The 72,089-nt window shown below is 37.7% G+C and overlaps 2 protein-coding genes and 1 long non-coding RNA gene across 4 annotated transcripts in view; all 3 read right to left on the reverse strand.

Annotated features, from left to right (window-relative positions):
• LOC130014311 (uncharacterized) overlaps positions 1 to 542 on the reverse strand; it is a 2,116-nt gene extending 1,574 nt beyond the window's left edge. Inside the window, exon 1 of the long non-coding RNA XR_008789265.1 lies at positions 420 to 542. This is a non-coding gene — a long non-coding RNA (uncharacterized LOC130014311). The remainder of the gene's footprint in view (positions 1 to 419) is intronic.
• Positions 543 to 4,474: 3,932 nt separating this feature from the next.
• On the reverse strand, positions 4,475 to 7,686 carry LOC126831580 (tripartite motif-containing protein 55-like). Its single transcript, XM_050562156.2, has one exon. The coding sequence runs from the start codon at positions 7,415 to 7,417 to the stop codon at positions 6,182 to 6,184; it is 1,236 nt and encodes a 411-aa protein (XP_050418113.1). The 5' UTR covers positions 7,418 to 7,686; the 3' UTR covers positions 4,475 to 6,181.
• Positions 7,687 to 9,045: 1,359 nt separating this feature from the next.
• Positions 9,046 to 32,794, reverse strand: LOC126831584 (ubiquitin-like modifier-activating enzyme 5). 2 transcript variants are annotated; one of them, XM_056103430.1, is made up of 12 exons: positions 32,471 to 32,794; positions 32,149 to 32,194; positions 30,468 to 30,557; positions 28,863 to 28,972; positions 23,702 to 23,788; positions 22,501 to 22,585; positions 21,137 to 21,241; positions 18,933 to 19,060; positions 13,208 to 13,343; positions 11,889 to 11,967; positions 10,983 to 11,095; positions 9,046 to 10,795 (listed from the first exon to the last, which is right to left on the reverse strand). In XM_056103430.1, the coding sequence occupies exons 1-12, from the start codon at positions 32,608 to 32,610 to the stop codon at positions 10,721 to 10,723; spliced, it is 1,194 nt and encodes a 397-aa protein (XP_055959405.1). In that variant the 5' UTR covers positions 32,611 to 32,794; the 3' UTR covers positions 9,046 to 10,720. The 2 variants fall into 2 exon arrangements, with proteins under 2 accessions (XP_055959405.1, XP_055959406.1); XM_056103431.1 differs by lacking the exons at positions 30,468 to 30,557; positions 32,149 to 32,194; positions 32,471 to 32,794 and adding an exon at positions 30,227 to 30,294.
• Positions 32,795 to 72,089: the final 39,295 nt, after the last annotated feature.

Genomic DNA, 72,089 nt, shown 5'->3' on the forward strand with positions numbered 1-72,089 from the left:
TACAGACAAACAAAAACAGTAAAGTTTACCATTTAGACAAGGGACAGCATAGGTCGATGGAACCGCTTCGTCATATCGATTTTAATACTCAAGAAAACCGACCTATTGTTGTATTGATATTCCTTTTAGAGATCCAACTTTTATAGTATTACAGTTTACAAGTGAGTTCTGTATCACACGCACTAAAGGACTGACATTGTTATTACAGATCCAACTTTTATAATATTATAAAATATGTCTAAAACCTGCACAGCGTGAGACACCCAGACCACACCATGTCTAAAACCTGCAAAACTTGAGACACCCAGACCACGCCATGTCTAAAACATGCATCGCGTGAGACACCCAGACTACGCCATGTCTAATACTTGCAAAGCTTGAGACACCATGCCATTAAAGGTATAAAGAACTGTGTTTACCTGAAACGCTTGTTGTTGTTTTATACAGTAATTATCATCACATTGTGGATTAGGTCGTAATTTCATAGTTGGAAAATAATCTTGTAATGCATTATAACCTAAATAATAAGTCACATCTCCAAAACTTAATAAATACCTGAAATATATATATAAAAAACCTGTTAAACATCTGGAATATAAAAACAAATTTTGATCAACATTTGGAATATATGAAAATAATGACAAACGCAAAGCGTGGAATACGCTCACGCAGCAGGTTTTCTTAACTGCAGCTTATCTGAAAGGAAAATTTTGAAGTTGAGAAAATATGATTAGGATCTAGGGTTCATCCTGTTGTGACCGCATTGCTTCCAGCCAAATTTAAATTAAAAAATGTTTAAATAAAAACCTGTAGTCTGTATCACGTTCACTTCGTATTCGGCAAAGTGGCGATAACTCTGGAACGGAAGACTCAGGTCTCCTGCTGATGAATATCGATAAGGAGCGATTGCTTCAATGCTTCAAGCCTTATATCAAAAAGATCCATCAAAAACTAAAATGTGTTCACAAGGTTTTCCGGAAAAGGGGTATAACTCTGGAACGGAAATTCAATGAACGCTGAATATCGATACGGTTCATCCTCAAACCAAATTTTACAAAAATCTGTTAACAACTACAGCCTCTGTCTTGTTTACAAGACAGTGCCTTAAAACTAGATCCTCTATCGGATTCACAATGTTTTCGGGATACTGTAGATAACTCTGAAATGAAAAGTTGCAGAATGACTGAGTTGATCCTCTAATGACCCCAATTCTTCCCACCAAATATGGCTTAAGGGTTTTGGCAAAGCTGTGAACGGAACGTTGTGGAAAGATGAAAATCGATAGTGTTCATTAACTCACGACCCCAATGCTTACAGCCAAATTTGAAACTATTTTATCAAAAAATATAGCCTTTATCGCGTTCACAAGGTTTTCAGCAAAGGGAGGGGGGGCATACCTCCGGAACTGAAGTAATAGAACGCTGAAATTTGATAGTGTTTCGTCCTCTCATGAACACAATGCTTCACACCAAATATGAAAAGAATCTGAGAAATCTGTAGTCTATATCAGGGGCATAACTCTGAAACGGAAAGTCATATAACACTGAAAATCGACAGGGTTCATTGGCTCATGGCCTCTATGTTTCCCAAATATGAAAACAATCTGTTAGAAACCACAGACTCTATCATTTTCACAGGGTTTTCAACAAAAAAAAGGGGGACATAACCAAAATGATTCACATATAATTTCGAAATGAAATAAAGTCACTATCGCGTTCACAAGTCTAAAAGGGGGTTGGGATGGCCTAGTGGTCTAGAGTGTCACGCTTCGACCTCTAGTTGGCCGGTCACCTCTGGCTTGCGGCTGTGGTTTCGATCCCAGGTGTGAGCGTATGTGGCTTGGAGATAGGGGCGCCTTCTCAACCTCGTGGGTTTACTCCGGGTACTCCGGTTTCCTCCCACAGCGTGCGCTAAGATCATTAAAATGAACTTGTCTGCGATATCACCTTCGGTGGAAGCGGACGTTAAACGCTAAGAACAACAACACAAGTCTAAACCCTGCAGCTTTTCTGCAAAGTGGGGAAAGGGGGGTATATCTCATGACTTGCCTAGGTGATTGGTGGCCATTTGAATGGTCTGGTGCGGGTTCGATCCATGTATTGCGTGTTCCAAGCTAAGTGGAAACTTATATGACTGCAAACTTATATGACTCAGTCATAATTTATACTGTTCAAATTTAATGAAAATAAAAAATAAAGGAGTAAAATATCAAAGATGGGCTTTTCATCATTGATAGTCATGTGTACATGCAGCATTTTCCCAAGAGTGATTTTAGCTATTTTCCTAAATAATTCGGTTTTCAAAGCTAATTTTACAAGAACCGAAAAAAATATGGCTTTTAATAATGTTTATTCAAACAATACCCATTGATACATTTTACATGTGATAAGTAACAACGTCTAATATAGTGTAAAATTTCTACACTACATCGATAAAAGTTGGTGACAAACTGACTGGCACCACCTTTGGGTACTTTGATTTTTCGTCGACAAATAGGACAGTTGAAAAACTTTTTTAAATGAGCTTTAGCTTTGATGTAGTCATCTATACATTCTTCGCAGAAAGTGTGGTGACATGGTAGTAATTTAGGTTTAGTGAAATCATCTATACAAATAGAACATGTATATTTAGATGCCATCTTCTGCGACAATTCCTAGGTGTTTTTCTATTGGTATGTAAGAATAACGTCCATACATTCATCACAGATCAAGCGACACCATGTATTGGGCTAGAGAAAAGCCTAGTTATTTTATGTTCCTATGGCAATTCAGATTAAAGTTTATAAATTCATAACAGATCAATTAATATACGCCCAACTCCGGCTAGCGATGAAATGCGTTTGCCACTAAACTGAATGATATGATTCATGTAATCTAATAAAAAGAAACCTTTAGCCAGTGAAATCATTCGATGGACTTGAGACTGATACAGACTGTTATATTCAGGTCAACCTCCCTCATTTCAACAAACATATTATGTGATATATTTGATGCTAATAGTAAGTACAGGAGGACCCACATATATATACATGTGATATAGCCTATAGGGATTTTTAAGGGCGGGTATATGGAAGTAAGTATGTGTGTTAAAGACCCAGTTATTGTGATACATATTAAAAGAAGAGTCTATACTTCTATACTATAGACGTAAGTATGATACCTTGATATGTGTAAAAGGATTAGTCACTATGGTATGTATGATATAGTCTAAGGGGAATTTGAAATATACTCTTTAAAAAAAAGTAGGACATATTGAAATGCAAATACCTATGCAGGTTGTGATATGATAAATAGTCATGGACACTTGACATGCTTTGAGAGTATGTTCACAGATGAAGAACTTATCGCCCCAACAGAACCACTGAGCTGCACATGCGACACGCAATAGCGCCATACACGTGGGATGGGTTCATTGTCAAATTTGACACTTCGAGGAAGGGTTGATGAAAACTGTCGCGTGCTGGTTTATCCTTTCCATGTTTGCTTTCCTATTGGTTCTTGCATAAGATTTACTGTTTAGCGTATCTTTGCTTTAGTGTGTTACGTGTTCGTCGACGTCAACCGACAACACTGCAAGAATTGACCGTGGCACTGAAAGAGGAGTCCGTAAGATTGTCCCAAATCGTGATTGGACGGTGAATAAGGATCATGCCATTACGAATTGCTGAATGTCTGAGGATTGGTGGAGCAATTACTCATTATTAAGACAAAAATCAAAAACGTCCATTTTCACTTTTGACGGTGTATCTATTTGCAAGTGAAATGGGGCCGTCAGATAAGCCGCCCATATGATCAGATTATGTTCATGTTGGCAATTGGCCTGTTATCAACATACACTGGTTACCTCTAATAACAACTGCAGTGCATTTCCACAGTTTTGTATTGTTTCTGAATATCCCCTACTTTTTTTGGAAGAGTATATATTAAAGGGAGAGTCTATGAGAGTAAGTATATTTGTTAAAGGGACGGTTACTGTGAAATATATGATATAGGGACAATCAGTATAAATCCTAAATTTCAGGCCGTACTTGTTTTTGCAGCATTGTATTTAACACACAGGTCCTGTACGTATCCCCAATAGATATGAACATATCTTTTAAACAATTATCCTGTAGATAGAAACGCATCAAGGGATCTTCGTCTTCAGTGTAAGAAAAACGCTGTTTCCATTCGAATTGTTCTAATACACGTTCCGTTACATTTTCGAATGGTGTTGGGGTTTTGAGAGACCACATGGCATTATTCTCAATTTAAAGATACCCTATTGAGTAGCAGATGTTGTCTCCACTTTGTCTTGTTTAGACATTGCTATTTGCTAATTGATAGTCATGTGTACATGCAACATTTTCCCAAGAGTGATTTTAGCTATTTTCCTAAATAATTCGGTTTTCAAAGCTAATTTTACAAGAACCGAAAAAAATATGGCTTTTAATAATGTTTATTCAAACAATATCCATTGATACATTTTACATGTGATAAGTAACAACGTCTAATATAGTGTAAAATTTCTACACTACATCGAAATATTGATTTATTTTTTGCACAAGTATCAATTTTTGGCACTTCATACACAGTTAACGATATTTGTTCTGAAAAATTTGATAGTAAATTCTTAATCTATATATCATGCTCTTACAAACCCCACAGAATATATACTGGCTAGCAGGAATAAAATCAGTTCACAAAAATCGAATCATATAACAGTAGTTTCAAGACTTGTGAAAGGGTACCCTGATTCAAATGGTCATATCTCAGTCAATATTAATGCTAAAGTCATATAACTTTGAAGTTTTACATAAATTTGAATGTATATTTTTTGTCATAATTTTATGAGGAGGTCACTTTACAACTATCTGATAATTTTGGCCACTTGACATGGAATGACCCTATTGGCAAAAAAGAAAGCTCATCTGGTTCCCCCTAGTCTGTGGTGCAGGACCAAGGTCCGGCAAAAAATATTGTACTGGGTAGGTCTTATTATACAGGGTAGGTTTTATTATACAGGGTGTAGGTTTTATTAAAAGGGTGCAGGTCTTATTATACATATACAGGGTGTAGGTCTAATGTGACAAAGTATTCTAGAACTTTCATCAAATTGAACGATCATTTAGATGCTTAGAACTTTATGACCTCAGCTGGTTTTTGATCATATATGATATTGACTTTTCAACTCTGTATAAACTTCTGTTAAGGCACGAACTGGCTATGATCTAATTAAAGTAGCTAAGTCTCTAACTCAATATCATCCAAAGTCTTACACGTTGAAAACACGAATTATTTGTCAAATCAAATCAATATTGATGTTGTTATCTTACTGGGAGAAGGTAATTACTGGTATCCAATATTAAAGACAAAATAAACATTTTACCATTGGTACACGAATCGTGTACCATAGTTCGCTTCATCGTCATTTATAACAATTGGCCAGAAAGATCGAGGCTAGACATATTCCACAACTCTTGTCATACGGCGAAGCCATAACTTATCTGGAGATCATGCGCAATAGACTGGAATAACCAGACGCTAGAAATTTCTATTCGGTTGAGACTCATGCCGTATTCCACTCGACCTAACTGATTTGAAATTAGAGTCAAAATGGAAACAATTGAATGTAAATCAGTTTATATACCATCAGATTACATTATTACATGCGTGTCGACCCATTTGGGTCAATTTCTAGGTCCCAAATATTAGCGATCTATTCTCTGGTGCTATATAATCAGGAGTTTGCTGACAGTTCAGCCGCTACCTTGGCAGAGGGGCGGAATGGTGATTTAATATTGTTATATGTGTTCCTGTTGTAGTCTAGTTCCTGATGTAGTTTAGTTCATGTTGTAATTATGTAGCTGTTTTATATACCAGATGTAAATAAACTCTATATGTACAAAACTGATCTCTGTTATCACTTAACACTAAGATAGTGCTACACTTATTGTACAGCGCGGGCCTTATTGTACAGGGTATAGGTATTATTGTACAGCGTATAGTGTTTCTCATCAAACAGTATTTACCAATACATATAACAAGCACTGTTTTTAATCACACAGTATTTACAACACATATATAAGACATAGCTAAGGATTCTAATCAAACAGTATCGTTCTATATCAGTTATATTTACAGTAACCTGTACATTTGTACATGTCTTGCTGGCATCAATAAAACCCTTTATAACATCCTGTTTATGACCCCTGTCGTGTTATATCAGTTATATTTACAGTAGCCTCTACAGTAAATGTTTTGTTGCCATCAATAAAACCATACGTTATATCTTGTAGTTTATCCCAGTCGAAAGATACACCAGTGTCCATATAATAACCAGGTGTAAATGTACGTGTATCGTGTCCAACTAGTGATTTACTCTCATCATTTATATTTAACAGTTTCAGTGTATAACTAGCTGTAACAGCTTTAATAGTGTTATCTTCTACTTTATTCAATACCAGGTTAACAAATAATATTGGTGTAAGACGTATAACACTTACACACCATGATAATCCTTGTATTATTACAACATCACTATGGTACACCTGGTTCAAACTAAAACTACTGGTAAATTTTGTTGGTGTTTGTACTTGTACTTCACCCAGTAGTTGTTTTAAACAGTCTACATCAACCTCCGCCATAGAATAACATGGATGTGTGACTACAGGTTTATGTAAATTTGTTGATATGTTGTAATCTGTTTTGGTTTGGATTTCTGTTAATCCATGTTTATCTACAGTTGTAATTATAGATTTATGTTGTAATATACGATCAGCATATTTACACCATTCTTTCATTTTAGATGTCATCTTGTCAACATTTTGTACTAGTTTGGTTAGTTTACTGTTTTCATCTTCACCAATTTTATTGATGTCATTTTTAATTGTCCCTCCAATCTTCCTGGCTTTTTCACAAATATTGTCTATTTGTTTCTGAACTTGATCACAAGCTGTCTTACATGAGTTGTTCGTGTCAGCTATTTTGGTCTTCAGAAAGTCAGAATGTTCTTGTAACTGTTTTATCTTCTTTTCTGATTCAGTTTTCAGTTTCATGACAATTTCTCTCAATTCTTGGTCTACTTCATCTAAATCTGCCAATGTGTGGCCTGTATGATCCACCATAACACAAACAGAACAACATGGTTTATGACAATCTCGACAATAAACTTCTATTTCTTTCTTCTTGTGTTTTATACAATACTGTTTATCATCATCGTCGTCTTCTAGATAAAAGTTGGTGACAAACTGACTGGCACCGCCTGATGGTACTGCTGTTTCTTGTCTGCAGATAGGACATTTAAACTTGTTCAAGCGAGCGTGAGCCTTGATGTAGTCATCTATACATTGTTGGCAGAAAGTGTGGTGACAACATGGCAGTAGCTTGGGTTTGGTAAAGTTATTTAAACAAATTGAACAGGTAAATTTAGATTCCATCTTGTGAGACAACCCTATATAGTTTTATTCCTTCGGTAAATTAAAATAACAACCATAAATTCAACACAGATCAAGCGACACCATGCGTTGGTCAAGAGAAAATCCTAGTTATTTTGTATTTCTTTAGTATATAAGAATAACTCCATAAATTCATCACATATTAATTAATATACACCCAACTCATGTTATCTAATCTAATACACCCAACCTTTAGCCAGTGAAATCATTCGATGGACTTGAGACTGACATAGTTATATTCGGGTCAACCCCGCTCATATCAACAAACATCTTATGTGATATATTTGATGCTAATAGTAAGTACATGTACAGGAAGACCGCACTAAAAACAAAACCTACACGACCAGCCCACAGACAGAGCAATCAATATACAATAACTGTTATATCAAATCAAGTAAATGTATCAGGGGTGATATATCGTGAATTTGAAGGATTGTCTATGGAAAAAGTGTGATATTGCTGATAGATTTCATGCTAATAGTAAGTAAACAAAAACAAACCCCACACGAAAGACTCACAAACACTACACAGGTAGAGCAATCAATATACAACACATGTTATATCAAATCAAGTAAACGTATCTTCTAATGTGATATATGATGAAGGTGATGTAATTATATTAAAAGGAAGTGTGATATTTCTGATATATATTAATGGGGGGGTGTATGGACGTAAGTATGATGTATATGATATGTGTTTGGGTATTATATAGTCTACAGGTAATTTGACGTATGTATGATATATCTTTGTTAAAGGGCCTGTAACTCTGGTATATATGATATAGTCTACAGGTAATTTGTATGGACGTAAGTATGATATATGATATATATATATATATCATACTTACGTCCATACATATATATATATATATATATATATATACGATATAGCCTAAAGGGGATTTGATATACATTAAAGGGAGGGTCTATGGAAGTAAGCATATGGGTTAAGGGTCAGTCACTGTGAAATATATGATATAGGGACACCACCCTGTAAAATCCTGGTGATGGGGATAGAAAAGATTGACATCCTACATTTCAGACCTTACCTGTTTTGGCAGCATCATATTTAGCACTCTGGTCCGTTACTTATTCCTAATAAAAATAACGTCTATTTTCAACAATTCTCATGTGGAGAGAAACGCATAAAAGGTGTCTTCATCGCCAATGTAAGAAAAGCTCTGTTTCCATTCTAAAGGTTCTATTGTAAGCTCCATTACATTTTCGAACGTTCAGGAGGTTTTGCAAGACCAAATGGCATGACGTTAAAATGATAGATACTATATTGAGTAACAGATGTAGTCTCGACTTTGTCTTGTTTCGACAATGCTATTTGATCTACGCAAAATTTAATATCCATCTTTTAGTCAAACCAAACAGATACCGACAGAATTTGCCCCTAATTCCCTGTGCGCTTGATCCAAATCAACTTTCTGGGTATTTATTGTAAACAATCAGAACAGTTTTATACACAATGGGTTTACCGTCTGGATTAACGAAAACGGACAGCGGGGCTACGGTCTACTCGTAGATCAGATTCATGTGTCAAGGGTTCTTGTACGCCAACGTATACACGGCATGTCCGACCTTTTATAAAGACGAGAGTAGAAATTTAATTTTTGACTGATCAACAGTAGATTTATTATATATACACATATAAAGCTGATAGATCCTATATATAAAGTAAATATACAAATATTTACATCTTGAAACTCGTTTGATTCTCAATTCCATCATCCAATACAATTACCTGTTATATCGCCCACAGTCAGGCTTTCAAATTTTATATATTGTTTGGGTTGCTTTAATCTGATTCGGAAAACAGCTTTTATTATTTTTAAGAAAATATCACATTGTCACCAATCAGATGTGTCAACAATATTCCTTCTATAGATTCAACTTTCAAAAATGACAATCAACGGCTGTAATATGATTTCATGGGTTTTTTGTAGATATTTGATAACCTTATGTTTCTGTCCTTAGATTACAATCAACGGCTATAATATGATTTCAGTTTTTTTTTGTATCTGTCCTTACAACAGCAGTTCATCGACATGGTATTAACATTAATTATTTCAGCTGATTCACTCAACAATATTATAAATATGAACATCTTACAGCATACACATAAATATATATATAAATATTTTAAATGAAGAAAACCAACTTCCCTCTAAAACCAACATTATTCATTTTGTGTTTAATGAACTATTAACAAATGATTTATAACAATTTATGTAACTATTCTACCATAGCAACCAGATGTTTTTTAACTGGTACAAGATAGTTTGTATGCCGACTGACATGGGTGATCACAATATAGTCTAATAAGAAATGTGGGCGTGTATAATAAAATCATAGAGTATATGAATAGTATGAAAACAGAAACATATCAGTTTATCATCCAGTTACAACTCACAAGAGACTGAAAACACGAGACACTGAAAACACGACCAATATTCGCCCTGATGTTCAGCGAGTCTGGATGACAACTTCCAAATATCTACAGGTATTTATATCACCAAGACATGAACAATTATAGTAGACATATGTTAGCGAGATAGAGAGAGGGGGGGGGGAGAGTGAGAGGGTTTAACGTCCACTCGACACAAACTAAGTCATTACGGGACTAACACATGGTTCAATTCTATTTCACTAATTCGCTTGCACGTAGATTCTTTAGCAGTGGGAGGAAACCGGAGGACCCGGAGAAAACCCACGAGGTTGTTGTTTTAGTGAAAATGAAAATTATTGCCATGGGTATTTTTTTTTTATTTCTATGCCCCTGAATTTGTACTGACTAGAATAATATAGATTTTACACAGTAATATGAACTTTCTTTAAACTGATGGATATAAATCTCTTCAAAATAAATTATAGATTTTACACAGTAATAATAATTCGCTATTAAACTAGTGTTTATGAATATATCTCCTTCAAATAAATTATAATACAGAAATAAAAAATTCTCAATAAGGGCCTTGAAAGATAATAATATAAGTTAATAAACCTATTGTTATAATAAAGGACAGAGCGACATTGTTTCAGGTCGATTTTATCAGTTTTAGATAATGGTAGATACGGTATAACACGTTGTTACTCCATGCAAAGATTGGACATTGTTCATTTTATAAATTGATAATAACATTATCAACTTTAACATTGTTGATGAATATATGTCCATATTTGGTCATATTAACCCAAGTTTCAGACACAACAAACACCATTTTCAAAGTTAAATTCCTCAGTTAAAATACTGGCATAATCAGTTAAAACAGTCCATGGGTTATAATCCCTGCATTTCTTTCATTAATTCATCTAAAGATTTTTCGGTGCTGTCTACGGTCTTCTCGTTAGAGGCCTAAAAGATAATTTTATAAGACAATAAATCAGTTATTTGCTATCTCGGCTATATGAAATTTTAGTATAAATCCTATAAGTTTACTTGTCAATACGATCAGTCTTCAAATCTGTCTACACAACACAAAACCTGTCTATAATGCATGTTTAGCTGTCTATAACACCTGTTTATTATATAATATGATTACCTGTGTTGGAGCAGGTGTTGTATAAGCAACTTTTAGTCCTTCAACCAAATTTGGAACCTGACCGTCAGCTTCTTTTAATTCATCTTCTGTTGTTTCAGATACAAGCTGTATTTCTAGAATAAAAAAAGCAGATCACTTTTATTTGACCACAGATTAAATTTCAAAGATATCATACACAGCAATAGCCTGAACATGTTATAACTATCTGTAAAACTACTATTGTAAATATTAAGTTTGTTTACAGCAGGAGACAAGAACAGGTTACTAGAATGAAACCCAGTCTAAGTCTCTTTAGTTGCAGGACATTTGGGTCATTGGAGCGCCGACTTTATTAGCCCAGTCGGAGCAGAACTACTGTAGGACGTTAAACCCCATTTTATTTCATTCCAGACATTGTAGAGTCTTATATTCTGGTCCAATATATTATAAACCCATTCTTTAACTGAATATATACATTCAAACAATTATCAATTAAAAACATGTATTGGATATGTAGAGTGTTAAATACCAGCTGTTGAGGAAGCTGAATTGTTTAGGATAATGGTCATTACGACTATCTTTATCTTATATTAACATATGCACAATTGTCCAAACCATTAAGAACTGATAATATATACAGGTAATATATACAGGTAATATATGCAGGTAATACAGGAAATATATACACAATTAAACTGTTGACTTATAACCTAAGTGTTTTACTGATGAACGTAGTACTTTACAATGTTAAACTCATATCGTTGACTTATAAAGAGTATAATGAACCTAGATCTTGACAATGTTAAACTCATATCGTTGACTTATAAAGAGTATAATGAACCTAGACCTTGACAATGTTAAACCCATACCGTTGACATATAATGACATTTTTTTTCCCTGATAAACGTTAGATTGGATTTATCTTACCCCAGACATTATCATCATGAACTATTTCTTCTACTTTGTCTTCAGTTTTCTCTACTTTTGGTTTAGTTGCTTCTTTGATCTATAACAGATAAAAGTGACAATATTACTCATGCTCGTATATTCTGTTTATCATTTACACAAGGGACAGCATAGGTTGATGGAACCGCTTCGTGATATCCATTTTAAAGGAGCTAAATCGCTAATATTTTGGACCTAGAAATTAGCACAAATGGGTCGCAACACATATAATAATGTAATATGAATTTATATAAACTGTTTTACATTCAATCATGTCCGTTTTACTGTGAATTGTCATCAGTTATGTTCCGCTAAATACGCCAGAAGTCTCAACCGCAAGTCAGTTTCTAGCGTCTGGTTATTCCAGTCAACACCGATATTATTTATTGCCCATGCTCTCCAAATAAGAACATGATATCACCGTTTGACATGACTTGTGAAATATATCTAGCCCCATTCTTTGAGCACCTTGTTACAAATGGCGCTGAAACAATTCGTGTACCAATGGTAAAATGTTTATTTTGTCTTAAATATTGGATATCAGAAGCCCATCTTATCCAGGCAAGATCACAACACCAATGCTGATTTAAATTGCAAAAAAAATTGTGTTTTCAATGTCGAAGATTTTCGATGATATTGAGTTACGGACTTAGCTACTTTAATACTTAAGGAAACCGACCTATTGTTGTATTGATATTCCTTTTAGAGATCCAACTTTTATAGTATTAAAGTTTATAAGTGATTCCTGTATCACACGCACTAAAGGACTGACATTGTTATTACAGATACAACTTTTATGATATTATTTCTATACCACTCACCCAGGGTCTTTATATTAGGTACATTATTGGGATGGAGTATTTGAAGTTTGATGGATATTATAGACAGTGGGCTATAGAATCATGAACCACCAGGTGCACTCATCTGAAGAGCCTGTAACAACTAGACTACTCAACACCTAAACTATGCATGACTGGAGGAAAATAAGTCGCATCACAAATTTATTCAGCTGAAGACAACTTGATCCGTCAATTTCTAGAATATGGCCTGTGATAAAGTTTGTCATGTCATGTCTAAAGGCTGCGTAAGTTGAAACAACTACATGTAGACCACCGTCTCCGTCTCCATTGGCCCAGTCGGAGCAAACAGTAGGACTTTAACCCAGACTTGCTCTGACTTGAGACACGTAAGCCATGCCACGTTTAAAACCAGCACAGCTTGAAACACCCAGATCACACCATGTCTAAAACCTGTAAAGCTTGAGACACCATGTCATTAAAGATATAAAGAACTGAGTTTACCTGAAACGCTTGTTGTTGTTTTATACAGTAATTATCATCACATTGTGGATTAGGTCGTAATGTCATAGTTGGAAAATAATCTTGTAATGCATTATAACCTAAATAATAAGTCACATCTCCAAAACTTAATAAATACCTGAAATATATATATATAAAAAACCTGTTAAACATCTGGAATATAAAAACAAATTTTGATCAACATTTGGAATATATGAAAATAATGACAAAAGCAAGGCGCGGAATACGCCCACGCAGCAGCTTTTTCTCAACTGCAGCTTATCCGAAAGGAAAATTTTGAAGTTGAGAAAATATGATTAGGATCTAGGGTTCATCCTGTTGTGACCACATTGCTTCCAACCAAATTTAAATTTAAAAAAATGTTTAAATAAAAACCTGTAGTCTGTATCACGTTCACTTCGTATTCGGCAAAGTGGTGATAACTCTGGAACGGAAGACTCAGGTCTCCTGCTGATGAATATCGATAAGGAGCAATTGCTTCAATGCTTCAAGCCTTATATCAAAAAGATCCATCAAAAACTAAAATGTGTTCACAAATTTTTCCGGAAAAGGGGTATAACTCTGGAACGGAAATTCAATGAACGCTGAATATCGATACGATTCATCCTCAAACCAAATTTTACAAAAATCTGTTAACAACTACAGCCTCTGTCTTGTTTACAAGACATTGCCTTAAAACTAGAGCCTCTATCGCATTCACAATGTTTTCGGGACACTGTAGATAACTCTGAAATGAAAAGTTGCAGAATGACTGAGTTCATCCTCTAATGACCCCAATTCTTCCCACCAAATATGGCTTATATGGCATTCACAAGAGTTTTGGCAAAGCTGTTAACGAAACGTTGTGGAAAGATGAAAATCGATAGTGTTCATTCACTCATGATCCCAATGCTTACAGCCAAATTTGAAACTATTTTATCAAAAAATATAGCCTTTATCGCGTTCACAAGATTTTCAGAAGGGGGGGGGGGCATAACTCCGGAACTGGAGTAGTAGGACGCTGAAATTCGATAGTGTTTCATCCTCTCATGAACACAATGCTTCACACCAAATATGAAAAGAATCTGAGAAATCTGTAGCCTATATCAGGGGGGATAACTCTGAAATGGAAAGTCAGATAACACTGAAAATCGACAGGGTTCATTGGCTCATTTGAAAACAATCTGTTAGAAACCACAGCCTCTATCATGTTCACAATGTATTCAGAAAAGGGGGCATAACCACAATGATTCACATATAATTTCGAAATGAAATTAGGTTCTACGTCCTACTGTTCACCTAATTTCGAAAGAAGCCATTAAAAACTGTAGTTTCTATCACATTCACAAGTCAAAACCCTGCAGCTTTTCTGCAAAGTGTGTGTGAATGTGTGTGTGTGTGTGTGTGTGGGGGGGGGGTATACCTCATGACTTGCCTAGGTGGCAACTTGAATGACCTGGTGGTGGGTAGATAAAGGTATTGCGTATTTCAGGCCAATTGGACCAGTGCTTGTAAATTATGTAAAACTGCAAAGTTATATGACTCTAGCATTCATATTGACTGAGATATGACCATTTGAATAAGGGTACCCTTTCGCAAGTATTGAAACTACTAATATACAGTTTTACATAAATTTCCATGTACTATATTTTTCATAATTTTCGGGGGGGGGGGGGGGGAGATTTTATGATAGCTGTATTATTCGGCATTGGACTGGTTCTAACAATCATAATAACACAGCAATCATTCATTGTCAATTTAATCATCAATACTGCATTAAATACAAAATAAACAGAAATATTAAATACTGCATTAAATACAAAATAAACAGAAAGATTAAATACCTTGTAAAAGACCTGGTTATTAAGTTTCGTTCTTTAATCAGGTGTAAATCTGTATTTTAACGTTAGCTTGTGAAAGTCTTGCTGTACAGGTCTTATTGAACAGTACTGGTCTTATTGTACAGGGTGTACGTCTTATTGTACAGGGTGTACGTCTTATTGTACAGGGTGTAGGTCTAATGTGACAAAGTATTCTATAACTTTCATCAAATTGAATGATCATTTAGGTGCTTAAAACTTTATGACCTCAGCTGTTTTTTTTAAATATATGGTATTGATGTATAAACTTCTGTTAAGGCATGAACTGGCTATGATCTAATTAAACATGTAGTTAATCCCATATGTCATTTACAGCTTACATATGATCTTTGTACAAGCTCCACATGACTTTAAAGGAATATGCACTGGTTATTAAGCATACCATGATGTGATAAAGAGACAATTGCATGTATGATCATGAGTCGTATCTATTCTCCGGCACTATATAATCAGGAGTTTACTGACAGACAGACAGAGGGAGGGGGGGAATAAGAGAGGCTTGGACGAGTGCATGGACTCCTCTGAGTTCAGCCGCTGTCTTGGCAGAGGGGCGGAATGGTGGATTTAATATGTGTTCCCGATGTAGTTTAGTTCATACCTGATGTAAATAAACCCATATATGTACAAAACTGCTCTCTGTTATCACTTAACACTAAGATAGTGTTACACTTATTGTAGGGTGTAGGTCTTATTGTACAGTGCAGGTCTTATTGTACATGGTGTAGTGTTTCTTATCAAACAGTATTTACCATATAACATATAACAAGCACTGTATTCAATAACACATAGCTAGGGATTCTAATCAAACAGTATTTCTGGCCCCTATCCTCCTATATCATTTATATATACAGTATCATGTACATGTCTTGTTGGCATCAATAAAACTGTGTTTAATATCCTGTTTGTCACGCCTGTTAAATCAACACACACTCAACCTCAACCCAGTTAAATCATGTGACTGAACGATATGATCTGTGCTGTTATCTTATCTAATATCCTATCCACCTTTATATGATATGATATGATCTGATTTGATAAGAAAAAATATCTTATCTAATACACACTCAACCCAGTTAAATCATGTGACTGAACGATATGTTCTATGCTGTTATCTTATCTAATATCCTATCCACCCGTGACTTCTTACTTCATCAACAAAAATCTGATATACTAAATCAACAACATTCTTATTTTGTTTTGTGATAATATGTTTGATAGGTCTATCACTGAGAACTCATAAGGGGCTAATCTGTGCATCGACTGTATATAAATCTCTGTCTGGATTGTTATCTGTACGTCTATTGAAAGAAAATTAATTTCCCGATTATTACTCAGCATTATCGCGTTAAAACTGTAAATAAGGTGCGTTAATTAACAAGGGTAAGAAATTGACTGAGAGGTGAGTTAATTAACACTAGGGGTGAAAAACTGTGCAACAGTGCATTTTCTGTAGAGGTGTGTAAATTAACCAACCGGTAAAAAAGTAAATGTCAATGTTGTGTATTGTTTAATTGGCGTGTTTTCTCTCTAGTTGCAATATGCAATATCTGCACCAAAAGGTGTATAATCAAGGACCAGCAGGCTTTTTCTTAACCAGCCAAATCTTTAATAACCACCCTGCAATTTGAAATTTTTACATCTCCACCCTCATAAAAATTATTTAATTCACTAGACATATGTACACATTTAATGTCACTAAAATCAATGCACGACTCTGAATTTTCAATAAAGGCATCCAAAGCAATCATCGATACTCTCATCAAGGCACTTGTAAATTTCTACTTTGTCAAATCTCTGTACTCCCATTCCAGAATCTCCAATATAAATACTGTTAACATGCAAATTTAGTACCAAACTTAAAGACATTAAATCTGTCAATTTCATGACTTTACTTTGGCTTCAAATGTTAGACATTTATTCACATGGCAAGCCTATCAATCACCTCTCTAGACCATCAGACGACAGTGATTAAAGTGGATTAGAGCACTCGAGAGATTAATGGATATTCAAGACTTAGTCTCAATTGTCAAGTACCATTGCTACGATAATAGACAATGTATGTTACAACTTGTCAAAACTTCAAACAGTGATAACTCCACTCAGAATAAAGTAATTTGAATGAAATTGTCAATTCATTTCTTATTGTCTACTTCAAACTATTTTACTATAGAAAGAACGACCTTGGCTTTAACTAAACCTTACATAATGCATCTTTAGAGTTAAAAATGAAGAATAATGTGTTTAACATTCTACTTTTCTGCTCCGATCGCGCTACCTAAGATGGGCATATGACATAGTGTTCTATGAGGAAAATTTTACCCAGATTTCAGTGTTTCTGTTTGCTCTTCATCAAATTCCAAATTATTGGGGGTTCTTTTACGTGCATGCTAACATGGACACTGGTCCGTGATTTGTCGTTTCAACCAGAACGCCTGGAGATTTTATTTAATACAATATTTTTATTCCGGATATCTGAACGGCAGTGGGGAACAGGCTTAGCCTACTAAAACCCTTCTCCCTGGGTTACTGTGCCTTCTCAATCTCTCCGATTTGCACCACTGACAAGGAAAAACCACACTGGAAATTCCAGGGGGAGGGGGGAATTTATTGGCCAACATCTGGTTCTTCATTAAATATAAATACGAAAAATGTATAAATAAGAAAAATGTTTGTCGGTCTTGTAAAATAACCATTTATTACAAGGAATTGTCTGAGGTATTAAAGCTACATCTGGCTAATTTGAGTCTTGGGACAAATTTGTCATCCCTTCAAGCAGAAAGAAAGCAAGTTTACAATAACTAAATAATAATAATCTGTGCTATGTTGTTTTTTCTTTGTGTTTAACGATCAAATTGACCATATCAAGATAAAGTGGATAATTCAACCATATAGATAAACTACACCTGAAGAACCTAGCCAAACACAGAATACACAAGATAGACCTACGGACAGGACATAGATACCGCAAACAACAATTGTAACTATTAGATCAAGTGAATGGATCCAGGGGGCAGGCTGTAATCAATAAACATCCCGACAGGACCTAACATACACAATCAAGGGAAGGTATTAGGGGGCTAGCCTTAAGACTCCCCTGCTCTGTACAGTCACCTGTAGCTATATTCAGGTCATTAATAAAAATAGTTAACTGAAACAAAATAATACCCATTAGTCAAGCAGCATATACATGACAGTATTTTGGTGTATTGAGTGTATTTTGGTGTATTGACAGTATTTTGGTGTATTGACAGTATTTTAGTATATTGACAGTATTTTAGTATATTGAGTGTATTTAGTTTAGTATATTGAGTGTATTTTAGTATATTGACAGTATTTATATTGACAGTATTTTGGTATATTGACAGTATTTTAGTATATTGACAGTATTTTAGTATATTGAGTGTATTTTAGTATATTGAGTGTATTTAGTTTAGTATATTGAGTGTATTTTAGTATATTGACAGTATTTTAGTATATTGACAGTATTTATATTGACAGTATTTTGGTATATTGACAGTATTTTAGTTTATTGACAATATTTTGGTATATTGACAGTATTTAAGTATATTGAGTGTATTTTAGTATATTATTTCGGTGTATTGACAGTATTTCAGTTTAGTATATTGTTCAACATCCACTTGACCCAAACTAAGTCATTTCAGAACTAACATGGTTCAATTTTATTTCAACTATTTGCTTGTACACAGCAGTTTTTAGATGTGGGAGGATATGAACAGACGACCCTCCTCCTTCTCTGGTTGATGAGGGGAAATGAAACAACGCTACATGATTCAGTGTTTAAGCAGATGTCCACTGGTATATTGAGAGAATATCTATAAGGAACCTACTTGAGAGTATTTTGTACCAGGAATCCAGCAACAACGGCCATGGTAGTGGGTAAACTAGCAGCACAAACACCTTCTCTTTTTAACGTCTTCTCATCAGTTTTAGTTGCTACAACTAGTGGAGGAGCACACTGCAATAAACACAAAACAATACATTGACTACTGACCACATATACATAAAACAATACATTGACGACTGACAAAATAAACCTGTTTTAGTAGCTACAATTAATAGAGGAGCACGTTGCGAAAACTACTAAAATATTAAATATTCTTTTCTCCATAAATTGACTATCGACAAAATAAACCCTAATCCTTATAAGAAATATAGAAATAGATTTGTAGTTATCTATATATTGCACTACGTTTTTGTTAATTAATCATTATTTGCTTCATAACGATACCTGTATGAGTTTTGAAACGTAGCATGTTAATAAAATTCAGAAGTAGTATATCCATATTAGTGTGTTATTTTTAAAATAAACCCTGGCAGACACACAGTATAAACTCTCCAAAAGAGCGTCCCAAATTGACAGAATAGCAATCAAGCGACACAGAATTCAGTCCTTTCAGTCCTGAACATGGAGGTGGTGTAAGTAGAATCGGAATCGTGACGTAATTAAACACGGCGAATATATGTCTCAACTGCAATGGTTGGTTAGGATATTTTATTATTCAGAAAGCGCATGTGTTACAGTCTCAAATCCTCCTTTTTATTTGATTATCACTGTTTTCTGGATGGAGAGAATTAAATTCCAGAATGTTCAATTGAGTAACAAAGAAACATGGCTGGCTCCCTTTAAACAAAACTGAACCTGTTAAAATAATAGGCCTACTGACAGTGTCACTGCCTAGTTACGAATATATTTGTATATCTGAAAACAGTTTTAATTAATTTATGACTGATTTTCTACTGTTTTATGTATTTCAGAAATGTGATTTCATAAAAGATGATGTTTGAAAATGGTGTGATAGTCATGTGTGCAGAATTCCTTGAAGATATTTGCCAATAAAGATTTGAGTTGAGGAAGATCATTGAGCACAAAAATGAAAAAAAGTACACTGTTATATTATTTAGAGGGGGTTTATTGTCCATTCGACCACACTTTTCGACCAATCAGAATTGAGGAAATTTCTAATTGGTGCTACAATTAATTATAATATTATCTAGGGGAAGTTCGATTGTATGATAATCCTGATTACACTATAGAAATTGTTTGAAGTATTAAATAGGAAATAAAACTTACAACAGAAGGATGTTAAACCCCATTTCAATTGAATATGTTACTCTTTAATTACTAACCTCATCTCAAAAAACTTATTATTAAATAGAGTTGTGTCCCCTATTTTTGGAATACAGTATACATTAAGGTTTATAAAATGTCATAAAGTAAAAATTTGGTCTCCGTTCGGGGGCACATTTTATGTCAGTTAATATAAATCTACTGAAAGAGCAAACTCTGTATAAGCGACACTGTTCGTTATCGTAACAATGGTACATGACCATTGAATCGAGGCGATGTTGTCAACACCTGAAAGTCTGATAACTTCGCTCCCTAATGAGTAATTTGAAATTTTCAATGCATTCATTTTTCATTTTTGAACTATTATAACAAGAACAGCCAGCTGTTTATCTAAATCTTACATAACGCATCTTTAATATAACTATTATATCAAGAACGACCAGCTCTTTATCTAAATCTTACCTAACGCATCTCTAATATAACTATTATAGCAAGAACGACCAGCTCTTTATCTAAATCTTACATAATCTATCTTAAATATAACTATTATAACAAGAACGATCAGCTGTTTATCTAAATCTTACATAGCATCTTTAATATAACTATTATAGCAAGAACGACCAGCTCTTTATCTAAATCTTACATAATGTATCTTTAAAGGGGCTAATCAGAAAAACATTAATTCTGACTATTCATGGGTGAAAATGTATAACCCAGTGTAGTTGCAGCCAGAGAGAGAGAAATGGAGTTTAACGTCCACTCGACACAAACTAGGTCATTTCGGGACTAACATATGGTTCAATTTTATTTTAATAAGTCGCTTACGGGTAGGGGTCTTTAGCAGTGGGGAAATAAACAGAGAAAACTCACGAGGTTGGAGCATGGGTGAAGATATATAAGCAAGTGTAGTTTCAGCCAGCAGGAGATTGTCGAGTAAAGGGACGAATCAGAAAAAAAACTTACAGCAAAACAGGATGTTTCTCCTGGTATTATAAACTGTATATGACCAGAAACAGCGTTTTCACTTACTCCTGATTCTATCCAATTCTGGCCTAATTCATTACACGCCTACAACAAAATATACACAATTTATAGTAATCACACACCTACAACAAAATATAAACAATCTATAATCATTACACGCCTACAACAAAAATATAAAAATTTAGAGTCATTGTGTTTAACATAATGAAACGAAATGGAGTTTAGCATCCTAAATATAGTGTCAAATTTTTACTGTCAAGGACAAGGGTCCTTTTACCTCCAGGGTGCATATGTGACAATAATTGTTATTTATTTGTGATCTATTAGGAATGTTGAATTACAATTAGTATTAGAATTCTCAATTACAATCAGTGAGTCTTAGAATTCTCAATTACAATCAGTGAGTCTTAGAATACTCAATTACAATCAGTGAGTATTAGAATATTCAATTACAATCAGTGAATATTAGAATACTCAATTACAATCAATGAATATTAGAATACTCAATTACAATCAGTGAATATTAGAATACTCAATTACAATTAGTGAGTATTAGAATACTCAATTACAATCAATGAATATTAGAATACTCAATTACAATTAGTGAGTATTAGAATACTCAATTACAATCAGTGAGTATTAGAATATTCAATTACAATTAGTGAATATTAGAATACTCAATTACAATTTGTGAGTATTAGAATACTCAATTACAATTTGTTAGTATTAGAATACTCAATTACAATTTGTTAGTATTAGAATGTTCAATTACAACTATATCAGGAGGACTAGACGTTTTTGGAGAGCATAATGCACCAGATGATATGACATTTAAATTACAGTACATGTTTTCATGATCGGCTAATGAACAGGCTGTATTTCTAAAATAATTTGCTGTTTTCATTAGCCCAGTCGAAGCAGAACAGTAGGACGTTAAATCCCATTTCATATCAGTTACAAATATTTGATGAATAAATTTTATCTTTCAGAAAATGAGTGTCATGATAGGCAACAGATCATGATAAGCAGCAGATCATGATAGGCAGAAGATCATCCAAATTTACAAACATAGATGTATAATACATTACATGAAATCCCATATTTGTTTTAAAAATAGATTTATTCGGGCCATTTTAACAACAGGTTGTCTTTATGTGTTTGTAAATACAATGGGAGTTGGTTAATATTGTGTATAATCTATTGGTATTCATCCAGTAGGGTGCCTAGATGGCTGGAGAGGGTAGACATCTTCCAAATTAAGGTGATGGGTTCGAATCATGGCACAGACTCGAACTAACTATATTTATGATCAAGGGATACGATGGAAACGATTTAAAACTTACTGTATTTATTGTCATTCTGGCTTCAAAATTATCAACACAACTTAAAACTAAATTAACAGGTTCTCCTTCTTTTAGACCACCATTTCTAAAAATAAAAACAATTAAAGTATTTTCTCCTGGTCCTAAAAAAGTTCCCTACATGTCATATTCCTGAAACAATGACCCCAGAAATCCCTCCCTGGCCATCTACATGTCATATTCCTGAAACAATGACCCCAGAAATCCCTCCCTGGCCATTGCTGGATTGGCTTCTGATACCTGAGCTTTTGAGGGAGTGTGTCTATTCTTACCGTCCAATCAAATCTATCCCAAGTACAGCAACACAACAGTCTTTCGTTTAATCTGGGGTCTTCCCTAAAACTTTGGACAGTACGAGGAGCAGTCCATTTGCTGATTACACTATTTTGCTTGAATACACTATTTTGCCTATACCGTTTTTTAGGACTTTGAATTCTGTCTTATGGTTTGGATTGTTCGTACTTGGTTTTATTTTATTTAAGGTATTAAAAACGGTGAAAGTATTGTTCGTCTCCAAGCACTATTGTTTACATTGTTTGCCATTTTGATAGCCTCGTTTGTCACGCAATTAGTTTTTATGCAATATTCTACTATGCACTGGTTAATTGGGAGTAATAAATTTCACGAGTCATTATATAACGTTAAGTAAACATATCTGGAACTCTGTTTAAACCCGAACGATATTGTTACGCAGTTAGGTATTGGTTGTCAATTGGATTACTGACTAGTCATAATTTGGAACAGAAATTTGCTTTCGTTACAGCAGTGTTTGAGTGGGATTAGGTCTAATCAAACGAAACACTGTGTGGAGTATGCCTACATGACATAACATAGTTTGTGTTGAGTGTAATTTATTCAGGAATATTACTGACATGAATTTCAAGCCAGGAATGTGAACTAAATATGGAAAATTTTTCAAACAGAGTATCTATTTGTTGTTATTTTTGTGGTAATTGTGTTCAGTAGAATACGATATTCCTCATAAAAAATTATCAAGAATTATTTTTGTTGAAGTCTGATTAAAGAAGCTTAAAATCTTAAAACCTAGTTCCTACCGTGACTTGATTTGACCCAATTGCGGCCTGTTCATTTCAAAATGGATTAAGAACCCTGGTGTACATCTATCTAAAACACGTTTCCCACCCCGAATGTCGTTTCTGGCTTCCATTTTTGAAAGACTTACTTGATTCTCTCCATAAAATGATTAAAGTTGTCCATTGTCGTTATATTATAATTATAAACTTCAAATTCTACATCAGGATTAATTTCTCTACAAAAACAGAAAAATAAAATAAATAAAAGATTTCAAGTAGGAATATATTAACCAACCATCTGGAAACTGGACTTTCACTACACTTGCAATATGACCAACCTAGCGGACCGTCTGACAAAACAATACAGGAGGTTTTCCCCTTGTCAGTGATGTAGAACGGAGGGCCTGACAAGGACAGCTGCCTAGTCGTTTGGATGGGACGAAAAACCGAGGTCCCGTGTACACATTGGCGTGCACGTAAAAGATCCCTTGGCAGTTCGAATTCGATATAAGAGTAGGCCGTAGCGCCGCTGCCCGGGCAAAATTTCCCTCATAGCACACTGTATGGCGTATGCCCGTCTTCAGTTAGCCCAGGTTAGGTGCAGAAGAGTAGGACGTTAAACCCCATTTCATTTCATTTCATTTCAATACAGGAGGAGGACACGTGGGGGGGGGGGGGTGGAGTGGGGGTGGACGGCCGAATGGTTAGCACGTGAGCGTTATATCATGAGGCCTGTCATTGGGTCAACTGACGGGGTTTCGAATCCCCAGGTTGTACCTGATAAGGAGTAGGGTTGTCTGTCCAACCTCGTGGGTTTCCTCTGGGTCCTCGGTTTCCTCCCACTGCTAAAGACTCCTAAGCGCAAGCGAATTATTGAAATAAAATTGAACCATATGTTAGTCCGGAAATGACCTAATCTGTGTTGAGTGGACGTTAAACTCTCTCTCTGTGGACAAGATAAACTACAGACCACTGTAAACCAGGTATCATTTAATCGTTTAATCTTGTGTATCTAGCACTAATATCTTTCTTTTACATTCGTTTAATATCAAATCTTTTTTTAAAAATTCGTAAAAATCATTCAAAATCACCCCAGTTTAAAACTGAATGATTAAATTTGATGATGAGTGCCCAATTTACGAGTATTTAATTCCCTGGCCACTGTTCAAGAATTAATCATTATACATCAATAATCATTTGGGTTGTTTACTTTTTAACAGTAATCGAGAAATTAAACGCTTGTAAATTGGGCACTCATTATCAAAATTAATCAGTCAGCTTTAAACTGGACACAAGTACAAATGGTCAGCTTTAAACTAGACACAAGTACAAATGGTCAGCTTTAAACAGGACACAAGTACAAATTGGATGATTTTTGGTGATTTTAACCCTCAGAGACCCAGTGTGACGTCTATGTCACACCGTAATGGCATGGCAGTTAGAATTTTTTCGGTAAAATTTCAGCTGGATTTTTGTTCATTTTGATCATATTTAAATGTGGTCTGACCCCAAAAACCACAATACAACCTAGTTATCTCCCCCCCCCCCCCCATGCAATCCCACAACACCCTATTCAACATGCCATCCTCTAAGAAAGTTGAAGTCTGCTTCACTAATCCTCACTAAATACAGAACCTAAGTGATGCCAGGTAAAAGAAGAGTTTCTTTTTGACATTTAAAGTAAGATATAGATTAGTTTATCAAAACATAGTAAAAAGATCATGAGTTGTGCTCACAGTCATTAATACATGCAAAGAAATACTTGTGTGTGACGTATGTGTCACATTGGGCTTTGGCGTAGTGTTGTTGCGCTCTTTCTCTCACTTCGATGTAAGCCAGTAACGTCATACATGTAGCTACAATGTCAGTGTCGCTTGCTTATAAAATTTAAATATAGTGACGGTGGCAATCATTTCAGAATGTTTAATGGATAATCAGTTCAATTATTTTCAAAATCCAAACACAAACACATAATAGGTAGTTAGGCTAGGCCTAGTTAGTGGTCTGAATTTCTTCTCCAAATTGATCCACACCAAGGCAATGGCTGTGCCCCTCCCCCCGCCGAAACCCTTAGGCCTAATTATCTTCCGTAAGCCCACCCCACCTATTTGACACATATTTTACAAGGGTTTTGGAAAAATTCACAGTTTGTTGAACAGTGAGTTATTGCCAAACATATTTAGTGCCAATGGGCTGAGTGGGACTTAAGTTCTTATGCATCCCCACCCCAGCCAGTTGAATTGGTAACTATTTTAGTGGTCCAATCTTCACTATTACGGTATAGTATTTGTATTACTTATTTCAATACAAACTGTAATGATATGTGTTGACAATTGTGCGTTTGAACTTATTTGTATTTGCGCAGGCCCTCTTAGACTGTATCAATTGTAGCCCTAAACACAGTTTAGCGTGAAAATTGTAGCTATCACCCACACCCCTTATTTCTTAACTATCCATGTTAATTTGTATTGTGTTTTCTATTGTAGCATGAGCAAGAAATATTCTTTACAATACATGGTGATGAGAGTGACTCAGTGAGATAGGTGAATGTGAAAATGAAGATGACGACTCATTTGAATCTTTTAATAATGAGGATGAAAATGAAGAATATTGTGGATGAAGATATTATTGCATCAAATGAACCTGAAAGTGACAGATCAGAAGATCATCAGAAACAGTTTTCTTGGGGGTTGAAGAAACATTTGATGCATGCAGGATATATTGCATTTTTAGGATCAAATGACAGTGCTAAAATTGTTCAGTTTTATTTTTATGCATGTTGTTGTATCGAAGTATTTTAGATTTTAAAAAAATGACCATCTTTAGGTCATAAAGAATGAATATCGAATTAATTAGATTATAAAGAATAAATATCGAAAATGAGTACTGGGTATTGAAGTAAATTAGAATTATAAATAATGAAAATGAAATGGAATGGGGTTTAACGTCCTGCTGTTCTGCTCAGAACTTGTCTTGCTGTTCTGTTCTGAACTGGGCTAATGAAGACAGTCATACACCATACAGTGTGCTATGAGGCAAATTTTGTACGGACAGAGGCACTAAAGCCAACTCTTATATCGAATTCCAACTGTCAAGGGATTTTTTACGTGCATGTCAATGTGTATACGGGAGCTTGGTTTTTCATCCCATCCGAACGACAAGACAGCTGTCCTTGTCAGGCCCTCCATCCTTCATCACTGACAAGGATGAACCACACCGGAAAATCTGGATGAACTTTCTCAGCCAATGCAGAGATCAAACACCCAACCTCCAGGCTAGCGAGCCAGCGTCTTACCCACTTAGCCATTGTGACCCCCCTTATAAAGAATGAATATTGAAGTAATTTACATTATAAAGAATGGGGAGCTACGGTGGCTAGGTGGGTAAAACGCTGGCTTCCTAGCCTGGAGGTTGAGTGTTCAATCCCTGCATTGGCCGAGAAAGTTCATCGTGATTTTCTGACATGGTTTCCCCTTGTCAGAGGTGCAGAACGGAGGGCCTGACCAGGACACCTGTCTAGTTCTTCGGATGATACAAAAAAACGAGGTCCCGTGTATTCACTGGAGTGGACGTAAAAGATCCATTGGCAGTTGGAAGTCGATATAAGAGTAGGCCGTAGCAAAATTTCCCTCATAGCACACTGTATGGCGTATGCCTGTCTTCATTAACCCAGTGTAGGAGCAGAACAGCAGGACATTAAACCCCATTTCATTTCATTATAAAGGATGAACATATTACCTTGATAGGTGCATTGCATTCTTTTTTGTACTGTGATGACTTTCTACAAGAATGGTAAGTTTATGTGATATTGTTATATTTACTTGATCCAAATATGTTTGTTAGTTTACAATCTTATTTATTATTTATGCATGGTTATAATATTATTGATTGTAATAAATTGAATATTACACTGTTACATTGTATGCTTTTTTGTTCTGCGATAAATTTTGGTGATTATGAAAACGGTTGTATATAAAATATGTTACAAAGAATTGATTTCTAATCTTAAACTTTGCAATTATGGTTTGAGTCAACTGATATGTCTATGTCACAAAAACCCATAACCTTACCCATTCATTTAATCTTTGAATAGCATTGGGAGTGGTAGTGACTCAGTGAGTGATGCAGACTTGCTAACCAGAAAAGTTCCCGAGAATTTTCCATCATGGTTTTTCTGTGTCAGAGGTGCATGATGGAGGGCCTGTCTAGTTGTTTGGATAGGACAAAAAACAGGTCCCTTGTAAATGTAGGCGTACATATGAAACAACCCTTGACAGTTGGAATTCGAAAGAAGAGTAGGTTGTAGCGCCGCTGTATAGGCAAAATGCCTTCAAAGCACGCTGCATGGCGTATGTCCATCTTCATTAGCCCAGTTGGTGCAGAAAATAGGGACTTTAAAACACCATTTTATTTCATTGAATAGGATTTTAGCCGTATTCAGTGGAAAATATGTAGCTTTATGGATTCCAATACAGGTATTGGTTTTCTGTAAACATTTCAACAGTGGGGAATTGCAGATGAAAATTCACCAGTAAAATAATACCAGTAATTAAAATCCATAAAAGTTAAGTATTTTAGATTACCTACTAACTGTCCTGAAGATTGTCCTGAGTTATAAACTGACATTGCACCTTCAAAATAATATGATTATGTTGTTAAAGTGCACCTTTTCAACACTGGCAGAATCATTACAAAATCCGAAATTTGTACCCTTTGAAGCCCAATGTGACATATATATCACATGGCCAAATATGGTCAAAAAATAGAAAACTTTTAAAATTGTACTGGATATGTGATGGTCAACTTCTCATTGGGTGAATACATAATTTTCATTCATTTTAAACAAGTGAGTGGCAGCCTGGATGATTTTTACAAATTTTTGATATAAAACGAATATGAAAGAAATTAGTGTCAGATACAGAAGATTAAGTCTCCCGTCAAAAGGCAAAACCTAGTAACTCAAGTTTTTCTTATTTTGAGAAAACAAAGGAAAACGTAATGAATGAATATTAAACCCCAGCTTATCCATTAATTTAACTATTGAGTTACTAGATTTTTCTGTGGCATACTAGGCAAATGAAGGAAGTTGCTAGGTTGTGTCATGGGTGTAACTGCTTACAAAATCAAAAGATTTGGATATCTAGTACAATAACAGGAAGCACATACTAGGTTTTGACTTTTGACTTTTGACGGGAGAAGTGATACCCTGGTTACAGTGTAAACATCGCAAGAACGTAGCTGACAGTCGGTTAAAACAGACGGGAGAAAATAAACAGAAAGCATTTATTACTGCTTGAGTAAAATTCTTACTTGAGTGTTTTCTCAGCAGCCTCGACTTTACTCATACCAGCTTGGTGAGGTTGATAAAATAACCGGTTCATATTGGCCAGCTCCACTTTATCATAATCAAACAACAATAACTGAAATAAACAACAAACTCTTTATTATAGTCAAACAACAATAACTAAACTTAACAACAATCTCTTTATCATAGTCAAACAACAATAACTGAAATAAACAACAAACTTTTTATCATAACCAAACAACAATAACTAAACAACAATCTCTTTATCATTGTCAAACAGTAGAGTGTTACTAAACTTAACACACACACCATCACAGACAGAGGGAGATGGGGATTAGCGTTCAATCGACACAAACTAGCTTCAGTTTTATATCAATAATTTGCTTGCACGTAGGGATCTTTAGCAGTGGGAGGAAACCAGAGAACCCGGAGAAAACCCACAAGGCTGGACAGGCTACTCTACTCCTTGTCACGTACAAGACGGGATTCGAAACCATGCCACTTGACTCAATGGCAGGTCTTATGCATGTGTCAACCATTCAGCCATTCAACCGATCCCCACACAGACAAAAGAGGGAAATGAAATTGGGTTTAATGTCCTACTGTTCTGTTACGAACTGGGCTAATGTCAATGAAGATGGGCATACGCCATACTGTGTGCTATGAGGGAAATTTTGTCCCGACAACCACGCTACGGCCATATCTTATATCGAATTCCAACTGTCAAGGAATTTAAATGTGAACGCCAATGTGTAAATGGGACTTCATTTTTCAGCACATCAGTACGACTAGACAAAAGATGGACAGAGAAATAAAGTGGGGGTCTAACTCCTACTGGAACTTTCGAGGCTAACACCAGGATTGAACCCGGGAACTTCAGGTTAGCCAACCAGGGCTTTACTCCCTGAACCACCACAGCTCCTTGGACAAAGAAAAAAGGGGCCATTAAAATCCAAGTTATAGAGACTAATTTGTAATGTTGGCACCTGGTACATACCTTTCCTACACCCCACCTGTAACACTCCCCACCCCACCGACTCATACAACTTCACCTGGTACATACCTTTCCTACACCACACCTGTAACACTCCCCACCCCTCCCACAACACCACCTGGTACATACGTTTCCTATACCACACCTGGATAACATCTCGGCTGTAACACTTCCCACCCCACCCACTCCTATATAGCCACCGGGTACATACGTTTCCTATACCACACCTTGTTAACATTTCACCTGTAACACTCCCCACCCCACCCACTCCTACAACACCACCTGGCACATACTTTTCCTATACCACACCTGGTTAACATCTCAGCTGTAACACTCCCCACCCCACCCACTCCTACAACACCACCTGGTACATACCTTTCCTATACCACACCTGGTTAACATCTCGGCTGTAACACTCCCCACCCCACCCACTCCTACAACACCACCTGGTACATACCTTTCCTATACCACACCTGGTTAACATCTCGGCTGTAACACTCCCCACCCCACCCACTCCTACAACACCACCTGGTACATACCTTTCCTATACAACACCTTGTTAACATTTCACCTGTAACACTCCCCACCCACTCCTACAACACCACCTGGTACATACCTTTCCTATACCACACCTGGTTAACATCTCGGCTGTAACACTCCCCACCCCACCCACTCCTACAACAGCAACTGTATAATCACGGATTTTCTAAAATATAAAAAATGTGTATAATTAGTTTAATTAAATGTTGTGTTACCATGGTACTGTACGTATTTATATTACAACAAGCTTGTGTTACTTTCAATTTATTATTATCTTGGATGATAATGTGTTAGTCCCAAAATGACCTAGTTTGTGTCGAGTGGACATTAAACCCCATTTCTCTCTCCCTCAGTTAATGGTCGTTATAAGACAGTTTTCTACTATAAGTATCGGGACGAGGACCTGGTTCTCGATCACCAATCATCTTGATGTTGTTCTTGGGGGGCAACGCTCTTCAAAAACAGTCTAAGAGTATTGCCAATTTATGTACTCTCGACACGAAACTCAGCCGGATTGTTCCTTGGACAAATGAGCATCAATTGATCGATTCTTTGTTATGATGTCACAATTGCAAGAAGGCTGCGATGACGTCACAGCCAGATCCAGGTCCATAGTAAGATGGTACTTGTTTCACTATGTTGGCCATTTTGACTACTGAGGGGAGGTGACTCTAGTTGAACACCAAGTGGAAGATATAAAAAGGTTCAGTTATTTAAGAGCTAAATCTGCCAATTGCAGGTTTTTATATTGGCTTCAAATGTTATATAAACTATTGTTTAAAGGGACAATAACACTCTTGCTGGCTTGAAAGCTCCAGAAAATAAATAATATCTCTATTTAAGTACTAGATGTTTAAGTGTCCTACCTGTTGTGTAAATTATCCATCACATTCTATTTTACTTGTGCAGAGGGTTCGAAAATATTTTTAAATCGAAGTTTCATTTGAAAAGGTTTACGTTAGACGTTTCAAATCATTATGTTGAATTTTTCAAAATTTTTAAATAAGGTGTGTTAAGATGAAATTTGTATCATCAATTAATTGAAATATTCTAAAATAGTACAATTTGTTGACCAGAATAAAGATTGGGACATATTATTCAGTTACAACAAGAGTGGTATTGAGCCTTTAACCATTCATTTACAATTTACAAACACCTCTCTAGACCATCCGATGGCGGAGATTTAAACCGATTGAAACACAATTGCCATTTAATGATTTAATTCAGCAAGTGGTTGTCGTGCAAGATAAACCCACATTTTGCAAGATATAAACAGAGAATTCAAGCTAAAAACATGATTTGTCGTATAATGAATGGGTATAAACCAAGGAAGTTACGGTCTGAAAAGTGCCAATATCAAAAGGAACCGAAATCGTTGGGTTATAAAATTACATTTCAAGTTTCATCTAAACCGGATAAAAATTGTGATTTTTTTAACAATCAGGGGACACAATCCATTAAGTTATGGTCCAATACATGCCAATATTGAAAGGAATTGAGATCTTTGTCCCGGGAAACATGATAGGTCTACATGCAAAATGGTGAATCAAAACAAACTAGAACATTTTAGGACTAACATATGGTTCAATTTTAATTTGCTTGTGGGTAGGGGTCTTTAGCAGTGGGAGGAAACAGGAGGAACTGGCGAAAACCCACGAGGATGGACAGGCGACCCTATGTTTCAGGCACTGTTGGATGTACCAGTACCATAATTCTTGTGTTTTTCTATTTTTACATTTATTTTGTCGTCTGCTTACCTCATAATTATCAACTATTCCCATCCTCTTTAACGCCATCAATCGACTGGAAACAAAATCAAATGAAATTTAACGTACTAGTAATTGTCTGAATAAACTGTTTATACGAGGGATATTCTGATGCTATAAGGCCTACTCAAATTTCAAATTCCAATGGTAGGAATCATAATGAATTTATAGAACAAGGAAGACACATCATATCGTCATATGTCTGTGACATAGTTTAAAATTACGGCAAGTAAATTATGGTGGGTATCATAATATAGAGAGACCACCAATTAGGTAGTCACAATTTGAAAAAAATAAATAAATAAATTAAAACCTGTATGGATTGGAATCAACAACTTCAGAACTCATCTGTGTAATTTTCGGCCGATTTATTTGTTGTTTTTCATTTCTTTCTTTTTGTAGCTGAGCTTCCAATTCTTTTATTTTCTTTTGGAGACTTTCTATCGTCGCCATGTTGTCTTTTTTTAACTGTTGTTGTTGTCCAAAACGATCAAGAATTAGTCCAAATTAAAATTATTAGTCACAATATGTTTCGTCTTGAATAATTGTTGATGTGATGAAATTAAACGTGGAGTTAATCGAGATTGACCGGTCTTATTTTCGTTGGTTTATAAAGGGAACAAAAAGGCTGGACAAACAATCTCCTTCCCGGTAGTGCGTTTATAACTTTAACCAAGAAGAGCTGAGTTGGGTAAGATAACCCCTACTAATAACGTCAACCCCGCCCACCTCTGCTTGGAAATTTTCTTTTAAAAGTTATTTAATTGGATTGAGTTTTTATGCAGTAATAGATATTAATAGAACCAGATAACAAATTACCTTACTATCGAATCAGGATTTAACACACAGTCTACTTATATATGGAAAATGAAATGAAATGAAATTGGGTTAACGTCCTACTGTTCTGCTCCTAAACTGCGCTAATGAAGACGGGCATACGCCATACAGTGTGCTACGAGGGAAATTGTGCCCGGGAGACGGCACTATGCGGCTAACCTTATATCGAATTCCAACTGCCAAGGGATCTTTTACGTGCACGCCAGTGATACAAGGGACCTCGGTTTTTCGTACCATCCGAAGGACTAGTCAGCTGTTCTTGTCAGCCCCCCCCCCCCCCGTCCAGCGCCACTGACAAGGGCAAACGACGTCGGAAAATCCCAATGAACTTTCTCGGCAAATGCGGGGATCGAACACGCGACCTTCCCAACTTATGGAAGAACAATAACTGAATATTCATTTAGGCGACGTTTCGATAAGTATTCAACGTTTTCAAGAATGTAATTTGTTCTTCCATAAGCATGACGTTATAGTTTATTGATCTACCCAGTTACTAAATCATAAGTCCAGCGTGGACCAAGTTGCATTGAAATAAAGAGTTTGCTCCCCTTAACTGATGGACAGATTTTCACACATCTAGTGGCAGGAAACTGGCGCCGCTGCACTAGAATCACAGACTACGTAGTTTCCCCTTGTCAGTGAGTGATACACCGTGCTACGACCTGACAACAAACAGCGTTTAGTCTTTCGTGTGCTACGGGGAGCCGTGGCTAAGCGAGTGAAACGCCTAGAAAGTGCATCGGGATTTTCCGGCGTGGTTCCCCTTGTCAGTGGTGAAGGACGGACACTTGTCTAGTCGTTTGGACGGGACGAAAACCCGAGTTGTGTTTACACATTGGCGTGCGCGTAAAAGATCCCTTGGCAGTTTGATGCGTTATAAGAGTAGGCCGTAGCGCTGCTATCCGGACAAAATTTCCCCTGTGGCACAGTGTATGTTCGTCATCATTAGCCCAGTCGAGGCAGAACAGTAGGACGTTAAACCCCATTTCATTTCCTTTCATTTCGGATGGGACAAAAACCCGCGGTCGTGTGTACACCTTGGCATGCACGTAAAATAATCCTGGCCTGTAGAAATTCTATTGTTGTCCGCCCCCCCCCCTCCGAAATTACACCGTATGGCGTATTTCCGTCATGATTATAGGATGCTAAATCCCATTTCGTTTCATCGTATTCCTTTTCAGACAACAAACAGAATGAACGTGCGACGGGACGAATAACACCGAGGCTCAATGCAAATAAGTTTCTTCTACGTGTAGGACAATTAAACTTCGTGGTCATCTGATCTGTTTCACAGAATATTACGAAAGTCTTCTAATAACTCTTTAAAAGATCACTGCTTTCAACATATGACGTCACATCACGTGGTGTCAATCATTGGCTCAATGGGCAGTGCCTTGTTTACATAAGACGTTACTGGTTCGGGCAGAATGGTGCCTTTTACTCATTTTACACACCCATTTACACAAAATAGGGAATATTGTTTACCTACAAATACTTCAAACACCTTTAAGTATTTTTCTAAATGCTCTAGAATTTAATTTGCTTAAGGAAAAAAGTTAATATTTGGGGCTCATTAAAGGCTCAATACCACTCTTGTCGTAACTGAATAATATGTCCCAATCTTTATTCTGGTCAACAAATTGTACTATTTTACAATATTCCAATTAATTGATGATACAAAGTTCATCTTAACACACCTAAATTTAAAAAAAAATTGGAAAAATTCAACTAAGTGATTTGAAAAGCCTGACGTAAAGCTTTTCAAATGTGACTTGGATTTAAAAATATTTTTGAATCATCTCGACAAGTAAAATAGGATTTAATGGATAATTTACACAACAGGTAGGCCACTAACACATCTAGTACTTAGAATAAGGCTATTTTTTATTTTCTGGAGCTTTCAAGCCAGCAAGAGTGTTATTGTCCCTTTAAGCCGCACCGATGTCATCCCTATCAGTGCGTGTAGCGACCGAGCGAATATTCACTACTGATCAGTGTGCCTCGTGGTTTCCAGCAAGCCTCGTCAACTTACGGTCATGAACGACTGATTCCGGCGACACCTGAACTGTCCACAAGGCTAGGATGCGAGCGGTGATTGGACCTCTATGGTGCCACAGCTTAAAAATAGTAGTAAAAGCAAAACATCCTGCGCTAAATCACCGTTCGTTAGATAGGCGCAACGTGCGGGTAGGGTGGGAGAGTTACAGCAGTGTTATCGTCTCCTCAAATGTGTTGTAAATGAGTCGTTTACGCTCACTTTATGTTTTCGTTTCCATTTAATTGACCAGATAGACCTGCCAATATTATTAGTCAAACAGCCTTCATGCCCATACTTCCGACAACAATAGACCTAATAATTACGATGAGTCTGTCAGAACCAAAAAAAATATCGACAAATAACGAATTGGACCCGAATCGAACGTAAAGCAATTTATGTGATCTTTGGATGTTTAATGTCAAGTACAGGAGGCAACGTTCACATAAATTATAAATATGATTTATTTACAGTTATTTATGTTAGTTTGTCGGTTGATAGTCAAGTGTTTTCAACTTTGTGCACTTGAGTGGTCTGGCGCCCACACATTAAATCTACTGCCACTATTTTTGGAGAGAGAGAGAGAGAGAGAGAGATGGGGTTTAACGTCCACTCGACACAAACTAGGACTAACATATGGTTCAATTTTATTTCAACAATTCGCTCGCGCGTTGGGATCTTTAGCAGTGGGGTGAAACCGGAGGACCCGGAGAAAACCCACGAGGTTGGACAGGCGACCCTACTCCTTGTCACGTACAACCGGGGAATGTAAACCACGCCAGTTGACTCAATGACAGACCTTATGATACAACGCGCACGTGCTAACCATTCGGCCACCCCCACCCCACTTCACAATGACATTTAGTAAACTTGAGTTGAATAGAGTTGCATGATAAAGCCAGTTAAATTGAAACATGATGCTTTTAGATTAAAACCATGAGTGATTGTTTCCATAAAAAAAATGTGTTCTGTTTAATGTGTTTCTAAATGCCATTTAAAGATTAAATAAAAGTCTGGTTTCATCCAGACATCGTATAATACAACTTGGGACACCGGTCGCCATTTCTAGATTAAGACTGACAGGTTTAATTTGTTTTAAAACGTATCACGTATATGAGTTAGTTGCTCGACACTAAGATAGACGATTTAATGGGCTTTTAATACAAAATTAATCAGCCATTGAATGTCCTACTTCTCTGCACGGCAATCTGTACACGGGACATTTTCCCATCCGAATGACTAGACCATGTTCCTTGCTAGGCCCTTCGTCCTACATCACGCTGAAAAAAAACGAGGAGTTTTCTCGGCCAGTACCGAACCAGAGAAAATGAAACGGGTTTTACGTCCTACTTTTCTGCACCGACTGGGCTAATGAAGACGGGCATACAGTGTGATATGAGGTAAATTTGCCCGGACAGTGGCTCTATGGCCCACTCTTTTACGTGCAAGAAAATGTTTACATGGGAACTCGGGTTTCGTCCCATTCGAACGAATATACTCTGACCCTTTCTAGACCCTCCATTCTACATCATATACTAGGTGTAACTACGCCGGAAAAATCCGATGATATGTCTCGGTCAACACTGGACCGTCTAGCCAATATCTTACACACTGAGCCACCGCGGCTCCGAAAGAGACACTCATGACGCGATGAACGAAAAAAAATAGTGATACCATGTCTATAAAACACGAATTTAAATAAATCTTCCATTTTAAAAAAAAAACCAAAAAAAAACCAACACCATGACTCATGTTGATAAATGTTACATACGATTAGAAATGGCGACCGGAGACTTACCTAGATTATTCAACTGTCGATTCGTCTGTCATGTTTTTATAAAAACCTATATAAAACTAATTTTCTTCTAACATAACAAAGGATACATTTGTCTTCTATGGTAATGGCGTAGACATTCAAATATCGTCTGCCTTTAAAGGGAGCATCAACATTTTGTTAACGATTGCTGTTAAAATGTCCGCGTTTCTTATACTAGTGTGTGCTCCAGGCTGGGATTTAAGGGGAGAGAAATGAAATGAAATGAAATGGGGATTAACGCCCTACTGTTCTGCTCCTAAACTGGGCTAATGAAGACGGGCATACGCCATGCGGTGTGCTATGAGGCGGTACGGTCTACTCTTATATCGAATTCTAACTGCCAAGGGATCTTTTACGTGCAAGCCAATATGTACACGGTACCTCGGTTTTTCGTCCCATCCGAACGACTAGACAGCTGTCCGGGGCCTTCGCCACACTCTTTGCCATTCTCCGCACACGTTTCGCTATACAGCTTCAAGGAAAGACAACTCTGCTTGATAGACTGCTAGGGCAACGTTTTGGATTTGTCAAACTCGATTTCAATTTGGCGGTAGTAACGCGCAGGTTATACGGAAATGGTGTCTGCCCAGGGTCGTTCGGTGGAACAGAGAAAAACGTAGGCCCCGTATACAAAATGGCGAAACCGGAAAACCCCGCATAGTTTGGAAGGCATAACTTCTCCTTGCCACGACAACTATAATAATCCCCACCCCCCACCCTCTCCCACCCTCACGACCAGCCGAATTGGTCTGGAACCGGTCGTTAAAGAAATACATTAACGATACTTTAAATTTTGGTTAACATCAAAATACTTTTGGCATTGGCGTCGTTACCCCTTGTAAGCGGAGGAGAACGGAAGATCTGGCAAGAAAAAACGTTAAGTCGTTCGGACGGAACGGAAACCCGAGGTCCCGTGCATATATTGGTGTTGACGTAAATGAATACCTGTTAGTCTGAATTTGAAATAGGCCATAGCACCGCTGTCCGGGCAAAATGTCCGTCTTGATTATCCTGGTATAAATGAAATGAAATGAAATGAGGTTTAACGTCCTACTGTTCTGCTCCTATACTGGGCTAATGAAGCCGGGCATACGCCATACAGTGTGCTATGAGGGAAATTTTGCCCCGGGCAGCGGCACTATCGCCTACTCTTATATCGAATTCCAACTGCCAAGGGATCTTTTAAGTGCATTCCAATGTATACACGGGACCTCGGTTTTTCGTCTCATCCGAAGGACTAGACAACTGTCCTTGTCAGGCGCTCCACCCTGCATTATCCTGGTATAACACCCCAATCAAAATATAAAACTAGGGCGTATGGTATAACACTTGACCGTGGTTTCCCTTGTCAGTGGTGCAGGGCGTCATAAGTAAAGCCATTTCATTTCATTTCATAAACTAAATTGTCCCTTAATATTAAAAAAAGCTATTCCATTACTTTTGCACACTGAATTTCTCTTTAATGTTTTGACGTCATTGGTAAAGCAGACGAACAAATTGTCTAGCTATTACCAGTCATTGATAGTACCGGTCCACCGGATGTCGTACTAAGTTGACCTTCCAGCAGACGGTAAACAAGGGCGACGGCCTTCCATCAAACGGATTCAAAGCATCCAGCTACTTCCGGTATGTTCGATGTAAATTGCTAGTCGAACTAAGGTGAAGAGATATTGTTTTGATATGAAACATGGCCGATTTCTCGAGAGGAGGAGGTTGTTGGAGTGCACTCCCCTTGTCTCTGACGATTGTAATTCTAGCACCAGCTTAAAGAGACATTGAAGCGCGTCTGTAAATTAAAAAAAAACGGCCACGGTGGCTCGGTGAGTAGGGTGCTGGGTGACAGTAAGGGAGGTCAAGCGATCGATCCATCCCGGTCTTGGCCATGTTAACGTTAAACCCAAAATTAATTACATCTATCATCTTGGTGAGAGTGATAACTGATGTTGTTTTTTTTTTGGGGAGGGGGGGTGTATTTGGGGGGGGGGGGGAAATAAAATCAAACATTAGAGATGCGGTGCAAGCTTGTAATATGAGGACCCCCCCCCCCCCACACACACACACACACACACACACACACACACATTGGGTTTTTTTTCCGATTTCCTCTACTGCTAAAGCGCAAACGTGCAAAGACCACATTTCCTTCACTGGGAGATATCCAACAAGTCCTACCCGGGGAGGGATTATGTGACAGCAAGCATGTACTAACGATATAACAGGAGTGTTGTACTGCTAACTATTCTATATTACTTGGAGGGGGGGGGGGGGGCGCCGAATGGTTAGCACGTCCACGCTGTATCATACGGCCTGTCATTGAGTCGACTGGCGGGGTTTCGATTCCCCAGTTGTACATGACAAGGAGTAGGGTCGCCTGTCCAACCTCTTGGGTTTTCTCCGGGTCCTCCCACTGCTAAAGACCCCTACGCGCAAGCGAATTATTGAAATAAAACTGAACAACGTGTTAGTCCCGAAATGACCTAGTTTGTGTCGAGTGGACGTTAAATCCCAACTTCTCCCTCTCTGTCTCTCGATATATATATTACTGTACCCTGTGAACTCGGCCGTTTCACTCAAAATTCTTCAAACAGGTTATTGACATTATTCATTGTATTACAAAGTTACTATAACCCATTACAACATTCCACTATTTAAACCAACTGAATAAAATACCGATTATTACCCAGTCAAACACTGAATATACGTGGAATGAAATGAAATGAGGTTTAACGTCCTAATGTTCTGCTCCGAATGGGCTAATGAAGACGGGCATACGTCAGGCAATGTGCTATGATGGACATTTTGCCCGGATAGCGGAGCTACGGCCCACTTTTATATCCTACTGCCAAGGGATCTTTTACAGCGCACTACGGCCTACTCTTATATCTAACTCCAACTGTCAAGGGATCTTTTACGTGCACGCCAATGTGTACACGGGACCTCGGTTTTTCGTTCTAACCGAACGACTAGACAGCTGTCCTACCTCCAGACTAGCGACCCAGCGTCTTACTAACTTAGCCACCGTGGCTCCCAAGGAAATAAAGGACGAGGATCAATGAGCGTCAGACCAATAACTGTCGTATCAATGAGCGATAGACCAATAACTGTCGTATCAATGGGCGATAGACCAATAACTGTCGCATCAATGAGCGTCACACCAATTACTAGGCCCTTCGTTCGCTGACAAAGGGATGCCACGCTTGATAGTCTCGGGGAACTAATGCGCCTCGAACAATCTGTGAACATTGAACCAATAATCGCCAGATAACTGATAATCATCGACCAATATGTGTCGGATCATGAACATCGGAACAAACAATGAAAATAAAATGAAATAAAATGAGATTTAACGTCCAATTTTTCTGCTCCAACTGGCCCAATGAAGTCTGTATACGCCGTAAAGTGTGCCATAGGGGACGTTTTGCCCGGGCAGCGACACTATGGCCTACTCATATGTTGAATTCAAGCTGCCGATGGTTCTTTAACGTGCACCCCAATGTGCATGCGGGACCTCGGTTTTTCGTCCCATCCGATCGACTATACGTTGACAAACAAGGCACTTCACACTGATAAACGAACCTAGTAAACACCCAGCTGCTCAGGAAGACAAAAACTCCACGAAAACAAAAGAACAGAAAAGTCAAAAGGGACCTCCACTATATAATTCAAACTGACAAAACCCAAGTGATTCGTGGAAATAGGGAAGTGATGAATTTCTCTTCTTTTATAATAACTGACTGTCCTCTCTACCAGGAATTAGTTAACCTACATCTACATGGCACCAAAACCATAGATAGCCTCGTTGTCTGAACGATAATTGAATTTCCTGAATCGATTGAAGACCGAATTACAACACACAGAGAACGATGAGTCATCAAGCGCTGAGGTACACGTCATAGAATAGTAGGCTAGTATTATTATTATTTTTTTAATTTTTTTTTTGATAACAAAAGAAAGGCAAGGTGATATTGTAATAGTTAGTATTTTATTGTATATTTTAAATCTTATAATCCCTCTTGTTTTAAAGATTATTCTGAGAGAGAGAGAGAGAGAAATGGGGTTTAACGTCCACTCGACACAAACTAGGTCATTTCGGGACTAACATACGGTTTAATTTTATTTCAATAATTCGCTTGCGAGTAGGGGTCTTTAGTAGTGGGAGGAAACCGGAGAACCCGGAGAAAACCCACGAAGTTGGACAGGCGACCCTACGCCTTGTTACGTACAACCTGGGATTCGAAACCAAAGATTATTCTAAACGTTACCTTAATTAGATGAATTCTGGTATTATTATAACTTTAGCTTTTACAATATGTCGTCTATTGTGTCTTAAAGAATCGTGATTTTTTCCTAGAATTTAAAATCCTATTAATTCCCAGGAATATTATCATAGAACTAATAAAAATATAGGATCAACAATCCACGTCCATAAACACGTGTAATATTACACAGAGGACGTGTGTGCGTCGTGTTTCAGATTATAGGGTGTGTCATTGAGTCAAGTGGCGTGGTTTCTATTCCAATCTTGTACATAACAAGGACTAGGACCCCCCCCCCCCCCCCCCCAACACACCTCTGGTAAAGATCCCCTTTAAAAGTTTTACCTAAGACGTATATTTGTTGTTGTTCTTAGTGTTTAACGTCCGCTTTCACCGAAGGTGATATCGCAGACAAGTCTTATTTTTCATTTCTATTATCTTAGCGCACGCGCAGGGATCTTTCCTGTGGGAGGAAACCGGAGTACCCGGAGTAAAAACCACTGGGTTGAGAAGGCGCCCCTATCTCCAAGCCAAATACGCCCACACCAGGGATCGAAAGCCAGAGATGACCGGCCAGCTAGATGTTGAAGCGCGGCACTGGCTTGTTTGTATCGCCCGACGAGAATGTTAGACATGTCAGTCCAACATATCATGTATATATTGAACGATTGTTGAACGGCGGATATATATTCCTTCTGCAGCTTCAACGATTTTGTGTATTCAAGGAATTTGAAATATCCAAATGATGACCGCCTACTCCAATACTCACATCACTCCCTGGTGTTTAAAAGCTTGGGGATTGGCAATGGTTTAACGCGTGCGCGTTACTCATAAAGTCTGGTTTCTATTTACCGTTTGCGAGTGGCACCCCCGGTTTCCTCCCACAGCTAAATACCCGTACGCGCAAGCGAATTATTGAAATAAAATTGAATCATATATTACTCTCTCTCTCTCTCTCTGTCTCTCTCTCTCTCTCTCTCTCTGTCTTAATAGCTTTGTGAGAGAACTGACAACTATGAATCATGGAAGGGTTAAAACCATTTTGACCCTATGTTCAAATACTTTGGCCTAAGGAGATTTTTTAGGGTTTTCTTCTGTCCCTTTAAAGATATGGATTTGTAGATATTTTCAGCACGAGACTATAAAAGCACGTGTTATATATTATATTATATACATTGTGTGTATTTCATGTTCTAACATAAACCACGTGTAGTTTCCAGTCATCACGTTTGTTATTACACGACTTTACTTTTGTTTTTTTACCAAGATCACTACCCAGAAAAACGGCTGCAAGTCTTGACCGCGTGACCTCCCCCATCGTTTGATTAACTGATATGCTTCCGCCGGGGGAATTAGTTCGTCAGAGATATTTCTGCAAGCGTCATTTAATACTGTATAAATAAACTGGCAGGATGGCGGGTAAATGTCATGTTGTTCCATCAGAAGACAAGTTGTAATTCCACTGAGAATAATCAGAATCGTGATGCGCCTTTATCTATTCAACATGACTTTATGATCCTAACAAATAGTGGCGGATCCACGTGGAGGGCTTAGACTCCCGGGTCCCTCTTAAATGACCAAAAATCAAATGAAATGGGTTTTAACGTCCTACTGTTCTGTTCCGACTGGGCTAATAAAGACGGACATGTTATGGCATACAGTGTTTGTTCTATAAGGGAAATTTTGCCCGGAAAACGGTACTATAGCATACTTTTATACCGAATTCCAACTGCCAAGGGATCTTTTACGTGCACGCCAATGTGTACACGTGACCTCGGGTTTTTTTATCTCACCGGGCGACTATCCGTTGTCCCTTGCCAGTCCCATCGTCTTACACCACTGACACCATGCCTAAAAATCCCGATAAATTTTCTCTATCAACACAGGGATCGAACACGGGGCCTCCAGGTTTGCAAGCCAACTTCTTACTCACTGAGCCACTGCGACTTCGCACTTTAAAAAATAAAATCAACTAGAACTGCAAATGCAGCACTGACGTGTTTCGGTACGTTAGATCACGTCACGTCACGCCTTGTCACGAAACAATCAATTTACCCCATGAATTATTGAGTATAGTAACATCCAATACTTATTAAAGTGGAAAAATCTGCCATTTTGAACTCTTAATAAAACCGGAAGTTATACTTCAACACTGGATTGTTTGATATTAGTCGTTAGTAGACGTCAGAGTCATCATGCAAAGGTCAGGTGTCATTGAACGGTTAGGTCACCAGATAGTAGGTCCAAATGGCGGCTGAATATCGATTTGAAGTTGGGGTTTTTTTATATAAAATCCAATATGGCGGCCAAACGGTTGAAAATGTTATGGAACTAGATATCTGAAAACGACAGATAATATCTGGGGCTAACGCCACAATATGCCATTTTTAGTTTATTTTTAAAATGGAGAGAACTATAGTCGTGGAAAATCGGAGGGCCTCGGTATTCCAGAACTTTTAATACGTCATTTTGAAGGCAGCAATATGTTCAAATACTAACGGAAATACGCCATCTTGAATGTCGAGAAACAATGCTCAAGAAAACTTTTGCAAATCTTTGATGCTAAAACTAATCACGCGAACTTCCGAATTTCGAAAAACCGCCAGAGCCCGTATGGGATTCGTTAAAGGAATCCAAAACTGAAAACTCGACGAAGATCCGTTGCACCATGCAGAGTTTAACTAAAATTCGCTTAAAAAATATAAAAAAAATAAAATAAAAATAAAAACTCTTTCGAAAACAATACGTCTTTCGTACGTGTTTCGTAATCTGTTTCTACGAAACGTATAACTTTGCGCATTTTGATGGCTGGGGTGACGCGTAGCTGATGAAAATGAATGTTATATTTGTGTCCAGATATACTCCACGCCACGCCTACACCCGCCACGCCCTCCGCCCCAACCAAATATCCGTCGTTGATTTTCTAAATTTCTTGCACTCCCACACCAATCTGATTAAAACACAAATCCTATTTCATTTCGTGTTTTATTTATAGTTCAAAATTTCGTTTTACTTGTCTTTACTACACTAGGATCTCGAAGAGTTGTTATATTACCGGCGCTCTGGTTGAAGTGAGGGATTAGCCATTGAAACAGTCTGTTACGGCGAGTTCTTGGCGTGCGATGCACGGACCTGTGGGTAAACCACTAGAAACACCAAAGCTGTTTGATTAATCAATATTTGACGTCATAGGTCAAAAGCTGCTCGTACGATCCCTGATGCGACCTTCCAGTACAACCGGTCAGATCTTCATCAGTATTTTAATCAGATAGACGCCACGCCTTTGATTTTCCAATTTTCGAAAACTTTCTTGCACCCCTCCACCCCAACCGAATATAGATCTGTATTTTAATGAGATTGACTCCCACCCCAACCACCCCCTCCACCCCAACCGAATATATAGAGGATATTTGTCGTTTTGTCGTGAATAACATATTTTATTTCATCTCTAAGCAAGAAAACGTTTTCTTGCTTCTCGATGAAATAAAATATGTTATTCACGACAAAACGACAAATGTTCTATTTATTTTATGATTTTACAATCATTTTAGGTAAAAACAACATGGACTACTGCTAGCCAGTGGAATAACACTTTTATTTCACTGATAAAACGCGGTATTCCACTACTGATCATAAAATAAAGATCTGTATTTTAATGAGATTGACTCCCACCCCAACCACCCCTTCCACCCCAACCAAATATCCGTCGTTCGCCACCGATCCCAACTTTGGTTTCCTGTCTACTGGACAATTATTTTTTATTTCCCTATTCAGTATTAGCTTTTTATATTCAGATCATTTGCTTTGATAATCTAAGCTTTCCTGCCTACCGTAACATTTTATATTCAGACCATTTGCTTTGATAATCTAAGCTTTCCTGCCCACCGTAACATTTTATATTCAGACCATTTGCTTTGATAATCTAAGCTTTTCTGCCTACCGTAACATTTTATATTCAGACCATTTGCTTTGATAATCTAAGCTTTCCTGCCCACCGTAACATTTTATATTCAGACCATTTGCTTTGATAATCTAAGCTTTCCTGCCTACCGTAACATTTTATATTCAGACCATTTGCTTTGATAATCTAAGCTTTCCTGCCTACCGTAACATTTTTTTAAAAAATTGTTTAAAATGTTTATAATGTGTTGTTTTCAGAGATATGGTATCCCTGCAGTATTCTCATTACTTCAAACATGTTATATATTCAGTTCTGTTACAATGGAACGTTTTTTCCTTCTTCTTCCATGTTTGATAAACATCTCTTGTTTAAAATAATTCATGTACAACGGGGGTTAGAGTCAGGGTTTTTATTGTTTCACGTTTCATTCAAATGTTTCTAGAAGTCATTCATGTGTTTTGTCTTTGTTGTTATTGAAGCTATGTGGTTTCTTTCATCTCATTTTGTGAAAGACCTTGTTTGTCTCAGAAGGTTTGGGATTTATGTAATTTAACGACATAAAATGAAACGAATTTCAACATCCAACGTTTCAGTATTCATCACTAGGAAGGGCAGGGTGGTGCTGTCTTCTTTCAAGGAATCTTATAGCGCTTACTTTTTTACGTGTCCGCCACGAGGTTTGGGGGGAAGAGGTGAAGGGAGGATGGGCATGGTGGTGTTGTCTTCCTTCAAGGAATCTTATAGCGCTTACTTTTTTACGTGTACGCCACGAGGTTTGGGGGGAAGAGGTGAAGGGAGGATGGGCATGGTGGTATTGTCTTCCTTCAAGGAATCTTATAGCGCTTACTTTTTTACGTGTACGCCACGAGGTTTGGGGGGAAAAGGTGAAGGGAGGATGGGCATGGTGGTATTGTCTACCTTCAGGAATCCATAGCGCCTACTCTTTTACGTGTACGCCACGAGGTTTGGGGGGAAGAGGTGAAGGGAGGATGGGCATGGTGGTATTGTCTACCTTCAGGAATCCATAGCGCCTACTCTTTTACGTGTACGCCACGAGGTTTAGGGAAAGAGGTGGAAGGGGGTGGAGGGGGCGATAGGGAAATCACTAGCCCAGTCGACACTAAATGACAAGGGTGGCGCCTAGTTGAATATCCGCAGACTGTCAGCGGTCCGTTTACGTGCACGCAACCGTATACATAGAACCTTGGAAAAGGGTGGTGGGGGACGGGTAGAATGAATTGTCAATATAAGAGGAAAAATAAACGAAACAAAAGCCACCTAATTTTAATCATATTGTAAAATGATACTAAAGAGAGTGAGATGATGGGTTTTAACGTCCAGTCGACCCAAACTAGGTCATTTTGGAATTAACATACTGAAAAGGGAGAACCACGCCGGAAAATCTAGATTAACGTTCTCAGCCAACACCCGAATCGAACACGGGACCCCCAGGTGAGCGATCAAACGTCTTACTCACTGAGCCACCGCGATTCCCGTGAAATGATACTAATGAAAAGATGAGAAGAGTCGATTGACGAGATTCAGATTAAAATGTTACATCTATAAGGCCGGTATTGTACTCGATTCTCATTAGTGGACACAAAAATATTCAGAAATCTTCAACATTAGCCTTATCAGATGTACGCCATAGTAATTGAAGCAATTTCATCTCATTAGCAATGACGTCATGACTTGTATAAGTTTGACGTCATGAAAACATGTGTTCTAGACTCATTATGGGTTTTCAAGGCAGGCGACATTTTGTGAATCGGTTTAAGCGAGTCAGTATGGGCGGTCACATCGTTTGATGTAAGCCTAATGACACGACTGATCTTTATACTGGGAATAAATTAGACTGGTACAGTGTATAAATGTTGTTTCTATTAACTGTACAGGGGCTAAGTCCACGCAGGATAAGCACGCATTTAAAAGGCAGAATAGCGAATCGTGAGGAGCCGATTAAATTCTTCATCATATCGAAAACTTTAGTCCGTTTAAAGATACATTATGCAAGATTTAGATAAAGGACTGATCATTCTTGCTATAATATTTATATTAAAGATGCTATGTAAGATTTAGATAAACAGCTGGTCGTTCTTGCTATAATAGTTATATTAAAGATGAATTATGTAAGATTTAGTTAAAGAGCTGGTTGTTCTTGCTATAATAATTCTTAAAAAAGATAATGAAAAGAATATATATTGAATATTTCAGTCAAATTACATTGTTCTGAGCAAAGTTATGTGTGTTTGACGTTTTGACGTAAATAGTTTCGATTGTCAAGTACCATTGCTACTGTTATAACTCTCGATTGTCAAGTACCATTGCTACGGTTATAAACAAACTCTCGATTATCAAGTACCATTGCTACGTTTATAAACAAACTCTCGATTATCAAGTACCATTGCTACGTTTATAAACAAACTCTCGATTATCAAGTACCATTGCTACTGTTATAAACAAACTCTCGATTATCAAGTACCATTGCTACGGTTATAAACAAACTCTCGATTATCAAGTACCATTGCTACGGTTATAAACAAACTCTCGATTATCAAGTACCATTGCTACTGTTATAAACAAACTCTCGATTATCAAGTACCATTGCATAGTTGTTTGGATGGGGGCGGTGGGGTGGATGGCTGAATGATTAGCGTGCGCGCGCTGTATCATAAAGTCTGTCATTGAGTCGACTGGCGTGGTTTCGAATCCCCTGTTGTACGTGACAAGGAGCAGGGTCGCCTGTCCAACCTCGTGGGTTTTCTCCGATTCCTCCGGTTTCCTCCCACTGCTAAAGACCCCTATGCGCAAGCGAATTATTGAAATAAAATTAAACCATATGTTAGTCCCGAAATGACCTAGTTTTGTCGAGTGGACGTTAAACCCCATTTCTCTCTCTCTGTTTGGATAGGTCGAAAACTAGTCGGGGTCTATCCGTGTTCACGTTGAAGTGCACATAAAAGGCACTTACAATACGATGAAGTTTAGACGGACCCATCGAACAACATGACCATAGAAAATATAAGCGTAAGTCAGTGTAAAAATCACGAGATGTTGAACCCCCTTCCGGACGTGGTGGCACCGTTAAGCAAAGTGCAGGACGAAGGGCCTGGCAAGAACAGCGCATAGTCGTTCAGATGGGACGAAAACCGTCACTTTGGCATTTAAATCAATGAACCTATGACAGTTGGAACTCAATTGCTTGTGCAGGCAAACTTACCCTCATAACACACTGTATGAAGTATGTCCGCCTGTGGGACGTTAAACAGTGGCGGACTGGGTCTGAAAATATTGGTTGCCAGGAGACCAATACAGTTCTATCATTTAATTTTTAAAATGAATAAATTAAATTTTCAAAAAATATGTAAGTGGAAACAAAAAGATGTAATATTTATATATTTTTTGATAATTTATATTTTAAATATATTGTCTAATGTCTAAGGAGGGCCAGCTTCCTCAGGGGCCCACTTGCCATTGGGCAAGCTGACAACCTGGCCAGTCCGCCACTAACATTAAACCCCATTTCATTTATTCATTCATTCATTCATTCATTCATTCAAAAACAAAATATAGAACTGAAATAACTAATATTTTTTATTCTATCTCTGTATTATTCTCCAGTGTCCTGTTGAGTCAGTGGTGCAGGACAAAGGGCCTGACAAGGACAGCTGTCTAGTCGTTCGGGTGGGGGGAAAACCCGAGGTCCAGTGTATACATTGGCGTGCACGTAAAAGATTCCTTGACATTTGGAATTCGATATAAGAGTAGGTCATAGTGTAGCACTATCGTCGTTGCGACATTTTCTTTAAATTTATAGACACGGAATGGAGAAAAAAGATGGGTTAAACAACATTTTTTATCTTTACAAATTATTCTCTATTGTCAGTATAGTAGCTATGGTATGAGTTTATTTAAAACGCAAATTAATTGTTTATGTAATAGCGTGAGAATAACAGGAAAGAGGGTCTGAGTTCAAGGATAGATTGTGTCGAAAAACATGTGACGGAGAATTACGATTGCATCATTTGGCTTGTTTGACCAATCTCTATACTTATTTACATGATATTTGACCAATTAGATAAATGAACGTCCAAAACCCACAGCTACAAAACTATCTTACTTGTGAGAATTCGTCAGACTATCATTAGATTCCAGAGAGGTTCCATCTGAGTTCCTAGACAGCCGCGAGGCTGGCTAGGGTTGAGAAATGGTTTTAGCTAGTATTGTTATCTATTATGCTTATATCCAAATGTATTCGGCTATGCTATATAAAATATAGAAGCGAACTGTTGCATTGTTATTCCTGGTAAGACAAACGTCTTAAGAAAACTGTAAGAAGTAAATACACAACGTGAAGCAGAAGTAAAGACAGCTAGAGACAAATTCTAGACGATCACAAGGCTACAGAAATATGTAGTAAGAAAAGATGCATGGGTCGTATGTAGGATGTGGCGACCGGTTTTCCCACCCCGCTCCCCGCTCTCCATGTCAGACAGAAGACTCATGGTGCTGCAATAGTGTCGCTGCCCGGGCAAAATTTTCCTCATAGCCCAGTCGGAGCAGAAGAGTAAGACGTTAAATCCTATTTCATATCTGTTGAGTCTATCTGTTACTTTACACGGTGCTTTCTAATTATAGCATGAACCTTATACTACTGTATTATAAGGTCCATATCTGGACTTGAGTCTGAGAGAGAGTCGCTTTAAATATAGATCATTGACCTGAAAGAGACCGTATTAATCAAATATGGTCTCCTCGATAACAATGTTTAATCATCACTTCCCGATCTCAACTATTACCAGCGTACTACTATATGAACCAGGAACTTCCGATATCATTCTCCCAAGCAGAGCTGTCTTCCTTTGCAGCTGACATTAACCTCTGCTAATGGCTCATTTGACTACGCACCAAGATTCTTGGTTTCGATAGACAATGATAAACAACACAATGAAAATCCAATAAATGATAATATATTTAGCTTTGTTACTATGAGAAGATAGAAATGTGGTTATACTTATTGTAAAATAATAAAGTATTTACAAATATACAGGTAACTCTTTCGCGAAAGATTATTACGGGATTAGCGAGTTGTAAATGCGAACTGCGCCTTTCAACGTGCTAATTTTAGAATATATACTCGTGGATCTGCGATTACGCGATCATCAGTCCTGATATATTTCTTTCCATTAACCGTAATCGTGTGAGAATCAGTTGGGTTGAAACACACCAGGGGTAGTAATTGATGACATTTCCCCCTAAAATTGACGAAAACTCATTAAGTGTTTATAAAGCCAGGAACTTTTCTGACAGACGCTATTTTTATCAATTAGTTAATAACGGGACTGGTGACCTCTGGGTCAAATCGATGTAGTGGTAGTGTGCGAGCCCGGCAACGTCGAATGCTGGATAGCGAGAAATGTGTGGTGAATGCTCCGATATATGACGTCATCGGCGCCATCTTGGAATTATGACGTCATATCAAAACAGCCAATCGATGAGCAATATTATTCAAAGAACAAGCATGCCCATTTTTCATGTTGATCGTCCTCGAATTGTTACAATATAGAAGTACTGAACGGGGTTGCCGTCTGGATATTTTACTAGACCTACTCAAAGAGGTATGTAGGCAGTGGTGTTATTTTTATATGACGTCTGTTTACCCCGAAATCATGAATATTTACCGAAACCTGACAGAAAGTGTAAATTCAAACACTCTTCCTCTATTCTAATCTCGAGTCAACAAAATAGGAGAACGACATTGGTAGTTACCAGTCTGAATCCATTGGGCCAATTCAAGTCCTGGGTAAAGGTGGTGTAGTGTTTAACACCAGTTAGATCAGTGTAGCACTGGTGTAACGCTGTGCTAACTCAACCTCAGACCCCCTCTGTATTTGAAATCAGTCCGAGTTAAGGTGTGTGGTGTTGAGGTTGTGTTAAACATGGATATATTTACACAACATGAACATCAGTGTCGTATGTGTGTTACCCAAACACCAACTTGTACCCGAGCCCCTCAGTTTGTCTATATTTTCAATATCAATTTCCCGATTTAAGAAAACAAATTTACATGAAAAGATTCAGACAGGGTGCTTTGTGCAATATTATTTCTAATTACACAAAAACTAATCCCTGGGTGTTAAATAAAATCTCAGTTCAAGTCATTTATTACAACACTGGTGTGAAGCAGCAGACGACTAAATGTTGGGTTTTGTTTTAGTTTTAAGGCTTAAAATGATGTTTTAATGGGATGGGATGGACATTCAAATCGCGAGATAATGATATAGACACAATTAATGCTTTACATCAATGTAATTGAATCACAATGTGATCCTATTAATTCACAATACAAATTGACGTGAAACGGTGTGTTGGATTTCTCTTTAATAACCCCAGTGTGTATGTATGCCAGCAAAAATTCCTGGTTCCGCCCCTGCCTACATCAATGTTAACACTTTTATTAAACTAGTGTATAACCTGGTGCTAAATCTAAAGGCTCGGGTTAAGGCACTAAACAAGAACACCAGTTATACACCACTACAACACAACCTTAACACAACCGTAACCCGGAACGTCAATTGAACCACTGACCCCTTAACGCATGCGTAAACCTGAACTTGAATTGACCCACTGACTCCTTAACGCAAGCGGTACCCGGAACAGGAATTGACCCATTGTCTAGTTCGTGATGTATTGTTGAGCTCTGTCACACGAGACTGTAAAACTGTCTGCTAACAAACATCTCACTGCACCTCACTGAAGAAAAAAGAAATATCTGAAACTTGTTACGGACGGGTAAAAACCAATTTAATATCCACCTATCATCAGAGTTTCGTGGTCCTCGCCAGTTAAAACTAGTTTGAGCTCGTCGTAACATGGGGTTACATTTTTAAGACTAAAACAGTCCGGATCGAGTGATGCTCATAAAAAAAACTTGATGCATGAGTGTTGACCTTTGACCGGTATAATAATGATGAATGATAGAGAGGTCTTATAAGATATTAAACATGTCTGGTGGGTGTAATAAAAGCTCCTCATAGACCAGTTATTACACCAGATGCTGAAACAAATCTGGAGCAATTTATTTTAAAGAGAATATCAGACATTTGTGTGAAATACACCAGGCACCGAGTTCGCAAAGCATTTACTCAACTTTCAATCACTTTTCATGAGAAATATCTTTTGATCCAGAAGCACAAAACTTTCATGTATTGAAACAACAAATTTTTTTATAAAGGTCTATATTTTAGTTAAAATAACATGAACTATTTTGAGTAAGTTCTTAACTTAAATCTGAGAATGCTTTGTGAACTCTGGGCCAGGAAAAGCACAATACAAATGTATGCCTATAAAAACATTAGATTGACTAGTAGTTATTGCCTAATTGAATAAATATGTTTTGAGGTTGGATTTAAACAAGCTCACAGGCTCACTAATGTAGCCCCATAGAAGATGGCCAAATTGTAGTAGTCCCCGTCTGTGTACTTCATTGATAATTCATCTAAAATGGATGCCCAGAATCTTCACCAATCTGTCCCCACGCCCCCTCACTGTAAACCACTGGCGTTATTACCGAACATTGAACAACTGATATCTTTGATTAGATGCCCAAGCCCCCTCCTCAATGTACACCACTGGTGCTGTTACTGAACGTGGAACAACTAATATCCTCTTTGATTACTATAAAAAAAACAGAAGATGAAAGAAGGCTATTTTTATTTATTATAACTGATGATATAGTAGTTTTATAACATGGTATATTAGAAGTCCAAGAGCCGGTGACGAAACATCTGCCTCTTAAAGTAGTTAAGTCTCTAACTCAATATCATCCCAAATCTTCAACATTGAAAATACGAATTTTTTGTCAATTTTAATCAACATTGGTGTTGTGATCTTACCGGGAAAAGATGGGCTTCTGATATCCAATATTTAAGACAAAATAAACATTTTACGATTGGTACACGAATCGTGTACCATACTGCGTTTCAGCGCAATTTGTAACAAGCGACTCTGGAGAGCATGCGCAATAAATACTATCGGTGTAGACTGGAATAATCAGATGCTAAAGATTGCCATTCGATTGAGACTTCTGGCGTATTTCGTCGAACATAACTGCTTTGAAATTAGAGTAAAAACGGAAACGATTGAATGTAAATCAGTTTATTTACATTCATATTACATTATTATAAAAATAAAATAAAACCAAGTACGAACAATCCAAATCATTAGACAAAATTCGAAGTCCTAAAAAAACGGTATAGGCAAAATAGTGTAATCAGCATATGGACTGTTCACCGTGTACACGTTGCGACCCATTTGTGTCAATTTGTAGGTCCCAAATATTAGCGATTTAGCTCCTTTAAGTAATAGAAGGTTTGACCAAATTAATTGGCAGCTATTGATAGGGCAAATTCAAAACACCCAGTCTTACGAGGTTTGAGTGGGGCAATTGGTTTGGGAGGGGCAGATAAAAAGGACCAAAATTTTCCTCGTATAAGGAAGATGATCAGATTTATTTCTAAAACGTTTTCATACGACGTCTGAGTATAAAATTTAACTCATAAGCAATATGATTGAAAGTGGTGTCAAATGTTAGCTATTTATGAGTAGATTCTAAAAATATCAAATCTGACTGGTTTCAGAAGGGCAAACCCCTAATTTGACTACTTAACATTTGCCCAATCTACCACGGCCACAAATAGGGACAATGTTTGCCTCACAAGTAACATCTAAAATACACAATACAATTACCATGTTTTAATGATACAGAGAAAAAAATTACTTCAAATTATTAAAAACATCTCAGTCTTAATAAATAAGGGGGTGACTCAATCCCATTCAATCAGCCCCTCTCTACAATAATATAACATACACATTCTAAATCTAAAACATTAAAATGTTTATAAATGTTTCAAGAGACATGCACTATCACAGTACCTACTGATGAGATACCACAGTATTGCCTGGTATGTTCTGTTATTTTTCAATATGAGCTAAAACATTGCTTGCTGGAGCACAATTAATATCCGTGCCCAACTAAATCAAGTCAGATTAGGGTTTTTTCCCAGTTCCCACTGAAACCAGTCAGATTTAATATTTTCAGAACCGACTCGTACATAGCAAAAATATGACACCAATGTCTATATATCATATTATATTACTTATGAGGCAAATTTTAAACCCACTTGTGAACGTGGCAGATTTAGCACATTTAAACATACATTATGCAAGAGCTAAATCAGTCTATTGCAGGTCTTTCTTTAGGCCTGGCATATTGTCTAAATTATTAATTAGACATAAATTAACATATCCAGACCATAATCAACTCTAGATGGCACCGCTAGTCTGCGATCTTTAGTGGATTATGAGCCGATTTACTGCATAACTTTCCTTCGCGATTTAAGGATTAAATGGATAATCGAGACTATGCTGTTTATCGTACTGACTTTAGTAATGATGATCGAAGCTAGGCGGACATTTCAATAGCTTAGTTCTCGGTTCATAGTGGATCAATTTGAATGAAAATTTCAGCAAATTGCCTTTACATTATCTAGTTTTTAACTTTTATAGTGTGAACTGCCAACTCTTTATCAAATCTCCCATAATGTATCTTTAAGTAGTCAGATTAGGGGTTTGCCCTGCTAAAACCAGTCAGATTTAACATTTTTAGAACCAGCTCATACATAGCTAACATTTGACACCACTTTCAATCATATTGCTTGTGGGGTAAATTTTGACCCTCGTCGCCATTATTTTGGGTAGTCAGAAAGGGCCATATCCACTTTTTCCAGTCATACCTTTAAATTTTATACTTAGACGTCGTATGAAAACCATTTAGAAATAAATCTGAGCATGGTACTTATGGGGACAATTTTGGCCTCTTTTGACCCTTTTGATCTAATCCTTCCTGTCAAATTACCCACCAAAGCTCATAAAATTACGTATTTTGAATTTGGCGTCAACATAGCTGCGAATTAACATGGTGAAATCTTGTATAACTTTCGCCCCTTGCTGTTGGTCTATATACCATCTGCTAGTTTATGGTATGGTACTAACAGGCCACCATACCATCTTGTAGTTTATGGTATGGCACTAACAGGCCACCATACCATCTGCTAGTTTACGGTATGGCGTCTGTATTATATCTCCTGGTAAATTAAAATAAATAAAAAACTTGAAGACAGACGACCGATAAGATGATGAACCACGCACCATCTGGTATCACGATTATAATATATATCTTACAGAAGACGAAGACGAAACAGCTTTATTGCATTAAAAAACCTTACACGTCTATGTGCATACACACAAATAAACATACAACAACTTATAGATGGAGACGATAACTATAGATACACAAATACAGAGAGAAAAATAGGGTTTAACATCCACTCGAAACAAACTCGGTCATTTCGGGACTAACGTATGGTTCAATTCTATTTCAATAATTCGCTTGTGTGCAGGGTCTTTGGCAGTAGGTGGAAACAGGAGGACCCGGGTAAAAACCCACGAGGTTGGACATGCGAACCTACTTCTTGTCACGTACAAGCGAGGAATCGAAACCATGCCACTCCAACCCTGTATATTAATGACAGACCATATCATCTATTCAAGCCCCCCCCCCCCCCAACACACACACACACCCCTTCCCTCCAACCTATAGTGCCAGACGAAGAAATGAAATGAAATGTGGTTAAACGTCCTACTGTTCCGCTCTGCATAGACTAATGAAGACGTGCATACACCATACAGTGTGCTGTGAGTGGCAAGAAGAAGGAGTAGCTTTATGACATGAAAACCTTTCAATGTACCCTTTCAAGGTTAGTTGCATACATACAGATCAAACAAACAGACAGACATAATTATAGGTACATAAACATACAGTTATCATAACATAAATCATTCACATACAAAAGCTCAGAAAATTTTAAACATACATAATGCAAGAGCTAAATCTGTCTATTGCAGGTCTTTCTTTAGGCCTGAAATGTTATCTAAATTATTAATTAGACATTAATTAAACATACATTATGCAAGAGCTAAATCGTTCTATTGCAGGTCTTTCTTTAGGCCTGAAATGTTATCTAAATTATTAATTGGACATTAATTAACCTATCCAGACCATAATCAACTCTAGGTGGCATCGCTAGCCTGCGATCTTTAGTGGATTATGAGCCGATTTACTGCATAACTTTCCTTCACGATTTAACGAATTAAATGGATAATCGAATCGAGACAATGCTGTTTATCGTACTGACTTTAGTAATGATGACCGGGGCTCGGCGGAAATTTCAATCGCTTAGTTTTCGGTTCATAGTGGATCAATTTGAATGAAATTTTCAGCATATTGCCTTTACATTATCTGGTTTTTAACTATTATAATGAGAACTGCCAACTTGTTATCGAATCTACCATAATGTATCTTAAATTGTCCTGCCCTTTTGCTACATCATGAATATTTTGAATTGTTAGGACTAAGCCAATAATAATTTAGTGTCAGGATTTCGTTGTTTCTTTCTGTATAATTTTGCGGGATGTTAGAAAATGAATTTTCGCCCATAACCCACCAAACTGATTTTAGGTAATTTAATCAAAGATCTATGTTTCGTTTCGTATTTTATACTCTCGATGGCCTCCACTAGTGTAGTGAAGACAATTAAAACGAAATATTTTGAAGGATAAAAAACGAAACGAAATAGGATACGTGTTTTAATCAGCTTTCCTACCTCCTGGCATATATTACAAAAACCATCATTAACTTCTGATTTGATATCTCACTCTGTTTTAATTCTCAGATTTATGTGAACTTATTCTCAGATTTATCTCTGCTTTTCTATGTTTTTCATATTTATTTGTATCTGGATAATTTGTTACATTTTTTTTGTATATTTGCATATGTCCTTACCTTATCTAAAGAAGTTCCATCTATCTATGCAATTTATTATCATTTTGTTGGACTATAAATTATCATAGTATGTTTTACAGGTTTGAGAGAGAGAGAGAGAGAGAGAGAGAGCGAGAGAGAGAGAGCGCGCGACATGAGGTTTAATGGCCACTTGACACAGACTAGGTCATTTTGGGACTAACATATGGTTCAATTGTATTTCAACAATTCGCTTGCGCGTAAGGGTCTTTAGCAGAGGGAGGAAACCGGAGAACCCAGAGAAAACCCACGAGGTTGGACAGGCGACCCTACTCCTTATCAAGTACAACCTAGGAATCGAAACCACGCCAGTTGACCCAATGACAGACCTTATGATACAGCGCGCACGTGCAAACCATTCGCCCCCCCCCCCCCCAAAACACCCCCCACCCCCAACAGGTTTTGAAGTCGGAGTTTGTTTAAGTTTGTAGAAAAGTCGGGCATTAAACCGAATTTCATTTGAAAATGAGAGATTAGCAGACGAGACTCAAGTTTATCTGTATATTATAAGTCAAGACCATGGAATCGTTAAACGTGTTTTGTTTATTATTGAAAGGATGTCTGGCTGATATTCGACTATAAATCATACTGAAACTAAATACTGAAAACACAAGAAGAGTTTTTAGTTATCAGATACAATGCTCGTGTCTTACAGTTTGATAAAATACTTAACCCGAATATTGGGAACTGTGTAATCAATCGAAGCCATGGTCACCGAGTGAGTAAAAACACAAGAGGGTTTAGTTATCAGATCGAATCTAGCTTCCCGTCGTCGGCTACATTTGAAATGAAATGAAATGAAATGGGGTTTAACGTCCTACTGTTCTGCTCCTATACTGGGCTAATGAAGACGGGCATACGCCATACAGTGTGCTATGAGGGAAATTTTGCCCGGGCAACGGCACTATCGCCTACTCTTATATCGAATTCTAACTGCCAAGGGATCTTTCACGTGCATTCCAATGTATACATGGGACCTCGGTTTTTCGTCTCATCCGAAGGACTAGACAGCTGTCCTTGTCAGGCCTCCGTTCTGCACCACTGACAAGGGGGAACCACGTCGGAAAATCCAGATGAACTTTCTCGGCCAATGCAGGGATCGAAGACCCGACCTCCAGAATAGAATAGATTATAAAATCTAGTTGCCCGTCATCGTCTACATCTAGAAGCTACAATAGATTATAATAGCTAATTGCCCCTCAATGGCTACCTGTGGGGGCTGGCAAGGATTAAAAGGTAGAGGAAAGAACTGTTTTATGTATATTAAGAGTCGGGAAAATGAAATATTTTGAGCAACATTGAAAATATATCCTTTGAAATTTTTGTAAAGCGATCGGAAATTACGTTTGAACAAAACGCTAGAAAAAAACCAATTGATAGTATTAACAAGCCTTGGCCTAGGCTACACTGTGCATGTGTATATATATATTGTTTTGTTAAAGAAATAGATCTACACAACATCGTACTAGACAATAAGATACTTAAATACGGATCAGAATTTGTAAAAATTAAAATAAGCTGAGTAACTAAAATACAATATATTATCGTGAATCTTGAATAAGTTTAATATTTCTGGCGTCATTCTTGTTATGTGACGAAACCGCAGGTGGGATATTAGAATGGACTAGGAATATTTATACGGCCTAATAGTCTGGAGTTTATTTTTCTAATAAGAAACAGAGAAATGGGGTTTGACGTCCAATCAAAACAAACTAGGTAATTTCGTGACTAACATATAGTTAAAATTTTTTTTCATTTATTCGCTTCCACAAAGGGGTCTTTAGCAGTGGGGGCTGAGGGGGGGGGGGGGGGCAGGAGGACCCGGAAAACAATACGGAGTTGGACAGGCGACCCTACTCCTTTTGATGTACAAGCGCGGGGAAGAGGCGAAACCACGCCACTTGAGTCAATGTCAGACCTTGTGATCCGACGCGCACGAGTTAAACCATTCAGCTACCTCTCCACCTTTAAAAAAAAACACGTAAAATTATATATTCCTGTAATATACTAATTAAGGCATTTAATTTTTTTTTAAATTATTTAGACACAGTGGAAGATAGATATATGGTTGTATATGTTTATTAAGATATAAGAAACTTGTATCTTTTATACACCTTGATATCGTGCCAGTAATTACCAGGACATGAACAACCCAATAAAAAACACACACACCAGAAAATAATATATTAAAAATACTCCAACACGATAAGAACACGTGTATAAATTGCCAGTCAAAATGGTTAAAGATGCATTATGTAAGATTTAGATATACAGCTGACCGTTCTTGTTATTATAGTTAAAGAGAAAGAGAGAGAGAGAGAGAGAGAGAGAGAGAGAGAGAGAGAAATGGGGTTTAACGTCCACTCGACACAAACTAGGTCATTTCGGGACTAACATATGGTTTAATTTTATTTCAATAATTCGCTTGCGCGTAGGGGTCTCTAGCAGTGGGAGGAAACTGGGGGACCCGGAGAAAACCCACGAGGTTGGATATAATATTTAAAAGAAACGAAGTAATGAAAAGGGAATGTCTTGAAAATTACTTCAGTCATTGCCGTTAAAAGAACAATGTAGTCTCGAATGTCATTTCTACCGTTGTTAAGATAATAAAGTCTCGATTATTCATTTTTTTACTAAATCATTAAGAAGCATCCGATGGTCTAGAGCGTTGATTATGGGCTTGGCATGTGAATAAATGTTCTTGCTCTAATAGTTCCAAAATAGATAATGTAAAATGAATGCATTGAAAATTTCATTCAAATTACTTTATTCTAGGCGAAGTTATTACTAGTTTAAATTTTCACATATATGGTTTATAATCGTAACAACCGTACAACGGTACTTGTTATTAGAAACTAAAGGCCCGGTCCCAGTGGCCGATGGACACAAAACGTATGCAAAAAGGACACAGCGGACGAGCAAACTTTCGGGGGTGGCTCCATCCGGGCCTTTAGCCTCGATTAGCCATTTTTAAATTAAATCATTAGATGAACACCGTGTTTTAAACCATTTAAATCACTGCCATACGATGATCTAGAGGGTTGATTATAGACTTGTCATGTGAATAAATGCCTCAATAATAATTTATATAACATTTGAGGCCACAATACAGACCTGCAATACGCATATTTAACTCTTATATAATGTAGCTGTAAACCATGTAATTTTCAACACAACAAAACCCTGCTTCCGTCTTTCATTATAACGTCACTGAGTCGTACTCTATTCATAAGATCTTTGACAGGATGCCAATTTCCGTCACTGAGTCGTGCTTTATTCATAACGTCGTTTGACTGGATGCCAATTTCTGAATGACGTAAAACAGTTTTATAAAAAAAAAAGCATACCGGTAATAATTTAACAAAACATTAAAGAAAAGAAAATTCTGGTCGACATGTTTATCTGTTGTTGAGTGTTTTTTCAAGATGAAGTAATTCCATTCATATAGTTTACACGGTGCATAGATCTGCTGAATTCATTCTACAGAGTTTTAATATTCTATGGGAATATTTCTGACAAGTAACATTTTCAACTATAGCCCATACTGTATATGAAAAAATATCAACACAAGTCGATAAAGTAAAAAAAAAAACGAAGCTCTGCCGAATTTTGTTTTACTTTATCGACGAGTGTTGATATTTTTTGTTATCAAAAAAGACGAGTAGGAGATTTTATTTATCGCCCAATCCTTTCTTATATGCACAAATAAATAAATATAATTCTTTGCTATAGATTTCACTTTTACTGTACCTGATTACATTATGGCGCAGTGATACATCAAATCAACCATTGAAAAGTCTTTTATATTGACCCAGTGTTACCACCAAGGGCAATTAAAAAAATAGTTCATTTTTAATAAAAAAAAAAAAAAAGGGCTAAGTTACTTTTAATAAAAAAAAGAAATTACTTTTAATAAAAACAAATGAACTGTTCTTTGAAATTAAAAAAAGTAGTTCTTTTTCAACTGACCAATCATATTCATGTAAAGAGATATCGCTGTAGATTATGGAATTTATCACAAAAGCGATATCCATTGTAGAATGTATTATTGGGTGATAATTGATTTTATCCTGACGAAGGGAGAACATCGCTCGTCCACCGAGAGAGAGAGAGAGAGAGAGAGAGAGAGAGAGTTAACGTCCACTTGACACAAACTAGGAGGTAATTTCGGGACTAACATATGGTTCAATCGTATTTCAATAATTCGCTTGAACGTAGTGGTATTTAGCAATGGAAGTAAACTGGGGGGAGGGCGGAGAAAACCCACGAGGTTCCACAGGCGACCTTACTCCTTGTCACGTACAAGCGGGGAATTGAATGACAGACCTTATGATGTAACGCGCACGCGTAAACCATTCGGCCAGCCAACCCCCCGAACGTAAAATAAAAACAAAAATTGTACTGCGTTACCTGTGTGATGATTAGGTACTATCCATTATGGCAACCAATCCTGACTTTACCTTAATCAGTGAATATAACAACACAGGCCTACACACTATAAACTGGGGTTAATTAAAATTACATACATAAACAAGAGCACAGATGGGCTCACTTGACTATCCGCGTGATTGGTTATCAATAATTTCACTTGTCTAAATTTATGTGTGTTCTTGGGATCATGAACAATTTAACACGTAGCCTTGCTCTAATATTAAGACAATGTTTACATTTGCTACTGTAATGTAAGCAGAAATTAATATGACCTAATAACTTTAATATCTTAACCTGATATATTAATAATAATAATTTCTCAATATGCATACAGCGGCTTAATTATATTTGTTGAACAACCGCTTCGCTTGTATCGATAGACTTTGTAAGTATTAGGAATATTTGTTAAATAGCCTTGTCTTTATTATGATGGGTGGAGCAGAGGGCGGGGACGTTAAACCTCAGAGCAGCACAGAGCGAGGACGGTTCGTGTGTGAAATGAAATGCCCTCAGTTTTTCGTCTCATCCGAACGACCAGACACTGTCCCTGTCTTGTCAGGCCCTTCGTCCTGCACCACTGATAAGGTGAGACCACAATGGCAAACTCAGAGGAACTGTCTCGGCCATCACATCGGGATAGGTCACGGGACCTCCTTGTGGGTGAGCGAGAGATGTCATAATAAAACGAACTGAAATGAAATGAGGTTTAACGTCCTACTGTTCTGCCCCAACTGGGCATACCGTGTACTACGAGGGAAATTTTGCCCGAACAGTGGCGCTACGGCCTACTTTTATATCGACTTCCTACTGCCATGGGATCTTTTAAGTGCACGACAATGTGTACATGGGACCTAGGGTTTTTTCATACCATCTGAACATCTATACGTAGTACCTTGCCAGGCCCCCAGTCTTGCTCCCCTGACAAGGGGGAGTCACGTCCGAAAACGCCCGATGAACTTTCTCGAGCAACGCGTGCAGGGATCGAAGTCGAACAAGGGACCTCCAGGATTATGGAAGGGGATCGACGCCACATTAAAAGACATGTAAACACGAGTAGAAGTTACAATGTCAGCATATGAAAGTGTTGTTTTGATGATTTTTCCATGTTCGATTTTACAAAATAGAAAAGTATTGTCCACTAACGAAAAAACACATGTACAAATGCGCCTTGTAACGTTTGTATTTTCTACATCTGATCTTTCAACTGTTGTAATTTCTACTAGTGCATAATCGACATATGTAACTTCGACATCGGTATTTTCTTCCAATGTAATTTCTCCACATGTCACATCCATCAAGGCGTGGTTCCGATTTTAGCCGAAGCTTGCGTCATAAAAACAAAACCTCCCTTCAAGTAGTCTCGGTCATCCAGACAATATGGCTCCTCCGCGATAGCTCCCTCGACTAACGGGCTTGGATGATCGAGGCTACCCTTCGAGGAAAGTCATTCCTACTACCAGAAAGTTGCATGGGGAGCATCAATAATTTTTAACGGAAGTTAACACTAACATATTGTTTTATGCTAAATTTTAATACAACTTTTAATAGTTTGCTTTCTTTGTTATTTTTATGTGTCTTGAATTCACCATTTCTGGTGTTCATGTCGTTAACATAATTTTGAATGCATAGTTATAGTTTCGAATAAAGAACCGCCCCTGTCGGCCCTGGACAATAATAATCAGGTATATTTATGTTTGAATATCTTCCACAAAAAACTTGTTCTTAGAGCACATAAGCGTACAAATATACTACATAAGTGACACAGGTCTTTCTTCTTTTTTTGGTTGTCAGATGGTAGCACTATCTACACTACAGTTCTACACTCGTTTAGTCGTTGAGTCGTTATAGTTTCACGCGTAGACGCCGTAGATACCACATGGTCAATGAAATGGGGTTTAACGTCCTATTTTGATGGATTTTTTGTATTGGCTAATGAAGACTTGCATATACCATGCAGGGTGCAATGAGGGAAATTTTGTCAGGACATCCATCAATAACTCGCCTAGCCCTAGCTAAACTATGTCTATGAAATGAATCACTAGGCCTACTACTACTAGTACTATCAGTATCTCTAACAATTTCCAACTGTCTGGGATTTTTAGCAACTATTAAAAGTTGTATTAAAATTTAGCATAAAACAATATGTTAGTGTTAACTTCCGTTAAAAATTATTGATGCTCCCCATGCAACTTTCTGGTAGTAGGAATGACTTTCCTCGAAGGGTAGCCTCGGTCATCCAAGCCCGTTAGTCGAGGGAGCTATCGCGGAGGAGCCATATTGTCTGGATGACCGAGACTACTTGAAGGGAGGTTTTGTTTTTATGACGCAAGCTTCGGCTAAAATCGGAACCACGCCTTGATGGATGTGACATGTGGAGAAATTACATTGGAAGAAAATACCGATGTCGAAGTTACATATGTCGATTATGCACTAGTAGAAATTACAACAGTTGAAAGATCAGATGTAGAAAATACAAACGTTACAAGGCGCATTTGTACATGTGTTTTTTCGTTAGTGGACAATACTTTCCTATTTTGTAAAATCGAACATGGAAAAATCATCAAAACAACACTTTCATATGCTGACATAGTAACTTCTACTCGTGTTTACATGTCTTTTAATGTGGCGTCGATCCCCTTCCATACAGGATAGGGAGCCGACGTCTCGCCCACTGAGCCACCATGGCCCCGTCTCAAAAGGAAGCACGAACAAACAGAATAAGAGGACCTAGCAGTGCACGGAATCTGGTTCAAAATGTTACGAGCAAGCGTCCTACCCACTGAGCGACGGCGGCTCCCCGGTTCTTGTGCACCTATGAATACTGGTGTACACTGGCCTATTTAACAAAACGGGTGTGGTCCAGATAATTGGACAAAACAGTTGCCAGATACAGGCACGACCTTTAAACAACGACAAACGATGGTCTAAATATTACAATATTTCTCTACACGTCTGCGAGTTTAATAAGCCGTCTGGTTGAAATGTTTGGCAGACGAACACGGGTCTGTGGTTAAAACCTGGATTTAACCGGAAGGGAGGAGATGTGTAAAGGGTCAAAGGTCAGGTGAGGGTCAAAGGTCAGCAGGAGTGTGCGGTATAAGAACACAACACACCTGGCTTTACCTGGTTATAACAATAATCAACACCTGAAAGTGTAAAGATGAAATCTTCCTGTGTAGAATGTTACATATATTAAAGATACATTATGTAGTAGCTAAATCTGTCTATTACAACAGGTCTTTCTTGTGGATTTAAATTGGCATCCAGTCAAACGACGTTATGAATAGAGCACGACTCAGTGACGTTATAATGAAAGACGGAAGCAGGGTTTTGTTGTGTTGAAAATTACATGGTTTACAGCTACATTATGTAAAAGTTAAATCTGCTTATTGCAGGTCTTTCATTTGGATTTAAATGTTATATAAACTATTATTTAGATTGGGTGTCCACTTGACACAAACTAAGTCATTTAGGGACTAAAATATGGTTAAATTTTATTTCAAAAATACGCGTTTGCTTATAGGTGTCTTTAGTAGTCTCTCTCTCACTGCTAAAGACCCCTACGCGCAAACGAATTTTGGAAATTTAATTGAACCATATGTTAGTCCGGAAATGATCTAGTTTGTGTCGAGTGGACGTTAAACCCTCTCTCAGATCCGTATGAAATTGACGTGAATTCTATCGATTTTGTACGAAATGAACTACCGACATGTTAAAGACAGCAGTTAGAATATTTGGTAAAAAATATTTATAAAAAAGACCAATGACGTAACAACCATCCCCAACGTTTATATTATAATCTATGTGTCAGGAAACGGAAATTAAAGATCTCGGATTCTATGCTTAGATTGACGGGGTGCGTGGTTTGTCAACCTATGGTAATAATAAACACGACCTCATTTAATACAGAAAAAAAATGGGGTTTAACGTCCTACTGTTCTACTCCGACTGGGCTAATGATGACGGACATACGCCATACAGTGTGCTATGAGGAAAATTTTGCCTGGACAGCAGAATTATGACCTACTCTTATATCGAATTTCAACTGCCAAAGGATCTTTTACATGCAGGCTAATGTGCATACGGGACCTCGGATTTTTGGTCCCATCCGAACGACTAGACAGCCCCCCTCCCGTCCTGCACCACGGACAAGGGGAACCACTATACAAGGACGGCACGATTAATATCACAACTAATTGTCTTTGTTTGGCCAACAGGTGTATATTGATAAACAGTAAACTGTGTATAAACTGTCGACTGGACGTTAAACCCCATTTCTACTCCCCCCCCCCTCTATACACCGGTGGAATATATAAATACAAGTAAATCAATCAAGACCAGAATACATTTTCTAGTTTTATAAAGAACTGCCACCCTTTATATTTCCGTCAACTATAAACAATACATGTAGGCCTTAAATAGACGCCATGTTGTTTTTATTTTGAACGTTATTTTGTAACAAGATCCAGCTGAAAGTTCACTTCACCTTCAAAATATTTACAACATAACTCACAACACGTTAATTAAAGGTGTCAAACTTCTACAACTCAAAAACTACCGTTTGTTTATAAGATGGCGTCCATTTGACTGATAACGTGACCGGTTTACATGATGACGTCATGCAACAAACTGACTTACTGCCGCCTTCTGCTGTACATTTCCTGGAATAAAAATTTGACGTAGGAAAAAAACCAGGTGTAATGTGTATTTAAACCATATTTTGGCCATTTTAAATCAATTACAACATTCTGCTGCCATTAACGTGTATTTACACTCAGATTGTTTTAAAATAAAATGTCGGACCACACATTGACATTATCACGTGACCAATGTCAACAGTAGTGACGTATATTTATAGTATTCAAACATCACATGTAAGATTATGTTACAGATGTACTAACAAGAGTCCGATTTGAAGCAGAAACAATTCTTTTATAAATTGAAATGAAATGAAATGGGGTTTAACGTCCTACTGTTCTGTTCCGACCCTGTCTGAAGGCTTTGTTTATGTAATATGTTTGCGATATTGCCCTCGGTTGAAGCGGAAGTTTAGTCCGAAGAACGAACTATCGTATTAGGGGTTTGTCAAGACCGGTTCTCAGTCGTCAGGGCTGGAGTGTGCCTAGTCTAGTCGTTAGGATGGGGGAAAAAAGCTCGGTTCACCGTTCGTTATGCACGATATGTTTGGGCAGAATTCTCCTATACTAGTAAACAAAATCTGTCCGCCTTATATTTTAACGTTACGTCAGGCGATCACCGTGTGATCATTGCGAATTGGTGGCCAATATTCGCCATTGTGTGAGATTAGCATCTAGAATACGACTGCGGACAAAAAAATTAAGTGTCCTTTTACGATTTAAAGATTTTCGGATTAGCAACGTTCTCAATATGTTGAGGGTCTAAACGCTTTCGAGATTGCCTTCATAGTCCCTCAAAATTAAAGATACATTATGTAAGATTTAGATAAAGAGCTGGTCGTTCTTGTTATAATAGTTTTATTAGAGATGCGTTATGTAAGATTTAGATAAAGAGCTGGTCATTCTTGCTATAATAGTTAAACAGCTGGTCGTTCTTGCTATAATAGTTATATTAAAGATACAGTATGTAAGATTTCGATAAAGAGCTGGTCGTTCTTGCTATATTAGTTATATTAAAGATACAGTATGTAAGATTTAGATAAAGAGCTGGTCGTTCTTGTTATAATATTTATATTAAAGATACATCATGTAAGATTTAGATAAAGAGCTGGTCGTTCTTGCTATAATATAAGATTTGTACGATTTAAATATGATCTCGCTATAATAGTTGTAAAACAAAATATTAAAAAATGAATATATTGTATATTTTCGTCAAATTACTTTATAGTGAAGTTTTGACAAGATTGTCTCGATTGTCAAGTAGCCTACCATTACTACAATAATAAACGATGTCTGGAGTTTCCATTTTAATGAAGATATTGTCTAATGCACTCAATATCCCCCCCCACCCGATGATCTACATAGTTGATTATATGATTCCAATGTGCAGTAATTGATGTCTAAATAATAATTCAAAATAAAGATCTACAATAGACAGATTAAGCTCTGACATTTAGCATCACCAGGTTCAAGTTACGTATTTTATTTATCGTCGACCATTCATAATTCTCTAAACCAATCACGAAATTGATATTTTAACACTGTCTTCCTAACAGTGCACCAAACGAACTCAACTCTGACGTCATACATCTTATTTCACTGACCTTGTCTTTAAAAATCTCAACGATTTTATTATCGTGTACTTGTTGACCCGGACTATACAAGTAGATGCGATCAATAGGGTTTTAATCATATTAGCAGGTTATTACGTACATGCCACGCCCCCCTTTCAAGTGTAGCCCACTTATAACTTGGCAACGTCATCAACCTAATTCCAATCGCTTATATCAGCATCCTATTCAGTACATATCTAGTTCTATAATTCACATGTTTTATGCGTGTACACCAGTTAAAATTTCCTTTAAATGGTTAACGGTTAAAATTTTAGAGTTAATGAGTTAATTATCGAAGCTCGTTAAACATGGTTATTTTCGTACCTAACCTATTTTAGAGAGTAAAAAAAAACCCTTATTCTTGATCATTATTTTTATTCTGTACTCAAAATCCACGATTTAGGTGGCATTTTGAAGGGAAAATGTTAAAAAACAAATATAATTTGGTACCTTCGACCCTGACCCTTGATTCCGAGTCGGATTCCAATACCCTAGATCTAGCATCGGCTGTATGACGAAGTCCGCCATTAAAACTACTTTCAAGTTCTCGGATTACCAACGACGTTGCCCATGACGACGCCTTTGAAGAATGTTTTATCATACAAAGATTTCAAAATCTTAAACTGTTTTTCTATAAGTTTATCCGATTTTCTTTAAATATGGGCAAGTTTTCACTGAAAATTCTACACTCACTTCGAAGGACGCTTTGCCTGGACAGCGGCGATAGGACCTACTCTCATATCGAATTTCAATTGCCCGAACCGCGGCGCTACGACCATACTCTTATATTTAATTCCAAGTTTCCAATGTGTACATCGTACCTCAGTTGTTCGTTCCATCCGATCGACTATACTTTGTCCCTCGCCCGGCCATTCGTCCTGCATCAATGACAAGGGCGAACAATGCCGGCAAATACCGATGAACTTCACGGCCATCACTGGGATCGAACATAATTTATAAGATAAATTCTGCACTGGCATCATCGAAACTAGAATCTGCACTGATCATGTGACATAGTGTACATCCGGGAGAGAGAGAGAGAGAGAGAGAGAGAGAGAGAGAGAGATGGGGTTTAACGCCCAGTCGACACAAACTAGGTCATTTCGCGATTAACATATGGTTCAATTTTATTTCAATACTTCGCTTGCGCGTAGGGGTCTTTAGCAGTGGGAGGAAACCGGAGGACTCTGAGAAAACCCACGAGGTTGGATAAGCCATCCCACTCCTTGTCACGTACAACCGGGGAATCGAAACCCCGCCAGTTGACTCAACGAGAGATCGTATGATACAGCGTGCATGTGCTAACCATTCGGTCATCCCCCCCCCCCCCCCGTGTAAATCCGGGTATTTAAGTCCAAACTCCCCGGAACTAACGCGGCGGTCGTCGCCCCATTCCGGCATAAACCTTACTTTAACGTTGTGGGCATGGCAGCCAAATTCCTCCCACTGCTAAAGATCCCTACAAGCGATTTATTGACATCATACTGTACCACAAGTTAGTCCTGAAATGACATGGATGGACGTTAATCTCTCTCTCTCTCTCTCTCACCCTCTCTCTCTCTCTCCAATAACAAGCCTCGAGACCAACAATAATTACCATTTCTTGTCTACTATTATTTTATAATTGTAGTCAGGTTTTACCAGTAGTAATTATGCAAATTATAATTATAGTCACGTACTCCCAGTAGCAATTATGTAAATTATAGGATATAGGTCGGTGATCTTGTTCCGGGGCTTTGACTCCCATCAGACATCCTGGTTTCCGTCAATTAAATGGCGACCATCCACGGAATTCAACCTAATTCAATGAAACTTCAGTCAAGTTTAATAACCAGTGCTAACTTAGGTCATATTAAAATTAACATTTTATTCCCATAACCTGCGCAAACTTGTTGGCACGTTTCTAAGAAATTCTCGGGTTAGTCATTAAATCATGTCGCGGGGTTTCGAATCACAGCTTGTATGTGACAAGAAGTAGGGTCGCCTGGTTAACCGCGTGAGTTTTCTTCGGGTCCTCTAGTGTCCTCTCATGTCTAAAGACCTTTACATGGAGGCGAATTATTGAAATAAAATTAACCATTTGTTAGTCCCGAAATGACCTAGTTTGTGTCGAGTGGTTTGCCGCGTGTGCTTTAGACCATAAAACCTGTCATTGAGTCAAGTGGCGTGGTTTCGATCCTACACTTGTTCGTGACAAGGGATAGGGTCGCCTGCCTAAACCTCGTTGAGTTCATTGAAATAAAATATGTAAGTCCCGAAATGACCTAGTTTGTGTTAATTGGTCGTTAATCTCCATGTCCCTCTTCTCTAAATGGCAACGGATCACTAATGATTTTCACCATTGACTTTATGTTAATTCTCGTATCTTAGACCGGCTCTAACTTACGCTTTTTACCACAGATGGAGCAACATGTGGCAACCGCTAGCTCAAAAGCACATATGATGGTCTTCATGAAAAACTTGAGATACCCAATCTGGAAGTAGAGAAAAAAAACCATGCAATTTTTTGGCCCTACATTTCAACCTAACCAACCTCTCAACTCTCGTATCCTTCCGCATCAAAATCATTAATATTCACCAAAACCTAACAGAAAATGTATTTTCAAACCCCTTTTCTTCAATTCTACAACAAAAATCGCCATGCAAAAGGGGGGAAAAGGGAAAGGGAGAGAAAAACTAAAAATAGCTTTGGCCCTTGTTTGGGCGTAGGAATATTTGGTGAGCTGTGTCCAAATGTCCTCCAATTAATAAACGTGCTCGTTGTAGTCTCGCTAATCCAGTTCCTCGCTCTGCCACGTCGTGTCTTCACTGCTTATTTTTACAGTTGTAGTCTCGATAATCCAGCTCCTCGCTCTGCCACGTTGTGTCTTCAATGCTCATCTTTAAATTTGAGTACCTGCAATCGCAAATGTCTTCTTCTGTTAATCCATAGTTTTAATACTAGTCATAGTTAGAAGTCACTTCACGTATCAGTCAGGATGATTCCGTATGGAAGCCGCTGACCCATTAACAAGGAGGTCGGGGGCTCAAACTCGGTTGGGCGAGATATGTCTTTGCTATTTCCCTCGTTTCCCCTCGGCGTCTGGCGAATGGCATGCAAAGGAACGGCGTAGTCGTTCGGAGAAGCCGAAAAACCGAGCTCCCGAAATTCGAAGTAATAGCATGCCGTTGCACCGCTGCCCGGGCGAAATGTTCTCATATACCCGTCTTCATTATCCCGGTTGATGCAGCACAGTAGCATTTCATTTAATTGTATCGCCCCGGTTGTACGTGACAAGGAGTAGAGTCGCCTGTCTAACCTCATGGTTTTTCTCCGGGTGCTCCGGTTTCCTCACTAGTTTGTGTCGAGTGAACGTTAAACCCCATATCTCTCTCTCTCTCTCTCTCGCCCTCTCTCTCTCTCTCTCTCTCTCTCTTTCTCTCTCTCTGGCCACGCCTTTATTTATGATGACTTCTAACAGTGTACAATATGATGAGATAACTACCACACAACCTGTTACATAAAGTATCCTATTTGTTAAAATTGCCACACAATTGACAAGTATGAAGAATGATAAGAAAAATCAATATTCTCGTACTACAATGACTGCTGTAAATTATACATGGTGACTTTCTTTTAGAATGTCAACAGAGGGTGGAAATCATGTGTCGTTATCATGTTCTTGACTTTCAAATACCAAATAAGGCTGTTAATGACCGAGGTGTGAATTGGATCGTTTTTAGTTATTTGTTATTTATTATTCACCAATGTTATTCAGGATTTAAACATGAAGCTAGATATAACTAGAATGATAGATGACACGCATCTCCCAATAGCATTAAACGCAGCAACAATCCAAATTGTTATTAAAGCAACAAATAACGAGCTGTTTGTTATTTGTTTTTCACCTCGTTATTCGGGATTCACAGATGGGGGGGGGGGGGTCGGGTATCTTTAATCGGGATATTTAAGGACAACAATATAATAATGGATTGCAAAGTATCCCCTAGCAGTATAAAACCGATTAAATGACCCAGATTGAATAACGAATAACGAGGGACATGCTGTGTCGTTATTCATTATTCAGTTTGTAATTCTGGATTCGAATATGAGAGAGAGAGAGAGAGAGAGAGAGAGAGGGGGAGGAGAGGGGAGAAAGAGAGAGGGCGACAGAGAGAGAGAGAGAGAGAGAGGGGGGAGGGGTGGATGGAGAGAGAGAGTGAGAGAGAGAGACGGAAGCGAGACAGGGGAGAAATAGAGCGGGAAGAGGGAGTGAGCTCGAGAGAGAGAGAGAGAGAGAGGAGAGGAGAGAGAGGGAGGGGTGGATGGAGAGAGAGAGTGAGAGAGAGAGAGGGGGAGGAGAGGGGAGAAAGAGAGAGGGCGACAGAGAGAGAGGAGAGAAGGAGAGAGAGGGAGGGGTGGATGGAGAGAGAGAGTGAGAGAGAGAGAGACGGAAGCGAGACGGGAGAAATAGAGCGGGAAGAGGGAGTGAGCTCGAGAGAGAGA

The sequence above is a fragment of the Patella vulgata genome, chromosome 9 (genome assembly GCF_932274485.2).
Source record: "Patella vulgata chromosome 9, xgPatVulg1.2, whole genome shotgun sequence".
Taxonomy (NCBI): Eukaryota; Metazoa; Mollusca; class Gastropoda; family Patellidae; genus Patella; species Patella vulgata.

Excerpts from the sequence above, each read along its gene's own strand:
- LOC126831580 (XM_050562156.2), bottom strand. The coding sequence starts at position 7,417 with ATGGAATCTAAATTTACCTGTTCAATTTGTTTAAATAACTTTACCAAA.
- LOC126831584 (XM_056103430.1), bottom strand. The coding sequence starts at position 32,610 with ATGGCGACGATAGAAAGTCTCCAAAAGAAAATAAAAGAATTGGAAGCT. Across the intron at positions 30,558-32,148 it reads GAATAGTTGATAATTATGAG|AAAATCCGTGATTATACAGT; the intron begins GTAAGCAGACGA and ends TTTATATTTTAG. Across the intron at positions 22,586-23,701 it reads CATTTTATGGAGAGAATCAA|AAATGGTGGTCTAAAAGAAG; the intron begins GTAAGTCTTTCA and ends TTTTATTTTTAG.